Raw genomic sequence first — 65,276 nt, 5'->3', positions numbered from 1 at the left:
ATACCCCAAAAAAATTGGGTTGGAATTAGCTTAAATTAGCTATATGGCAGTTTGTTCTGTGAAGTAGGGGAGAGCGGGGCACAACCTAACGCTTTTTGACTTTCTCAGTTTGTGTAAATCTACTTATGGTTCAGAGTATTTATTTTTTCCCACATTAATTTCCCACATGTCTAGTACAATTATGTGTTTTTGTTTTATTAATACAGTATATACTTTTTTCTTGATATACCCCGAAAGAATGGAAGTGAAATGTGACAACATGCCCCATAGCTGGGGTACATTGTAACATGTCGTGGGGCACATTGTAACATAACATATGGCAGCTTAAAATGTTATCTGATCTAATAAATAAAAATATACAAAACAAACTAAAATATTTTCTAAATAAAATACAATTAAAAAAAAATTATATAAAATAATGGCAATTTTTAATAATTAAATATAAACTCATTTTTGAGTTTTGACTACGAACACATGAAAACACAGCTATACAACATAGTTCAAAATAAATAAATAATTAGTAATTTCTGAACATTGACACTCAGTCTTTATTCACCTTTTTCTCACGTTTTCTCAATAAAATTAATAAAAGTATAGAATATAATAGCATATTTCTAATAGGGGCACATTGTAACGCAGTGTTACAACATGCCCCCGCCTGCACAACTGGGATTTAAACCCTGCTAGTGTCTTCTGCTGGTTAGCGAAGCATTAAAGAACTATCTCAACTGTTAAATAACATCTTGGAGATTAAAATAATATCAGATTTGTCTTATTTTAAATAAACACAAAAAATAGAGATGAAAAATTACCTTAAGTAAGAAATTTACTTTTGCCATGGTTTAATAAATGTCTATGGATATCTTCCAAAAAAAAGTAATTTTGGCGGATTTTTTTTTTCTATATAATGTTGATATGGCAACTAGTAAATAAACAAAGTTTCGTCATCCAAGCATGTGCGGAAGTATTTAAAACAAGCGTGTTACCCTATTTCTGCATTCCAGTATTATAATTTCTAAAAAATATTACATGATTTATTTATTACAGTGTTTATTTGGTCATGGGCCATTGAAACCACAGTTGATATTGTTGTGTAATCACATCAAAATAAATGAGAGCACACCGAGTAGCGAACAGGGGCCCGTTCTTCGTACGTCGCTAACTCAGTTAGCTGGATTTGATTGTTGACGATTTGGCATGATCTTGGATTGTTTGGTTCTTCGAAGCTCATCCTGGACTTGCTGTCATAGCAACAGGTGCGCAAACTTAAACCTGCTCGGGAGCCGCTTATTTCATGTAAACAGGATTAGATCGCGGCTTTATAAGCGGAGCTGATACGGGAAGTCCAGCGCAGCGCGATAGTGCACTTTCTGAGATAGGTATATATTTTTTCTCGTGACTCGTGAGATTGTCGTTTACATTATTAATTTGTTGGAAACGCACATTTATTTTCGACTTGTCGGAGTCTGGCTTTAACTACAGCACAAACTGTTTGCCCTAAGATTATATGCGAGTGGCTCTTTCCTTTACACTATTGGAGATGCGGAGAACTTGATGGAAAGTGCTGTCTGTCGTGTCATTCGGAGTTTACCTGACGCTTTTAGGTTTAAAAAACAGTTTTAGGTTTTTTTGTGGCATTTCCAAGCCACTGAAGACCCAATGTTGTAAAGCAGTTTTTTTAAAGCAGTTTTTTTTTTTTTTTTTAGGCTATCATAATTTTTTATGAAGACCATGCTGATTACTGTACAGTATGTCACTCAGGCTTCACTAACGTGATTGGTACCATAGACTATAGGCTACCATAGACTGCTATCAAGGCCTCAATGAAGGGGATTAGAAAGGGGGTTCACAATGTAAATTGTGAGAAAGGGGGTTCACAATGTTACTATTGGGATTCTTAATATTCCAGATTAATAATATTATATCAAATAAAAAAGGCAGTTGACTAAAATCTTCCATATCACAAATGTGAAAGCAAAATGGCCAGGATCTGTGCATGACTTAAGAATTTTCAGAGATTCACATTTATGTACATTATTTGAAAGTGGTAAGGAAAGTTCCACAATTAAATATCAAGCTCACTGTATTACATACACTTATGCTGATCCTAACAGAACTGCATTTTTTCATAGGTGATTATGACATGTTCCTGCAGACAGGTGTTTTATGACCCCATTCCCTGACCCAAACCAGTTACAATGCAGCTCTAGCCAGGACAAGGACACACAATGAAATGAACTTTGGCTAAAGGGAAGATTTCAGTGTCTGAAAAGCCTGAGGGTTGCACACCTGACAGGGCCTGTGACATTGTTGCATGTGCCATATTACACAACACTGCCAACAAAAAACACACTTTTCATTAAATGTTTAATAAAAGACAAATATGCTTAGTTCCTTGAGTTTTATTTCAATTGTTCTTTGTAAAGAAAAGCCAGTGGTCAAGTGTCTGCAACAAGAGATATTAGACACATGCCTCATGCAACAAATAAAAAGGAAAAGTTGTCTATACACCGCCCACCTGTAGGCCTATGTCTCCTCTGTCTGTGCAGACTCTTCTGTAGGCCTTTCTGTAGATGTGGAATCCTGCAACTTATATTGCAGCCATAAAGCATACAAGTATAAATTAAGTAAAGTTATTTATGTACTTGCAGGTAGGCTAGTTCCTCCATATGACAGTTATCTGAGAGGGTTTATTCACTGTCCAGTGCAATGGAAACAAATGGACATTACAAAGTCTTATACTTTCTTTCCTTTGGAAAGTTAGAAAATGTCCACTTACTGCACATATTTCAGCCACCACTTTCTTGGGAACAGATACAAGTGTTGGTGTATTATGTAAAAGTGCACAAAAGAGGAAAACACAATGTCATTACAATGAACTACACTCTGGAAAAATGTGATCAATAACTCATGGCAAAATATTTTTACATTAACATAAGTTTATCAGTTTTCACTTTCACAAGTCAAAGCAATTCATCATTACTCAAGATTTAACAGTTGAAAGGACTATACGGCCTTAATTTAATGCAGCAACAATTATTTTGTTGTGTAGGCTTAGGCTACTAAGATCTTTTCTTTCTTTCAGCCTTTTTCTTGGTTGCTTTTATAAACAGACAACCATTTATTTAATAGTGCCTTTTATAGAAGAGACTATAATAACTAAAAATTACCATCATGTAGAATATTTTTGTACTTCACTTTTATTTGTTCCCGTGTTCTAGTGTGGTGACTGACATTACAATGAACAAAGTAATTATGCAATTATTAAAATACAAAAATATAGGCTAATAAGTGATAAAAACATATAACATGGCCACTTCTAATGGATTTAAATTGTCTGCTACTTTTTGCCTGGCTTTTGCAGACTTTGAGGTGTTCCCTGGCGTTTTGATTAAACATTAAAATTACGAATAAACTTCGACTATTAGTTCTTGCTCTGCTGAGAAGAAAAAATGAGCGCGCTCTTTGGCCACGCTGAACAGCCAATAGCAGCGTTGCTGATCAATGTTTCTACTATCGATACATATCCCCTTTTAAACCAGCGCATGCACGCGCAGTTATCTCAGATAACTCAATCCAGCGATACTAATCATAAACAACAGGTGTGTTCGAAGAACCCAATTAGCCAGATCATGATTAGCACGATGATATCATCTTGGATGTGTCATTTGATCTCGGATGTAATAAGCGTACGAAGAACGAGCCCCGGGTCTCTTTACTTTTCATTCTCCATAAGCACAACAACCTCTTCCTCTTCACCTTCCTACTTTCATATCTAGAACAATATCCCCATCTAGTGGACGTTTATCAATTAGCAACGTAATAAGAGAACACAACATCTCCCCCTGACTTAATATGTTTCCATCTGCAGTTACAATGAACATTGCTAAACAATATATTCAGTCGTTTTGTTTTCTTACCGGATTTCTTTACTTATATTAGAGAACACAGAACAATGTCTAACAATGTCTCTTGACAAAACACATATAGCATGAATAGTTGCATGAACATCCTTTCAGTTCAAACCACAACTTTCCTGAACTAAACTTCTGGGTTTTCCTTTTCCTTCTTTTCCCATTACTTTCTTCTTTGCCTACTATGGCAGTTTAAGTTACATATTCCTTCAACCATACTGGCTTCCTTCTACAACGTCCCTCCAATTGGTTGTTACCACTTCCAGGTGATGCAGTAGGAGTCGATTGTTCGAGTGTTCAGGAACCTGAGTAAATTCTGTGGTGCCAAATGAGATACGTCCCAAGTTCGTCCATCACTCAGTTCAAAACTATGTGTCCCCTTCCTTCTAACAATCTGCATAGGGTTGCTGAATTTTGATTTCCCTTTTCTCACATGCACAGGTTTTCTCACCCGTACAAAGTCACCTTCCTTGAGCCCCGGAGTCTTTGCTTTGCGTTTTGTATCCAAGTATGCTTTCATTTTCCTCTGGTTTCGCATCACTTTTGTTTTCAGCTTTTTTATAGCAGGATTCACATTGCACTTTGGAAAAATTGTCAATTTTGTTCTCATTTTCCTTACAAACATCAGCTCAAAAGGAGAAATTCCTGTCGTGGCGTGAGGTGTGGCTATGTAAGTTTGCAGAAAATCCGCAATGAACGATGTCCAAGGGGCTCTCTCCCTTTCTGCAGTCAGAATAGCCTCCTTCAGTACCTTATTCCAGCGCTCCACAGCTCCATTTCCTTCCGGGTGATATATAGAAGTACGGATGTGCTTTACATCTCTTTCTTGTAGAAATAGTTTGAACTCCGTTGACAGGAACTGAGGCCCATTGTCAGTAACAATCTCCAGAGGATTCCCCTTTTGGCTGAACACTGACCTCAGAAAACAATTAATGGTGATGCAGTCACATGAGGTGCAAAAGCTACCTCTGGCCATTTTGAATGGTAGTCAATCAGTGTGATAGCGTATCTACAACTAACAGGACCAATGTCGAAAGGACCCACCACGTCGATGCCCAGTTTCTGCCACGGACCTACTGGATAGTCAACTGGGGTAAGTGGTGCATGTGTGGTTCTAGCAGTTTTATCATTGAGTTGGCAGGTGACGCAGGTTGCAATTGTGGACTGTACCTGCGAATCCATCTTAGGCCACCAGTATAGCTCCCTAAGCCGTTGCTTGGTTCTCACAATGCCTTGATGGCCATCATGAGCGAGGGTGACCAGGCGTGAACGTAAACTAAGTGGCACAATCAGTCTGTGTGGTCCTCTTAGCACATACAAGTCCAAAATAGACAGTTCGTCTCGTATTGGAAAGTACCTGGACATGTCCGGATGTAGGGCTTTAGATGTAGCGGGCCACCCATACTCGATGTATTGATGAAGTTTGGCAAGCTCAGGACATGAGGAGCTTTCAGGAGCAAACTCGGCCACAGGAACAGCTGACAGGAGTGTAGTGATAGCAGCAACAGTTTCGGGTTCAGAATCAAAGTCAGAATTAATTTCATTTGGCAATGGAAGACGCGAAAGGCAATCATCTACCTGGTTGTCAACCCCCCGTCTGTACTGCATAGTATAGTTAAAGCAGAGCAGTCCGGCAGACCATCGTGCTACTCTCAGTCCAGCTCGTCCCATACCTTTAGTAGTCAAAAGGGTGGTTAGGGCTTGGCGATCGGATCTTAATTTGAAGTGTTTGCCCCACAGGTATGTTCTCCAATGCTCAATGACCCAGACACAAGCAAGGGCTTCTTTTTCAACAACAGAATATTTCCTTTCTGCTGATGTCAAGGTTCTGGATGCGAAAGCCACGGTCCTTTCTGACTTATCTGGATGAAGCTGAGTCAGGATGCCACCTATGCCGTAGTCTGAGGCATCTGTTGTAACAATTGTGGGCAAAGCAGGATCAAATAAAGCCAATGCAGAGCTCTGTGTAATCAGTTCTTTTACTTCCTGGAAACTTTTGTGTGCTTCATTAGTCCATGCAAAATGTGAATTTCCTCTAAGGACATCTCTCATAGGCTCAACAACAGCTGTGTAGTTAGGAATGAATTTAGCATACCAAGCGGTGAGGCCTAGAAATGATCTTAGTGTGGGCGCATCCGAAGGTGGTGGAGCATTACGTATTGCTTCCAAGTGGCTGTGATCTGGCATCAGTCCCTCTTTGGAGATGGTATGTCCCAGAAATATGAGCTTCTCCTGGCGAGACCTGCTTCTTGTAGTTTGTGCAGCACTTTTTTTTAGGTGAGCATCATGGCTAGTAACAGAGTCACCAAACACGATTATGTTATCCGGATAACACTGGACGCCTGTAACACCCCTGAGAATAGTAGACATCAGTTTTTTAAACGCCGCTGGGGCTGATGCTAATCCGTAGCAAACTCGCTTGAAACGAAACAAACCATCATGTGTTAAAAAAGCAGTGAGGTCCCTACTGTCCTCATGTAGTGGTACCTGATGGTAAGCATTTGCCAGGTCGATTGTAGAAAACATCACAGCACCTCTCAACTGTGAAAAGAGTTCTTCAGTGTGTGGAATGGGGTAGCTGTCCACAACGATTGCTTTGTTGGGTTCCCTAAGATCCACACACATTCAGATGTCTCCAGATTTCTTTTGAGTAACTACAATGGGCGAAACCCAAGGCGAAGCATCCACTCTTTCAATAATATCCGCTGATAGTAAGCGGTTCAGCTCAGCAGACACAGCATCCCTTACAGAAAAAGGTAGTCTGCGTAGCTTCTGTTGCACAGGAATGAAGTTTTCATGCATTTTCACTTTGTGTACATAGTTCTTTGCACAGCCAAAGGATGGCGTATCAGTATTGAACACTTGTTGCACTGACTGTTTGGGGGTGAGTACTCTATTTCCTGTTCACAAGTTCAAGGAATATATTAAGTCCATGCCCATAAGTGCGTTTCCACTTTTCACAATATAGAATGTTGCAGGTACTGAATGTTCACCATGTCGCACAGACGTCTTAATACATCCCAGCACTGGAAGGTCATCTTTTGAATATGTGACAAGACGCACATCTGACTGTTCCAAGGGTAGTTCAGAGAAGTATTGCTTATATATATGCTCTGGAAGCAAAGATACGGATGATCCAGTATCAACAATTAGTTCTTGCGTCGTAGTACCAGAAAATGTGCCCATTTCAATGTCACACACAATTTTGTTTGCAGCAGCAAATGTGTTAGTCATGTACAAAACGTACTCGGTTACTTAATGTAACCTCGGTTCTCTCTAGAAGAGGGAACGAGTATTGCGTAAGTTAGCTTACGCTACGGGAAAGTTATCTTTTCTCGAGATCTGAAGCCAAAAAATTATCCTTAATTTTGTATTTATTGTCAACGCAGTGCGACAGCCGGCAGACCATGGCAGGCTACATAAGCGTGCTCATTGGCTGTCCAGCGGCAACTGCTGCAGCCTACCAGTGAGCCCTGTGTGACGTCACGCCCAATGAGGGCGCTTTGCGCCCTCCACACCCCTCTAACCGTCAGGATGGGTGTGGCTAGCGTGTATATAAGGAAGGGCTCACAGGCTGAAAATCTGGTTTTCATAGTCTGAAGCGCAAAAGCTCGTGGTGCGACACGGCAGGTTACGCAATACTCGTTCCCTCTTCTAGAGAGAATCGAGGTTACATTAGGTAACCGAGTACGTTCTCTTATGAGAGCTTCTCTCGTATTACGTAAGTTAGCTTACGCTACGGGAACCCTTTGTCAACGCCGTGCAGCGCCGAGCATCCAGTGCATGAGTCCCAGGGAAACCGGGGAAAAACCACATGCTGGAACAGGTGGCCGGTCGGAGAAACGGGCCAGCACATGTAATAAGCACTTCATATAAAATAGAGCGGCGCTGCCGGTCTATGTATCAATGTAGGCAATGCAGCCAGCAGCGCGGGCCAGCACAGTACATAAGCACATCATAGGGGAAAATTGAGCGGTCTCGCCGGTCTATGTGTAGAGAGAATAATCCCCAGCGCAACTGAGTGGAGGATAGGCGGCCAGCGGCGCGGGCCAGCACCGGTACACAGGCGCGTAATGGGGACAAGAAGACAGAGCGGCACAGCCGGTCTGTGTACAGAAAAACTCTTCCATTTACTAGAAATATTAACAGTACATGAACGTAGTCTGCACATGAGAAACTGGGCAGAACATACATATCACTTATACTGATAACAGTTTAGCCTGCAAGGCAGGAACTTCCAGGTTATAAAACCTCACGAATGTAGATGGGGAGGCCCAGCCCGCCGCCATGCAAATATCGTGAATAGAAATCCCGCTAGACCAAGCCCACGACGAGGCCATGCCTCTAGTGGAGTGAGCTCTGATACCCATAGGGCACTGCAGGTGTTTGGAGGCGTAGGCTGCTGCGATCGCGTCCACTATCCACCTGGACAGGCTCTGTTTCGAGGCGGAGAGACCCTTGGTGCGCCCACCAAACGAAACAAAGAGCTGCTCGGAACGTCTAAAGGCGGCGGAGCGCGTGATGTAAACTCTCAGCGCCCTGACGGGGCATAAGAGGTTATCACTGTCCTCGCTATCGGATGCTGGCAGAGCCGACAGGGAGATGATTTTCACCCTAAAGGGGGTACCAATCGCTTTGGGGATGTAACCGTGTCTCGGTTTGAGGATGACTTTGGAGTCATTTGGTCCAAACTCAAGACATGCGGGGCTAACAGATAGCGCGTGTAGATCCCCCACGCGTTTTACTGAAGACAGAGCTATCAGAAAAACGGTTTTGAACGAAAGGTATTTCAAATCCACAGATTCAAGCGGTTCAAAGGGAAAAGCCTTCAGGGCCTCCAGGACCAAAGACAGATCCCAAATAGGAACCGAGGGGGGCCACGGGGGATTCATCCGTCTGGCTCCTCTGAGGAAACGGATGATGAGCTCGTTCCTTCTTATTGCACGGCCGCGCGCCGTCTCCGCGAACGCTGCAATAGCCGCAACATACACTTTGAGCGTGGAGGGGGACCTGCCCCTGTCCAACAGCTCTTGTAGGAAGGAGAGCACCCGTGGAACCCCGCCTGTACGTGGATCCAGGCTCTTAGTAGCGCACCATTTAGAGAACACAGACCATTTAGACGCGTAGAGCCTTCTCGTGGAAGGAGCTCTAGACTGCGTGATCGTGTTTACGACCCCTTCTGGCAGGTCAACGGGTATCCGTTGATTATCCGCGCATGCAGAGACCAGCGCTCTGGATGGGGATGCCAAATTGATCCACCGGCCTGAGATAGGAGATCCTTTCTCACCGGGATCGGCCATGGGGCTAAGTGCAACAGCCTCACTAGCTCTGGGTACCAGATTTGGTTCTCCCATCGCGGGGCTATAAGGAGCACTCTTGATGACCTGTGGTAACAGGGAGATCGGAGGGAAAGCGTACAGCGGGAGGCTGGGCCAGGTTTGGGCCAGCGTGTCCTCGCTCTTTGAGAAGAACGTCGGGCAGTGAGCGTTGTCTTTTGACGCAAAGAGGTCGACTTCCGCCCTGCCGAATAGGCGCCAAAGTGACTGGACTGTCTGAGGGTGCAGAGACCATTCTCCCGGGGGAATGATGTCTCTGGACAGTCTGTCTGGGCCGACGTTCAGGTGGCCCGGCACGTGCGCGGCTCTCAGCGAGCGCAGTGAGTGATGAGCCCACGCGAGAAGGTGTTCTGTCAGTTTGCAGAGGTTCCTGGCTCTGACACCGCCCTGTCGGTTCACATAGGACACCACGGACATGTTGTCCGAGCGGACTAGCACATGGTGATCCCGTATGAATGGGAGGAAACGTTTGAGCGCGTTCTCGACTGCTATCATCTCCAAACAGTTTATGTGGAGGCATTTCTCCTGGTCTGACCACAGGCCAAAGACCGGTTTGCCCTCGAAAAGAGCACCCCAACCTAAGTTGGATGCGTCCGTCGAGATAACTTTGCGGTGCGAGACGGCTCCCATTGTCACTCCCCACTGGTACCAGTCGGCCGCTAACCAGGGCTTCAGTGCTGAAACGCAGCTCTGAGTCACTCTGATTCGAAAGCCGCCGGAAGCCCAGGCTCTGTGAGGCACTCGGGCATTCAACCAGCGTTATAGCGGGCGCATACACAGTAGACCCAGCTGAAGCACTGCTGCAGCTGAAGCCATACAACCCAGCATCCTCTGAAATGTCTTGAGAGGTGCGGTGCTGCCCGGCTGGAAAGACGCGCGCAGGCGTCGAATACAGCACGCGCGCTGTGTCGACAGGCGGGCCGTCATTGCCACAGAGTCCAGTTCCAAACCCAGAAAAGAGGTTGACTGACTGGGCAGTAATGAGCTCTTGGTCCAGTTGACCGTGAGACCCAGGCTTTCCAGGTGGCTGAGAAGCACTGTTCTGTGAGCGATAAGCTCTTCCTCTGACTGTGCTAGAATCAGCCAATCGTCCAAATAGTTCAAAATTCGCATTCCCTGACCTCTCAGGGGAGCGAGAGCCATGTCCATGCACTTTGTGAATGTACGGGGTGCTAAAGACAGGCCGAACGGCAGGACGGTGTACTGATATACCTGACCGTCAAAGGCGAATCTCAAGAATGGCCTGTGACAGGGTATTATCTGGATCTGAAAGTAAGCGTCTTTCAGATCGAGGGAGATAAACCAGTCCCTCGGGCGAATCTGCGCGAGGATCTGCCTGGTTGTGAGCATTTTGAATGGTGTTTTCATAAGAGCTTTGTTCAAATATCTCAGATCCAAAATCGGTCTGAGAGCTCCGTCCTTCTTGGGAATGAGGAAATAACGGCTGTAAAAGCCTGACTCGCTGAGAGAAGGGGGTACCGGTTCTATAGCCCCTTTGCACAGAAGTGTCGCTATTTCTGCTCGAAGTAGATGTGCTACTTCCCCATTCACTCTCGTCTCGGTTCGCGCTCGAATGCGCGGGGGGCCGCGAGCGAACTGCAGAGTATAGCCCTTTTTTACTGTGCTCAGCACCCATTCTGACGCGCCTGGAATAGCTTTCGCATGTGCGGCTAGGGGCAGAATGGCCTCCAGGCTCTGATTGCCGCGTATCGCGGGCTCGAGAGCTCGATACGGAGGCACGGGCGCAGCGCACGCGCTCACGGTGCTTAAATACGGCGGCTCGCATGCAGCGATGGCTGGCCATTTTACACACAGTGTCCCTGGGCTTTGGACGGGGAACCTATAGTGTGAGGCGCGTTAGTATGTGTGAGCGCTCGAGGGCGGGCACAGGACTTACATTTGAAACATGACCGGTAGTGAGAGGCCGTGTAACAGAGCGGGCAGTGAGTAGGTGTGGGCACGGGGGGTGGGCACGGGGGGTGGACACGTGACCTACTTTTAACACTCGAGCGGCTTTTGCCCGCTTTATGAGAGTGGGCTCTGTGAGAGACACGGGATTTATAGTGCTTGTGTGTAGGAGTGAACACAGAAACGTGGGCACATTTACTACACTTGAAACACATGCGGCGTGAGCCATACAACCAGACATCGTACTCTTTTGAGATTTCTCTGGGTCGCCGTGAAAACGGCGGTTGTGTGCAGGCGAGAGGGTAGATTTACCGGCTCGTTGGCTGCGAGGTAAACAACTGCAGTAGCCGTGGCGACGGGGACTGACAGAGCGTGAAGCTTTGACGGTGGTCCGGCCGCAGCGGGACTTAACCATGGGCACTGCATGAGTGAATGACACAGGGGAAACTGTGCTTGTGTGTAGGGGTGAACACTGGGAGGCGGGCACATTTTCTACACACCATCGGCGCCGTAAAAACAGTGTTTTGGTGCAGGCGAGCGGGTTGTACAACGTGCTCGTAGCTGCGGAATACACATCTGCAGTCGCCTTTTTAAGGGGACTAACAGAGCGAAATGCTTGAAGGCTTGTATTTAGACGCCCAGCAAATACTTGAGCACCATCATGTGAGCGGGAGGGTGCGAGAGGCGGGTTCGCTTTCTGTATGTAAGAAAAGCTGGCCGCGAGCTCGGAGAAGCGAACAGCATAATTTTTTTATCTGCCGCGAGAGCAGGGATCAAACACGGGTCTCTGGCACGAAAGCTTAAGATTCTGCCACTGAGCCACAGGGGAGAACACATTAGCTTTCAGTTAGCGCGAGCATATAAGAGAGCGTCATCATGTTTCGTGACTTTTGCAAAATGTCCCATTTTACCACACAACTTACATGTCTTATTTAAAGCAGGGCACTGCTTGGAATTTGCCAAATGGCAGCTGGAATCACAGCGATAACATTTGTGTGCAGAATGGCTCTGGGTTTTACCTTGTGTGGTTCTACGCATGGTCGTTTCTTTTTTTATATACAGCCATTGAACTGGTATGTCGGCAGGTTTTGCAAATTCACTCGCATTAGCCATGGCATTTCTTATATATATATATCAACTTCCTCTCATGTTTCCCTTTGAATGTTCGGGGGTTCTGTGACTTAAACAAGCGAAAAGCTTTATTTTTGTTTTGTAAATCCATGAAAAACAGACATTTATTTTTATAAACTCTTGTGTAAACAATGAAAACTTAAAATGAAAACTTGGCGTAATCAGGCTGCTTTTGCTCAGTCTAAAGAAATGATCCACTCAGTACAAGTTCTGGTCGACTATGACCCTCAGAAAGATGTGATTTTAATATGTGATGCTTCTCCTTATGGCCTCAGTGCAGTTCTTTCGCATAAGATGCCTGATGGTAGTGAGAGACCCATTGGATTTATGTCACAGACATTAAATCAAGCTGAATTATTTGAAGGTTGATAAGGAAGGGTTGGCCGTAATGTTTGGCTTATAACGCTTTCATAAGTATTTGTATGGTCGGAAATTTACCATCGTTACAGACCATAAACCCTTGTTGTCTTTATGTAACGAGTAAAAATCTGTTCCCCAAATGTCATCTTCTAGGATCCAGCGATGGCCTGTGTCATGAAGAGCATATGAATACAACATCATCTACAAGCCTGGCAAGGATCATGGAAACGCAGATGCTCTGAGATGGTTACCATTGTCAACAGAATCTGGCACTGAACCGGAGGAAAGAGTCCTAATGCTGGAGAATGCAGACATAACCTTGATTATAGCAGAACACAAAAAGATCCGGTATTATCCAGGGTGAGAGAAATGGAGCAACGAGGATTCCTGCATGAATTAATCGGAACAGAGTTGAACCCATTCACATCAAGAAAAGTTTAATTAAGTGTACAGGATGGTTGTGTGCTCCGGAGAGTAATCATTCCCAGTGTGGGAAGATCAGAAGACCTGAAACAACTGCATCAGGGCCACCCAGGAGTGTCTAGGAGGAAAGCCTTGTCCCGAAGTTATGTGTGGTGGCCCAAGTTAGATCAGGATGTTGAAAGGTTGGTTGAAACCTGTCATATGTGCCAAGAACATAGGAATGTTCTGGCTGTAGCCCCACTGCATCCTTTGGCCAGAAAATCCATGGCAAAGATTGTATGTGGATTATGCAGGACCATTCATGTTAAAAATGTTCTTTGTCTTGATTGATGCACATTTAAAATGGATGTATGTGTATCCAGTGAACTCGCCACATCTGCTGCTACCACTGAATGTTTGCGTAATAGCTTCAGTAACTATGGACTACCTGAACTGACTGGATCAGATAATGCTACTTGTTTTGTTAGTGCTGAATTCAAAGAGTTCCTGTACAGCATGTTCATTTTGCACCTTATCATGCTTCCAGCAATGGTTTAGTATTACGGGCCGTGCAAATTATTAAAGGCAAGCTGAAAAAGGTGTTGAAGGAACGATTGCAACTAAATTGGCCTGAGTGTTATTCAGTTATAGGATCACTCCTCAGACCAGCACTGGGCTCTCTCCAGCTGAAATGTTACATGGACGGAAATTGTGAAGTTCTTTGGACTTTTTACATCATGATTTGACTAGAAAGATTCAGAAACAACAGCAAAAGCAAAAAGTCCATCATGATAAAAAGGCCCATGAATGTAGTCTTGGTGTTGGAGATCCAGTACTTGTTCTGAACTTTAGCTGTGGACCGAATGGATTCCGGGGCCCATAGAGACTGTGACTGGAACACTTTCTTATAAAGTGATGCTGGGTGATGGGAGAGTGGTCCAAAGACATGTGGATCAAATTCATGCCCAACATAAATTGTCTGTGAACCTTCCAGAGGGAATGGACTGTAAATATCCAGATAAAAAAAAAAAAACTGTGATAAAAAAAAATTGTGTAATTGTAGTGTGGTTACATATTGTTGAAAAGTGTTATGCAAGTTACTCTGGAAATTTAATTAAATTACTGATTACTGATTTCTCCTTTTAAAAGTAATCAAGTTACTGTTCTGATTACTTTATTTTAGGGCTTTGTCTCCAAACTTCGTTATTCAAATATAATTCTAATATTTAAAAAAATAATGATATTCGAATGAATATTAGGCAGCCTTTAATATTCGAACCTGTTATGGGCATTATTTTTTGTAATTGTGTTTGCTTGTAAACTTTGTTTTCAATTCAGATTCCGAGGCTTTTTCACGCCTGGTGAAGTTGTGAATCGCGAGCTCATTAGCGAGGCTATTATTGGTCATCTGGGCTCCTGTAGGTTATGTTAGCATCCTGGTTAGCGCCTATTTTGTATACCAAAACAATGGCCGCGCCAACGGCTACAACAACCACGCCTGACGAGGAGTTCGAAATCTACACTCCTGACAATTTGAAAAGCAACGTGTGGCGCTACTTTGGGTTCCCAAAGAAACAGGGAAAAATTACGAGTAAGGACAAAGTGATGTGTAAAATATGTAGGACCAAACTCACATACCACGCGACAACCAGCAACATGAGAGCCCGCCTGTCAACACTACATCCCGGCAAGCTGAAGGAGGAGGAGGAGGAGGAGGAGGAGGAGGAGGAGGAGGAGGAGGAGGAGGAGGAGGAGGAGGAGGAGGAGGAGGAGGAGGAGGAGGAGGGATCGGGGGCGAGGCAGGCCAGAATCGACTCCATGCTATCTCCGTAAAAATAGTATTAATAAATATTCAAATATATTCAAATATTAATATTAATAAACAAACAAACTTCGAATATGATTTTTGGGCAAAAGTCAAAGCCCTACTTTGTTTCAAAAGTAATTAGTTATGGTTGTATCGCATTAACAAAAGCTTCTCAAATCTCTTGTCAGACAGTCTGTTCCTTCTAGACGTGAGCACCAAACCACCCAAACTAACAAGCCGCTCTACATGTGCGCTAGATGGAGTCAGAGTGTTGTGCTTTAAGAAAATATTCTTGATGTTTGGGAACTGGTTCAGAGTCTCAAGCTCATATCCCCCTGACCTCAAGTAGTCCATGACTTCTTTGTCTGCAGAGTAGCTCTCCTCAGGCTCTATCTCAGATCCAAAAACGTCCATCCCATCCCCAGGTATGGCTGAGCTACAGGAGCTCCTTCACCTGCTGTCTCCTGCCCTCATCTCTCAACCATCAGAGTTTGAATTGTGGACAACTGAGAACTTGAAGAATTGCATCTTAGTTGTCCAGCACATCAGCAAAACGAGTCTGGATGACCTGAAAAAATAAATAAAAATTGATGTATTTATTACAGTGTATAATAGTCAGTACTATTTATTTTGTCATTATATCATTTGCAATTCAGGCTATTCGCTGTAGATGTACATCATGCCTCATGTGGGATCAAGAACATTTATTTAATGTTGTGTTTGTTTATTTACTCACCCTTTCATTTTTTTAATCTACTTTTGCTGTAATATGGTTTTATTTTATTTTATTTTTTTACTATTATTACTTTTGCTAAATTGTACTGACTACCTTAAAACATCCTGTGCTATGCTCTGTTTCCTGTTCATGATGGTGCAATGCAACAAATCACCAAAATAAATTAGCAAAAAGATCAGATGTATAGGAACATACCTTTTGTAAGACTCCTCCTGCAATGACTCTCCAAGTCACTAGAGAGAGCTGTCTGCTCCTTCCTGCAATTACTCTACCTGCCACTAGGCAGCACCACCTGCTGTGAACTCTTTAGTTATGACTGCTCATCAAGTTAATGTGTTCCACCTGTATTTTGTCCTATTTAAGTTGGCAGTTTTCATTGAGCTGTGTTCAGGAGGAAGAGAGCAATTGAGAAAGTGATAGGAGTAGTGAAAGCTGTAGCTTGTCTAAACAATGGAAGCATAATGATTAAATGAAAAGGAAAAACAAAAAATTCTGAAAATGAAAACGCTGGCAGGAGGAAAGATATCATGTACAGAAATAGGTAATGGAATCAGAGGGGTTATTTCAGGAGTACCTCTTAATGTAAGTGTGGATGATATTAAAGGAAATCTAAGTGGAGGCACAGTTGTCTCTATTAGAAGACTGCAGATGTGGAAAGACAACAAAAGATGTGAGAGTATGAGCGTGATGATTCAGTTTGAAGGGAGTAATTTGCCCACAAGAGTGAAGCTAGGATTTGTTAGCTTCTTGGTGCGAGAGTTCATACCTCCACCTTTGAGATGCTTCAAGTGCCAACGGATGGGACATACTGCAAATGTAAAGGGAGAATGCGGTGTGTAAAGTGTGGGGGGGGGACATGAATATGGCAAGTGTGAGGAGGGCGTAGTGATTAAATGCTGTAACTGTGGCGGTGGACATAGCGCAGCATACGCAGGATGTCCTGTACAACAAGAAGCCCGCGAGGCACAAAAAATAAAAACGGTGCAAAATTTAACATGTGCAGAAGCTATGCATAAGATAAAAGACAAAGGTAAAGCTGAACCGAAGGTAAATAATGTGCGAGGAAATAGGATGGAATCCTATTCTCAGAGAGAAGTAAATCATGAGAGGAATGAGCCAGATCTGCATATCACAGTAAACAAAATTGACTTTGTGGCATTCATTTGTGCAGTGGTGAATGTTACCTCACAAGTGGAAAAGAAATCTGATAAATTAAGGATTATCGTAGGATGTGCTAATAAATTTCTCAAGTTAACAGGAGTTTCAGCAGAGGAGATGCATGGGATTTTGAAAGCAGAGGAAGGAACTACTGCCATGGATATGACTCAGAGTAATAATCCTTAACTGTAAGATGTCTTTCCTACAACTACATTGGAATGCTAGGAGTTTAATAGCAAAAGGTCAAGAATTTAAAAAACATATCTCAGAAATGGAAAAGGCACCAGACATCATGTGCATTCAAGAGACATGGTTAAATAATTATTTGGACTTTAAGATCAATGGATATGTAGTAGAGAGGAAAGACAGAGTAACTGGAAGAGGGGGGAGGGTGTGCAACATTTATTAAAGAAGGTATAGTGTAAGAGAATAAATACAAGTAATAATGTGGAATGTGTAAGTATAGAAGTAATGGGGAGGTATGAAGAAATTAGAATTTCAAACTTTTATAACCCATGCAAAGAAATAAATAATAGTATTCTAGAAGATGTGATGCGTGATTCACAGGGTAAAGTTATTATATGTGGGGATTTTAATGCACATAATGGTCTATGGGGTAGTAAGAATACAGACAATAACGGGTTAGTTTTAGAAGAATTTATAGAAGAACACTCAGTATGTTTGAATAATGGGAAATCAACAAGAATGGATATCGTTAAAGGCGGCTTGTCATGTTTAGATCTCACAGTAACACCAGCTGCATTAGCAGGTAAGTGCACTTGGAGCGTACAAGAGGATAATTTGGGCAGTGATCACTGGCCTGTAGTCTGAGATTCAGAGTGCATACAAAAGCAAAGTGTCAGCCAGTGTGCAAGGTGGGGATTTAAACAGGCAAGGTGGGGGGAGTTTTGTGAGTCGTGTGAAGAAAATTTCAAAAATATGAAGCTGGAAGGGAATATTGAGGAGAGATATAAAAAAGTAGTAAATGGAATCATTTTAGCAGCGAACCTATCTATACCATTAATAAGAGGAAATGGGAAAAGAAAGAAAAATGTTCCATGGTGGTCTGAAAGGAATAAGGCATCCCGGGTTTTAAAAAGGTTAATAACTCAAGATACAGTAATAGATTATCAGAAAAAAAAGGGCAGCTGCAAGAAGGGTAATTAAAAGTGCAAAGAGAAAAGCATGGCAGGAGTTCTGTAACACGATTGGGAGAGAGACTGGAATGCATGTGGTATGGAGAATGATAAGGAAAATGAATGGTATTAATACTCATAAACAAATTCCTGTAATTGAGGAAGATGGAAAGGTGGCCAGAACAGAGAAAGAAAAGATAGAAATATTGGCCAAAACATTTGCTAAAGTCCATAGTATTGAAAACTTGAGTGATAAGTTTTTAAAAAAGAAGACAAGAGTTAAATAAAATGTATGATAAAATGTTTGTATGAAAAAACAAGAAGTTGATAGTAACATGGATGATGATTTTAATCTTTCTGAGCTAAAAATTGCTATTAGCAATTCAAAGGATACAACACCAGGAAGAGACAGGATCAGCTATAGTATGTTAATAAACTTACCGGACGTAGCCATTAAAGTAATACTGTATGTATATAACCAGATATGGAATGAAGGCACCTTACCCAAAGAGTGGGAAAATGCAATAGTGATACCAGTAGCAAAACCAGAATTATTATTTTTTGGAGAAAAATGAGATTTTATCATCAGCTCAAAGTGGGTTTAGGAGTAAAATATCTACAATGGATGCTTTGCTATTATTTGAAAATGAGATAAAAAAAATTAGGTTTTCTTTGCTCTTGTTGCTGTTTTATTTGATATTGAAAAGGCATATGACACTTTATGGAGGGAGGGTCTATTAATTAAGATAGATAAAATCGGAGTAGGGGGGAGAATGTACAACTGGATATTGGATTTCTTGTTTAAGCGTACATTTCAGGTTGGAATAGGGGAAGAAATGTCAACACTGCATGATATTCTGAACGGGACTCCACAAGGAAGTGTAATCAGTCCACTTTTATTTAATATAATGATTAATGATATTTTTTAATGATTTAATGATTTAATGATTTAATGATTTTAATGATTAATGATATTTTAAGAGTTAAACCAACTATGGGGAAGGCACTATATGCAGATGATGGTGCAGTGTGGAAAAGAGGTAGGAACTTAGGGAATGTAGTCAAAGGAATACAAGAAAGGTGAAAGGTGGTCAGTGGAATGGGGACTGAAGTTTTCAGTATTAAAGACCCAATATATGTTTTTTACAAAGAAAAGGAAAATGGAACAAATGACTTTGAAATTATATGGTCAATTATTAGAAAGAGTGACAGAATTTAAATACCGTGGGTTAATATTTGATGGAAAATTAACATGGAATAGACATATTAAGAAAATTGAGAATAAGTGCAAAGGAGTAATAAATTGCATGACTTCAATAGCCAAGTATGAGTGGGGAGCAAGGAAAAGCGCACTACTGCATGTATATCAAGCCTTAATACGGTCAAGTTTAGATTATGGGTGTGCAGTGTATGGTGCTGCAGCAAAATCAGAGCTAAAGAAGTTGGACAACGTACAGGCTAGGGCACTTAGCATCTGCTGTGGGGCAATAAGACCAACCCCTCTAGATGCCATTAGGGCTGAAATGGGAGAGATGCCACTAGACTTAAGAAGGGAAAAGCTTACAATGATGTACTGGGTTAATTTGCAGGGTTGTAATAAGAGTCACCGCACTCGAGCAATTTTAAATGACTGTTGGGAATATAAAAAGAATAATGGGAATAGTTTTGGATGGAAGTATAAACAATGGGGTCTGGAAAATGTAGTTATTTGTCCCAATATGCTATTAAAAGGGGTATCGGTGTGAAATATTCCTGAACCTAATGTTGAAATGAGACTGCTGGAGGATCGGGAGAAAGCAGAAGAAAGATATACTAATAGTTATGAAATTAATGGTTTTATGAGAGAAAACTTTCATTCTTGTATATATATTAATACAGATGGATCTAAAGACCCAGTCGAACAAAAAGTGGGAGTAGGAGTATATATTCCAAAATTTGAGACAAAAATAAGTTTAAGGTTGAGTGACAAAATGTCTGTATATTCAACAGAACTAACTGCTATAATAGTAGGATTGCAGTGGTTACAGCAGACTAAACCAAATGGGATGTTGACTGTAATTTGCTCAGATTCTGCATCAGCACTTAAAAGTATATTGTCAACAAAAACTGACAGAGAAGACCTGCTAGTAGAAATGTATATATTATTATATAGGCTGAACATAGAGGGTATAATTGTGGGTACCGGCACATATTGGGATAGTAGGAAACGAAACAGCGGATAAATTAGCAAAAGAAGCGTTAAGGAAAGACTTGATAGATATTAAGATACCTTTAGGAAGAAATTAAGTTAGATCAATAATTAATAGAGAAATAATAAGAATATGGCAACAAAGATGGGAAAGTATAGCAGTACAGGTAGGTGGTATTATAGTATTGTAAAATCAGTATTGTGCTATGGAAGACATAGAAAGGAAGAAGTAATGATTTCTAGACTAAGGATGGGTCATACAGGGTTAAACTCAACACTGGCATTAATGGGAAAGCATGGAAATGGTATGTGTGATGAATGTGGTGTTGTTGAAACAGTAGAACATATGTTTTTTTAAGTGTAGTAAATATGAAGAACAGCGTAGCGATCTTTTTAGTAATATAAAGAACAGGCCAGTGAGTATCATGGACCTATTGGGAAAGGGTTTGAGTGATAGACAGAGGTTTAAGGACGTGATAACATTTTTAGAGCTTACAGGACTAGATCACCGGATCTAGAGCCTGAGGAGGAGGAGCGAGTAGCTCTGATCATGCTGGAGGTTGAGGAGCTCAGTGTGGAGGCTGGAGGAGCTGCGTCAGCTGAAGCTTGGGCTCTGGTCCTCTCTGATCCTCTGGGATGTTAAAGGTTTTTGTTTTTTTCTCCTGCAATTCAAATCCATTACTCATGTGCGCAAGGTAGGCTATACAGTAGGTGGCGGTAATACTCCTAAGGAGTGAATGTGATATAGTGATCAAGTTCCCAAATTGTTTAATGTTATTTTTCTAATACTGTAAAATAGTATTTAATTCGTTATTTGTGTTTATGAGAAGAAAAATATGTTTTGTGCATTTAGTGAATTATTTTCATTTGGCATGACGTCATCACACGCTAGTTTGGTGCGCGCGCCGTGATGACGTGCTTCATTCATAGTAAATGCAGAGACGAGAAGCCATCACATTAGCGTTCTTCTCTTCATTTTCTTGTTTATTTACAGGTAACTGCAAATTATAACGCAAAACACACTTTCGATTTAAGTATAAACACTGTTAATATAATACGAACGAGTTGTATGTGTTTAAAGGTGATATTTTATACCTTTTAGTAAAAGTTGTCATGAGTTCAGTGCGGTTAGCATTAACGTTAGTGCTCCACGATTAGCGCGAAAGTCCGCCACATAAATGGTTAACGTAGAAATAATATTCGAATCTATAAGAGATAATATTGTTTAGCGTTATGAATTATCTTTAATTTACATACGTGGTCGTTTAATCTGCGGTGATGTCTGTAAACTGTGTGTTATGTTACATTTGAGTGAATGTATTTGAAGAGTGAATTTCATATGTCTCGTCATTCAAAGTAATAGATCAGACAACGAACTTAGTATGTTCTCCACTGAGAATATGGATTGTATTCTAAATGTATTTTTACATCATTCTCATGTTGTTATTTAGATAAAGGTTAAATACTAGTGAAAATGTTATATATAGAGAGAGAAATTATTGATTAGTGTCACTTTGGCAATTATAAATGCTGAATATGCAAAATGTTTAAAGTTGTTAATGTTTATATTCAGGCATTACTATGCAAAAGTCATACATGTGTTGACCACGTAATGTGCTGAACGGTTGTAATATGCATATACTTTTGATTCATTCGTAGTAAATGCAGAGACGAGAAGCCATCACATTAATGTTCTTCTCTTCATTTTCTTGTTTATTTACAGGAGTACTACATGAACGGCCATTAAACGGAAAGAAGAAGAAGGCGGACCGGTCCGCTCTAGGACACATTTCTAACCGGCATGCATCTCGCGGTGATCACTGGCGATCGGTTCTGCACAGATCTCAAACAAGCCTAAGGGCATGACAATTTTGGACTGGAACGCAGCACAGAACGACACTGACTTGTTATTTCTCTTTTCTTTTATGCTGACTTTGTTTCGACAAAAGCAATAAAGAATCAGCGATCAGTGGAGTACGAAGGGGAAAACTTTACAGAAGAATTTGAGAAGTTTGTTTCTGACCAAGTTTGTTTCTGATCTTTGTGATTCTCATGGTGATTTATTTTTTAAACCGTCGTTCATAAAGTGAAAGTTCAGATTGCTGGAGCTCAAACAGTGAAAATGGCTTCACTAAATGTATCTAAAGAAGAACTTTCTTGTCCTGTGTGCTGTGAAATCTTCAAGGCTCCTGTTCTTTTATCCTGTAGTCACAGTTTCTGTAAAGAGTGTCTTCAACAGTTCTGGAGAACCAAGGAATCTCAGGAGTGTCCTGTCTGCAGGAAAAGATCCTTAAGAGGTCCTCCTCCAGTTAATCTTGCGTTAAAAAACTTGTGTGAGTCGTTCCTGAAGGAGAGAAATGAGAGGCGTTCATCAGGGTCTGAGGAGATCTGCAGTTTACACAGTGAGAAACTCAAACTCTTCTGTCTGGAGGACAAACAGCCTGTGTGTTTAGTGTGCAGAGATTCAAAACAACATGACAATCATAAATTCAGACCCATCGGAGAAGTGGTTTCATCATATAAGGTAAGGCAAATGTTTCTTGATCCACATGTAAAGAACCATAACAGGTCATAAACACAGATCGTTCCGGTTACTAACGTATCCTCAGTTCCCTGAGATCACGAGCAACGTTTTATGGGGAAAACGTTTTTCCCCAAATACTGAAGCCTGACACATCTCTGCACCTGCACAGACAAATTGCTGTTGAGTCCGCCAAACCGGACGGGACCGACTGCCTATTTAAGTCGCGCTAAAATAAATTTTCGCCTGAATTTTTCTACTAATTAGCGGAAACATCGGCTTGCGTACAGTAGCACGACAAATTACGCAATGCTCGTTCTCGTTATCTCAGGGAAACCAGTACGTTAGTAACTGGAACGTAGGGCTACACGATTATGACAAAAATCATAATTGTCGATTATTCCCTTGAAATTGTAATTGCGATTATTAATTACGATTATCACAATTTACATTGAATATATATAGGCATATTATTATACATGTTTACTTAAAAATTGTGAACACACACACTGTCCCCCTTTACTTAACATACACATAAATTGTAAGAATATGACTAATAGTAAAGACTACTAAGAAATAAACATTAGGCCTATGCTAAAGCTATTAAATAGCAGTCCCAAACTAGCTTTTGTTAATACAATGTTGGTATGAGCCACCAAAGTCATTTAAAATATAAAAAATAACAGAAAGTGAAAATAAAGTGGCATTTTGGGGTTAATATTAAAACGACAGTTACCATGGTGATACACAATACTAACAAGAACTGTTAATGAAACATGGAAACTGCTCCTGGTGAATAGAATGAAAATCATCCCTGCATGCAAATCCTTCTCAGCTAACACACGACGTACCAGTAACGTGATTTATTGGTATTTTACTTTTATTTTGTGACTTACCAATTTACAACGTAACAACGTTGCATGCTCGTAGTTTCCTTTGCACTTTATAGACAGCGTGCGCCGCCGCATTTGCGCGTGCAATTGAAGAGCGTGCGCTACGAACACAGTAGCCTACAGGAACGTCCGTTTTTCTGAGGTGAAAGACTTTTTATTTCAGCGTACACATACGTCGCTGCCTGGTAGTTCCTTCCTATTGTGCTGGGTTTTCTGAAGTAGTTGCGATTTGCCTCTCAGAACATGCTCTAAATGCACGCAGAGTGGATTTTTTATTTTTATTTTATTTTTGTAATCGCGGCTTTGAACGATTACGTAATCGTGGCATCCATAATCGTAATCGCGATTAGAAATTTGATTAATTGTGCAGCCCTACTGGAACGTTCCCTTTTGATACGGTTCACTCGCCTTGCGTCAGTAACTGACACTATACTCGACGCGTCCGCACGAGCGTGAAGGTGCGCGCGGCAAAAATGGCGTCATTGCGGTGTGTGTGGTCGTGCGCGTTGGGTGCGCAAGACCCCATTTCGCTTGGCGGTGTGCACAGCTTTTTTTGTAACAGCGCGTGCGGCTCCACATCCGAAGATGAACGACTTCGAGCCGAATCTGGCCGAGCTCGAACTCTTCACCACACCGGCACCCAGTTTGCACGTCTAAATTAGCTGCTTACATTTAAAAAAATAGCATACAATAGCATAAAAAGTATTTTTAATGAACAGAGGTCCATGTTTAATAAAAATGTTAAGGAAACGTAATGAAATGTTTAGTGAAATAAGAAAATATGTAAGAGATCGTTAATTTAGTTATGTTGTATACACTAGGGCTGCAACTAACGATTATTTTGATAATCGATTAATCGGTCGATTATTTTTAGGATTATCGGTTTATGTGCTTATATTTTAGTTTTGCCCATTTTTTCCCAAGTAAATTATTAACAAAGGGTCTTTATCATTCAACATAGACTTTTTAGAGATTTTAACCATTTTGCATTGTCATATCCTCATCAAGAACATACCTGGAGTTGTATTTTATTGTGTTAGTAATCCTTTGTCGAACTCTTCTGCAATCAAAACACTGACCCATACGTACTCTAGCAAATTTCACAAGGAGATTTCAAATAATGTTTTCACCATGGCAGTCCTTAGGGTTCCTAAAGTAGTTTAACATCCCGAACAAAGCTTATTAAGGAATCTTGCAGAACATATTTTCATGAAGAATAAGACTAAAACAGAATACAGTTGCAGTAAATTGCATTTTATTATTTTGTTTCCTGTAAACACACAGCTTATACCTGGGAAACAGCTTTATAGCTTATGCTGTGAAATCAATCAGAAAGTTGAAAGTAGCTCAACTTTATGGTAATGAGCTATGACGCGGTTCAGCGGCAAACGCCAGCAACCAATCGGAATATAGATGTCCTTCGCGCTGACTGATTCCAGAGAAACATACGATGTAAACTTTCGTTCCTACCAAAACATTAGTTCCGAGAAAAAATTATTAATTGCAGAGTTTAACCATCATAGAGTGAAAGTGTATCATTTGCATGTGTTTTTAAGTCCTGTCAGTTTAACAGGGCGCGCTTGACAGGGCATATATAAGAACGAGCAGAGAGAGAGCCCCGGCCGCGCGCGCGCACTCACCCGAGCACTGTCTTGCTCTCTCTCTCCCTCGCGCATATTAATCAAAATCAATTGATACGATGGTGTCGAAAAAAAAACCTCTCCAGTGATGAAATGTTTTCTTTGTTGACAAATCTTGTGCGATATCCTAAACTGCCGAATGCATTGCTTGTTTTTTTTTCTGTTTACATTTCATGGTGTGACACTTCTCTTCTCCCATGATTTTGCACACTTTGGATGACTTCGTTCAATTAGTTTTATCTTCCGCTTTTTTCTTTTTCTTTCTCGAGCTTACTCCACTGCCGCCTGCCTCCGCCATCTCGCTGAATGCTGCAGAGAGACGCTGTGCGGAAAGCACGTGACATAAAACGAGGCCAGCTATTGGCTATTCGCTACTTCTCCTGCTGTACTGGCTGAGTAAAACCTCCGGTGGCTCATTACTGCCACACTTTGGTCACCCCAGATTTAAAATATGCACGAAATGAGCCGCTTACGGCAAATAAAAGTTATTTAGCAACTAATCGATGACTAAAGTAGTTGACAACTATTTTAATAATCGATTTTAATCGATTAAATTGATTAGTTGTTTCAGCTTTAGTATACACATTCTCATATCCATATATTTTGTTTTATTGTCACGAGTAATAATCTCGGGGTTTACTGGGTTTTACACAATTCTTTTTGTAGTGTGGTATTGGTGGTGGTGTACTAAAATAAACATGTCACGTGTGTATAGCTTTCTTCTTCTCACCGCTGATTCCTGATGGTTTAGAGGACAATTACTCGAGTCGCCCCCTATCGTTTCAAAGTACAACGACGAGCACGTCAAGTATAAACGCCTCGTCCGTTTGGAGAGGTGCGCGCACAGTCTGCAGAGACTCGCGCTGCGGAGCCAGGCGACAGTATAAACAAGCCCTTACGGAGAACGCATTTCAATAGTGCCGTGTTACTAGCGCAGAACAGAAGAGAGCTTTATGACCTGAGCTCTAAAAGGCGTGGAAAGCACCTTAAGGCCCGTTCACACCAAGAACGATAACTGCAAAAATAACTATATTAGAGTCCACACCAGCGGACGATGATGTTCTGTTTATTCTAAGCGTGTGCTTGTCTTCTGCTTTAAATGCTCAAATTCATTACAGCAGGATAGATTCTGATTGGCTGTCAATGTTTTTATCGTTTTTCAGCTGGATAAAATCGTTCTGAAAATGATTCCAACAATATTGTTCTCTGTGCCGTTATCGTTATAGCTGTGGTGTGAATCTGCTATTCTTTAATATTGAGAAAGATTTTTAGAACTATATCTTTATCATTATCTTTATTGTTATCGTCCTTGGTAGGGCTGGGCAATATGGAGCAAAAAATATATCTCTATATATTTTGCTATATCTCGATATACGATATATATCTCTATCTTTACAGGAAAAATAACCCCCCAAAAACTACTGCAAAAACAAATAGCCTATGCCAAATACCACAAAGTCTTTTTTATTGAAGTCAGAGGTAGGCAGTTCATGTAGGAACAAAGTGCTTCTGCAACATTTTTAAATATATATATTTTTTTATTCTTTTTTTATAATTAAAAATAACATCATAAAGTATGATTATTTTTTTTTCTTTGAGCAATTCTGGAGCTATAATTGTCTCTTCTTAGGAGCATATAAAACAAAACAGCTCCTTGGAAAAAATGAAATGTAATATTGTAGTAGTTATAAACAAAGGTTTATTTTAGTTCAGTTTAACATTTGAGGCAATTGTATTCATAATGTCAAAATAAAACCGACGTAATGTTACTTGAAGGCATTATGCCTACTATTCCTGCCAAACTTCCATGGTTGCAGTTAGTGTTACTATAGTAAATCCATGGTGAATGTTGCAGATCTGTGGACACCGGATAGTTCATTCATGGCACAATGTTTCTCCTGGTTTCCACGTCAGCGCTGTTTATCCGTTAATAACGGAGAAATGTGAATGTTTCTCACTAGATCTCGCAGCGATGTTATTACTTCTGTGGCGAATTCAAATGCTTTCTTTACTGGATCTCTTATTAGCGCTGTGTAGTGACAGTGTCGCATGATCACGATCAGCTCGCGCTGCACTGGTCCAAACTGATAAACGGTCCTTCAACCACACAATAACGAGCAGTTTCGTTCCGCTTGCATTACGTTTGCCATTTGATGTTGGGCAATGTTGTGGTCGCGCCGGCGTCTCTTACAATATGAGCGTGCTTGCCACACGCAACGCGCCTACATTTGAAATAACAAAATTTTGGTCGGCAGGATAAATGCGTACCTAAAACCGAACCGAAAGCCTCGTACCGAACGGTTCAATACGAATACATGTATCGTTACACCCCTAATCTCCATATAATGGAGCCAGTTGTCCCTTTTTTTTTTGACGAGTTCTGTAGCCTCCGGGCTGGTTGCGGGCGCCGCCATGTTGAATGAGACAACACGCGAGGGGAGGGGGAACAAAAGCAAGGAGGCGGGGGCGAGCACACACAGCCAGTAGCACCTCAATGCAGTACACGAGATCCGGGGGGCGGAGTTGGATCCAGATATATCGATATATACGATATGTCAAAATCCATATCGTGTTTAAAAAATATCTCTTTAAATATCGAGATATCGCCCACCCCTAGTCCTTGGTGTGAAAGGTCTTTTAGGCACATCGCCTTGTCTTGGTCTAAGGACAACTTTACTGTCGATTGGCCCAAACTCAAGGCAGAATGCGTCCACTGAAAGAGCCTGCAGATCACCAACTCGCTAGACTGATGCCCAACTGGGCTTTAATACAGGTGGGACGCTTTAACCAGTGTTGTAGTGGCTGCGTATGTAACAGGCCCAAGGGGAATACTGAGGAGGCTGCCATGAGACCCAGTAGCTTCTGAAACATTTTTATGGAGAGGCCGTCCCTGACTCTGAGTGACGCCACTAGCCTCTGAATTTTCAGAGAGCGCTCCGGGGAAATCCAGGCTCACATTTGGGCCGTGTTGAAGACGACCTCCAGGAACGAGATGCATTTGCTCTGGGACAGTGAGCTTTAGCTTAGATTGATCCTGAACCCCAGACTTTATAAGTGGCTGAGGAGCAAAGATCTGTGTGCGCATAGTTCCTCTTTCGATTGGGCTAAAAGCAGCAAATCATTGAGGTAATTCAGGATGCAAACTCCCATCTGTCTCAGGGCCGCATCCACGCGTTTCATAAAAGTCCACTGCAGAACCGAACAGACCCGAGGGAGAGACGGGGAGTCAAGAAGGGCTGTCTTGTCTGTGTCCTTGATCTCCGTCAGGTTCGGTCAAAGGTGGAGCTCGAGGATCACCAAACTGGCCATGGCACGACCAATCGCTTGGGCCGTAGACTTAGTGGCACGCTGGGCGAGGTTGGCGAGGCACAGCTCTTTTAAAGCCACTGGGTCAAGACCAGTTTCATCCATGGTGCAGAGAAGCTTGGTATACTTGAAGAACTGCCCTTGTGTGAGGGGCAGATCCCGCTTGATCATTTGCCGCATACTCTCTCTGAATTCTCTTTCCGCGAGGGCAGATCTAGTTCTGCATGGCTTAGGGCCGTAGACGGGCAGAGATGCGCAGCGATGGTCTCTCCTTTCAGCGCAACTTAAATATGCAGTCGGCCTTGTCCGTTTTGGAGGGCTGAAAAGCCATTTGTCTGTACAGGTGCACAGACGTGAACCAATCAGGCTTCAGTATTCAGTGTTGATCTGATTGAACAGGACTGCAGTGATCAGGACTGGTTGTGTTTAGACCAGCTGAACTACATTATAAATGCAGTTTAATATATTTGAGGAATTAGTAACTACAGGGGCAAATACTCAGGTTGGAATTTCTGAATCAATTTAGTATGAGATGGTGGCAAATACTTTTTCACTGTATTGTCTTCTCTTCACTGTAATCTGGAGTTTTATGTGTTTTTGTTCAATTCTAGGAGGAGCTCAATACAGCACTGAAGTCCTTACAACAGAAACTTAAACACAATGAAAAACTGAAAGCAGAATTTGAGAAAACAGTTCAACACATCAAGGTGAGGAAACAGAAACGAGAGTCATTTTCATTACAGCTGTTGGATCACTATATACAGTTATGATTTGATATAATGGATTCCAGTTTATTATTTCTGTAAATGACTAGCAGCAATCTGCTTCAGGATCCGTTTTATGTCGGGTATCTGAGTTAATCTTGGATATTAATGATGTGTGTCGATTGAGATGATTGAAGTGAATGTGCTTTGATTTCAGTCTCAAGCTGAGCACACAGAGCGTCAGATTAAACAGCAGTTTGAGAAGCTTCATCAGTTTCTCAGAGATGAAGAAGAAGCTACAGTCACTGCACTGAGGGAGGAAGAGGAGCAGAAGAAGCAGAGGATGAAGGAGAAGCTGGAGGAGATGAACACACACATCTCAGCTCTTTCACACACAATCAAAGACATGGAGGAGATGATGAAAGCCAATGATGTCTGCTTTCTGAAGGTCTGATTTCAGATCATTGGTTGATTGATTGATGATTGATTGAGTTCTTGATGATAAATGGTGTGTTTGTTCTGCAGGAGTTTCCAGTCTCAATGGAAAGGTGAGTGATCTGCTCCTGTCTCTGGTCGCTCTGGTTCTGATCCAAAGCCACTGCAATTCGGTCTCCTGAATGTTCTTCCAGATTCCAGAGCTCACAGCCGGATCCACAGATGGCTTCTGGAGCTTTGATTCATGTGCCACGATACTTGGGCAACCTGCCGTTCAGAGTCTGGAAGAAGATGCAGGACATCGTCCAAAACAGTGAGTCTGACTGCAGGAGATCTGAGCTGGACATGATGGATGGGTGGAGAGTTAGAGGTTCTTCATGATAGATAGATAGATAGATAGATAGATAGATAGATTGAATATATATATAATAATAATAATAATAATAATAATGATAATAATAATAATGATAAACTCAGAATAATTAATTCATTCGGAACTGGGCAGATGCTAACATAATTAATGCTAACATGATGAACAATTAGCATTTTTTTAACATGATGGTAACACAATTACCATGTTCTTAGCATTATGCTAACATGATTATCATTTTGCAAACATGCCTTTAACAAAATGCTAACACGATTAGCTTGTTGCTAGCATTATGCTAACACGATTGTGATGTCTCATCAGCTCCTGTGATTCTGGATCCAAACACTGCAGATTCAAGTCTCGTCGTGTCTGATGATCTGACCAGTGTGAGATACAGCTCATATAAACCTGTTCCTGATAATCCAGAGAGATTTGACTGTTATGACTGTTCTGGGTTCAGAGGGTTTTAACTCAGGAACACACTGCTGGGATGTGGAGGTTAAACAGAGTTCAGACTGGACTCTTGGAGTAACTACAGCATCAAACCAGAGGAAGGGACGGGGTTTCTTCAAGACTGATGTCTGGAGTGTGGAGTATCTTGATTTGTATTTTGAGGAGGATATGCCTTTAGATTCTGTTTTTCTTGTTAAACAGAAGCTTGATCGTGTGAGAGTGAATCTGGACTATGACGGAGGAACGGTGTCGTTCTCTGATCCTGTAACTAACACACATCTACACACATTCACAACCACCTTCACTCACACACTCTTTCCATTCTTCTGTTGTTGTGACTCTCTGAGGATCTTACCGGTCAATAGTCAGTAAACGTCACTCCTGTAGATCTGGATCTTCCTGCTTTCATCATGTTTCCAATATTTAATCCATATCTCATGAGTAAGAGTGCTGTTGATCTGAATATCAGTACGGTGGCTGTGATTGGGCCGTGATGATCACATGACTGATATCCAGCACTACAGCAACACTCAGATCAATAAACAAGAAGTTTTCATTTATATTCCACTTCACACAATTAGACCGATTAGAGACCGTTTTAGCATTCATGTTTTCAGGATAATTGACATTTACCCGATTATTTCAGTCAATGTGTGTTTATTAATTTCTAACTTTTTTGCATCATAATTTTTTCTTGTATTACATCAAATCACTGAAGCAGTAAATTCTGCACATTCTCAGTGTTTGTTCAACATGAGACTAAATGAATAATTATTTCAGTTATAGAGGAGAAATGGATCATTTGTTCATTGGAATAAATGGATGTAAAAGGTTCTTGCTGATAATCTTGTGTTTAAATAATTAATATGTGATGATGTGATTTAATGCTCAGAGTGAAAGATTAAATGTTTGGGATGATAATTAGGGTTTAAGTCGTGGAAACAATACTTTACAGACGTAACATGTTTATTTTACCTTTCTTTCTGCCTTTATTGGAAACTCCTTCAGTCTTCCTTCGTTTGACAGACGCACATTTGTAGTTTTGACGAGCGGCAGAGATTTTCAAGGCGCTGTTTTCCTCATCCATTTCAAACAACATGTTATTATATATTATTAAATTGTATACAAAAAAATATTTAGTAACACTTTATAATAACGTTCAGTTGCAAGTCATTTATAAGTGGTTAGTTAATGATGAACTAATCATTTACAAAACATTCATAAATGATTAGCAAGTGATATACTAACATTTTATGTATGTTTTGAAAATTCCGCTACAAGTCATTTACAAGTGATAAGTAAATGATTTACTAATTATTTATGAAACATGACTATGCGTTCATAAATGATTAATAAGTGATATGTTAATTATTGTATGTATGTTTTGTAGATTCAGTTATGTCATTTACAATTGATTAGTTAATGATTAACTAATAATTTACAAAACATGAATAGGCGACCATGGCACAGGAACAGGAACAGACACCGGCTCAGGGACAGGAACGTCGGCGGCCATCTCTGCTGAGGGCTCAGGCGACGTGGCGGCCATCTCGTCCGGAGACACTGGCTCGGCGGCGACCATCTTGTCCTGAGACACTGGCTCGGCGGCGGCCATCTTGTCCTGAGACACTGGCTCGGCGGCGGCCATCTTGTCCTGAGACACTGGCTCGGCGGCGGCCATCTTGTCCTGAGACACTGGCTGGGCGGCGGCCATCTTGTCCTGAGACACTGGCTCGGCGGCAGCCATCTTGTCCTGAGACACTGGCTCGGCGGCGGCCATCTTGTCCGGAGACACTGGCTCGGCAGGCGTGACGTGAACAGTCTCTGGATCGGCAGACGTGACGTGAATAGTCTCTGGGGCAGGCGTGACGTGAACAGTCTCTGGGTCGGCAGACGTGACGTGAACAGTCTCTGGGTCGGCAGACGTGACGTGAACAGTCTCTGGGTCGGCAGACGTGACGTGAACAGTCTCTGGGTCGGCAGACGTGACGTGAACAGTCTCTGGGTCGGCAGGCGTGACGTGAACAGTCTCTGGGTCGGCAGACGTGACGTGAACAGTCTCTGGGTCGGCAGGCGTGACGTGAACAGTCTCTGGGTCGGCAGGCGTGACGTGAACAGTCTCTGGGTCGGCAGGCGTGACGTGAACAGTCTCTAGACCGGCAGACGTGACGTGAACAGTCTCTGGGTCGGCAGGCGTGACGTGAACAGTCTCTGGGTCGGCAGACGTGACGTGAACAGTCTCTGGGTCGGCAGACGTGACGTGAACAGTCTCTGGATTGGCAGACGTGACGTGAATAGTCTCTAGACCGGCAGGCGTGACGTGAATAGACTCTAGACCGGCAGACGTGACGTGAACAGTCTCTGGATCGGCAGACGTGACGTGAACAGTCTCTGGGTCGGCAGACGTGACGTGAACAGTCTCTAGACCGGCAGGCGTGACGTGAACAGTCTCTGGATCGGCAGACGTGACGTGAACAGTCTCTGGGTCGGCAGGCGTGACGTGAACAGTCTCTGGGTCGGCAGACGTGACGTGAACAGTCTCTGGGTCGGCAGACGTGACGTGAACAGTCTCTGGATTGGCAGACGTGACGTGAATAGTCTCTAGACCGTCAGGCGTGACGTGAATAGACTCTAGACCGGCAGACGTGACGTGAACAGTCTCTGGGTCGGCAGACGTGACGTGAACAGTCTCTAGACCGGCAGGCGTGACGTGAACAGTCTCTGGATCGGCAGACGTGACGTGAATAGTCTCTGGATCGGCAGACGTGACACCGACAGAAAAAGTTGAGCCGCTCAATTGCAGGGCCAAGTTAATATACTGTCCAAGAGTCCCATGAGGATTGTGCAGAGGCATGCTTGAACTGAGCAGCTCAGATAATCCTCCCCGAAAAAATATCATTAAGCATATGTGATATAGTGATTTTTATGTTTATTAATTTCTTCAAATGCATTATAGAATTGTTCAGTGTTATTTCTTGATATTTCTAATATTGTTTGAATGTTTATTTGTGCTTTAGGTAAACGAAATGAGTAAGAGCGTTATGTGCATTAATCCATTTAATTATTTTCATTTGGCATACCACAGGCATGAAAACTCCTTACCTTTCGGCGAAATTCGCCGTTTTAAAACCTAAAACGGTCACCTACGTGATTTGTGCAGATCCGATGAGAAAATATTTATTGGGGGGGGGGTGTCGAGGTCGAGGCCAGCATTTATCCCCTATAAAGTTACCATAAACTTCGCAGCTTTAAAAAACAATCATCATTCCTAATGCCGAAACCAGACAGCCAATACTAGTCAGAGTAACATTAGGGCAGAAATGTTTTCAAAGTCTTTTACACCGCGAGTCTGACAACTGGACACACTGCCGAACAAAGTACCGCACGTCGGAAAGCAAGCCTGAGGTAAGTTAGCTTACAATGTTAACTGTCCTGTCAGATACAGACAGCGATGTTGCCAATGTTACCACTTTTGACATAGAAGTGGGCGAGATAATATCGCGAGCAGGAACAGTGCAGTGTTATTCATTGCGCGGCTCGCGAGCCTCATGTGGCTCGCCAAGCTTTAATTTGTGGCTCGCATAGCGATAAATAATACGGTGATATGATGCATTCACTAGAGATATTTCATAAAAACATTAATAACAAGTAGGGCTTTAACATAACCCGTTAAAAACTCAAAGTGTCAGCTCTATTACAAATAATTTCGATCGGATTGAAAGGGGTGGTTTATCGAGAAAACGTGAAAAAACTTGATCGATTGAAAACCTAAACTGAAAGGACGACGTATGACGCGCTGAACGAGCTGTTCTCCTGATGAATAAAGCGTCATATAAATGAGTATCCTTAATTTCATTCTATAATTCTCCTTTCACTCAGCATCTGTGAAGTGAAGCAGGACAACGGCCCACCAGTCCTTGTTTCAGATTATCATACAGACGACTGGTTTGGGGCATTTTTAATGCGTGATAAATAGTAGTAGTAAATTGTTTTTTTTTCTCTGACACCCGAGGAAACACGTAGATCAGCGGCCCATTGGTTCTTTTCTTGATTGACACTGGGCTAGCCCAATCAAATCTTTAATGTGAAGTATAGAAATATACTCTTTCAAGTATAGAAATTAGTACAAAACTAATTATGAAAGTTTCCTTTATTTTTCAGTGCATTTGTTTTACAATATATGGCTATTACTATCATGGGATTAATATTATAACTATTATTGTAGTAGTAATGTAGACAGACACTGTAACTAAAAGAGTTTTGAATTTTTCTTTGTTTAATTTGCACCAGATTGATGAATTTAACATTAAAAAGCACAAAATTTTCTTACGGGGGAGCATGCCCCCGAACCCCCCTACAGTGGCAGAGGTCCACTCATCACAGTGATCGAAAAAAAAACTGTGAGGAACACTGGTAGCCGAATACTATGCCAATGCAGCTTACATGTTTTTTGTTATATATATATATGCCGCATCCTTCTCACCTTTTTTACCCCTGACCTGTTTTCATGCCTGATACCAGCGTGATGACGTCATCGCACACTTCGGTATGTGGCGCGCGCCCGTGATACGCTCCATTCAGAATCAATACACTGTTAAAGAAGCAATCACTGCAGCGCTCTCTTTTATTTTATTCTTCTTTAATCTTTTTGTAGCCTACTTCTTCTTCAGGTAACTTAAACACTTCGGTCTTGAGTAGTAACATTGTTTAATGCAATACTGATGAGTTGTACGGATTGAAAGTAGTTCATTTTAGTTTAGTGATAGTGTGTCATGAGTTAGCATTTCTGAGCACATGGTTAGCATGGATGCCTCGCGATTAGCGCGTGAGCCCGCTATACACGAGAGAGAAAGTCATTTATGTCAACATTGTTTGAATATAAGAGTTTATTAAGTTGTTTCAGTTTTATGAGTTATCTGAAACTTGCACATTTGGGTAATTAACTCCTTCATGTCTGTGAATTGAGTTATGCATTTCAATAATTTTCATCAATTTTGTAAGTGACTATTGTAGGAAATACATTGGATGATGGAGTGAACATTGGTTAGACATGAGCATGTAATTGATATCTCAGCTGCATTATTGTCACCAATTTCATACTGTCATTTAGTGGGTTCAGGTAAATATTTAGTCTGAAAATGTGTTTTCTCTTTGTAAAGAACAAGTGTCACTGTGTCAGTTGTAAATGCCACACGTCTCTAGTGTGATGAGACATGCTTGAAGTTACTTATATTTACAGCTAGTCATTACTTTGTAAGAAAAGTGTTATATGCACTGATAATGTAATGTACTGAGCCATCTGTTATACATGTATGTTTTTATTATTTACCATTCAGAATCAATACACTGTTAAAGAAGCAATCACTGCAGTGCTCTCTTTTATTTTATTCTTCTTTAATCTTTTTGTACTTCTTCTTCAGAGGTATTACACATACCTCTTCCATACAGGTCAGGTGAGCCAGCTCCAAAAAGTCGATCACATAATCCTCCATTGATCGATCTCCTTGACGGAGACGCATAATTTGTGCTACTGGACTCATGTTGGTAAATTCTCGGCTGCTGGATCTAAGTTTGGCGAAGTTTTCTGTTACGTACTGCTCCGAGATACGAAGGTTGAGGATCCAAATGCAGTTTTATTTAAAGGGTTATACAGAATCGTAGTCAAAATCCAGGCAAAGTTCATACATAGGCAGGCTTTCTACAAACAGACAAATCCAGAGGGTGAGGCAGAAAACAGGAAAACCGGGACACAGGCAGAGATCAGGAATAAGGAACCAGGAACAACGACAACAAAGGAAATGCTCAGAGATGCAGTGCAACAACATACAAAACTTCGCAGTGAGTGAAGGGGTGAACCAGGCTTATATGGGGTGAACTAAACAAGATAACAAGACACAGGTGAATGTGATAATGAGTTCTGATGCGTCCGGGCAGTGAGTTCTGGGAAATGTAGTTTGTGAGTGAAATATGATAGTCTGGTGTGGAGTGCCCTCTGGTGGCTTTCAAAGGCACTCCAGCTGGTGACCGTTACAATGACTTACAACTAAACGTTATTATATAATGTTACTGATGGGGTAAATTGCTGTTAAAAATGTGGTCATGTGGTCAAGACAGAGGCCATAGGAAAGACAGAAACAGACCTTAAAACAGTCTTTCCTCCATTAATTTATAGACGAGCTGATCTATAAATGAATATGCATTGCAAAACATGCAAAATAACATTGTGTGAATGATTTACTGTCTTGTGTAGTGTCTTTTAATTCTATAAATTTTTTGATACTGTGTATGTTATGATCGAACCAACAGTCAATGTAACCTCACCTATACCATGTTTGGTCTGTATAAATTGTTACTTTCAAGATCTAAATGATTGTGTACATGATATGCCGATAGCTGCGCAACATGTTAGTACTACAAAAATCTTTCATAGTGTCTTCATCAGCAATCAATCCAGCTGCACATTCAAATGAACACACTTGAAACAAAGATCCATAAATCACCAACAGAGGAATTTTCCCGCTTGGAACTTCCATCCTTTTCATTGGTCGAGCAAACCCGGAGAGGTCGGACTTTTCTCAGGCTTCATTAGAGACAAATTCACAGTGACTCGCGCTCTCTTCTTCTGGCTTCTACTGCTGCTTCGGGTTGATGTCTGTGGGGACCCCCACTGGGGCTTATGGGTGCCGGCAGGCCTTGACCACAGCCTACTATGCCTTCACTCTCCCAACAGTCAGACTGTAATTTCTTCATTCCAACTCAGAAGAATACAGCAAATTTACTATCAATGAATGGACAACCATCCACTCTTCCAACTTCCTCCCTTCTCCTGGTTGCTCTGCGTGGCTGCGTGCTCTGAGTAGTACTGTACAGCAAAAAAGATATTTCCCTCCTCCGGAAATGAACATTTCTCAGAATTAATAAACAATTACCACTGAGTGTTCACGGGATGAAAAGGTTGATTGATTGTAATATTAATTTTACTACATTAAATTAATTCTATTAACTGATCTAAATATTCATAAGTAATTATTACAAGTTATAATTGATTATTAATATTTATTTTATTATATTAAATAATATTTAGCTAATTTGCTTTACTCTACTCCATGAACTACGTTCCATGTGTTAATTGATTAGTCATTCTGTTTCACCTGTGTTCATCAATTATCTCATTAGTTCCCTTTCAGTCGCTCACGTTCAACGTAACGTCTACGTGATGACGTAATTGGGATCACTTCAGGGAGCCCTATCAACTTTGAGTGTCTACAGAACGAGCCAATGATTGTTGGCGTGCGTGAATCGCGTCACGCGCCCCGCCCCACAGCGCGGGTATAAACAGGAAGCAGGCGCACGCACACATTGTCTTTCACTACCCCTGGGCGCCTCAACACTGAGAGAGTATTTCTATTTCTATTTTTTGTTTTCACTAAAAGAGCAACACAAGCGTGACCCTGCTTTTTTTTCAAGATGTCATTCCGCTTGTGCGTTTCTGGATGCCGTCGTTCCCTGGCGCCAGCAGACGGCCACAGTAGTTGCCTCTCGTGTTTGGGCATTCAACACGCTGAGGCAGCTTTTGTGGATAGTTCATGTTCCCATTGCGGGAATATGACTATCTCAGCACTAAGATCAAGACTCGCCTTCCTGAAGGGAGGTGCAGTCCCCTGGCCTATGCCCCGATCTAGCGTTTATTCTGCCCTGCACGCCCTCGGGGCGTGTAGTGTTGTCTGAGACCGATCCAGAAAGGACAGCTATGCTTTCCCGGGCCGCCGAGAAGGTTGGGCTTGCGTGGAACACTCCACGACGTCCCGAAACTTCTCGGTTGGACGATTGGTTTCTCTACCTTTCTTTTCGGAGGTGCATGAGTATGGCGTTATTTTCCTGTCAAATGTCGAGAGCGCATTATTGTAGTGCGAAAGTACATTAATATAATGCGCGAGCGCGAATCTCTCTGCTCGCTCACGGAATATAATGTGCCGAGTGCGAATCTCTCTGCTCGCGCGCTCTCAGATACACGCTGCTCTTGTAAGAATCTTCTCTGGGCTCACTCAGAGAATATGCCTGCACTTAAAACGTGTTCAGTGCAATCGCGAATCTCTTCGCTTAGCGTGTATGTGCTTAGACTGTGTCCCGTGCGTTCGCGCATGCCTAAGTACTCTTCTCTTCAATTTCTTTTTATTTTTTTATTTTTTTATTAATGCCAAGGTATCAAAAATATAACTTACATAGCAAAAATTTACAAATTACATACAACGGAATAAAGAAAGCAAAGCAGCATATATATATATACATATAGCCTGTACATATGCTCATAAAAAATAAAATAAAAAAACAGAACAGAAAGCTTTAATGAAATAAATTAAAAAGTTGAAACAAGTTTATTATCTTAAGAGCTTTAAGATTCTTAGATAACGAAATGCTTTGGATGTATTGTTGGACCTCTCTTCTAAAAACAATGAATAAGGGATTCTGCTGAGTGAATTTACTACGGTGAATGTGAAATTTTGCAAGGAACAATAATAGATTAATAATAAAATACTCATTAAATGTAGCTTTTGAAAAGGTTTAAATCAGATATAAACACAAGTTGTTCTTTTTGTGGTGCCCCTGATGAAACTGCTCTTCATATCTTCTGGGATTGTCCTCACACACAGTTATTTTGGGTTGAATTTTCTAATTTTATTAAGCGCAATGTGCTTCCGGATTTCTCTTTGCTTTTTAAGGATGTACTGTTTGGTTTCTTTAATATACAAAAAGCTAAATTTAATGAGTATTTTATTATTAGTCTATTATTGTTCCTTGCAAAATTTCACATTCACCGTAGTAAATTCACTCAGCAGAATCCCTTATTCATTGTTTTTAGAAGAGAGGTCCAACAATACATCCAAAACATTTCGTTATCTAAGAATCTTAAAGCTCTTAAGACAATAAACTTGTTTCAACTTTTTAATTTATTTCATTACAGCTTTCTGTTCTGTTTTTTTTATTTATTTTTTATGAGCATATGTACAGGCTATATGTATATATATATGTATATATGCTGCTTTGCTTTCTTTAAAAAATAAAAAGAAATTGAAGAGAAGAGTACGCTCAGGACACAGTCTAAGCACATACACGCTAAGCGAAGAGATTCGCGATTGCACTGAACACGTTTTAAGTGCAGGCATATTCTCTGAGAGAGCCCAGAGAAGATTCTTACAAGAGCAGCGTGTATCTGAGCGCGCTCGCCCAGTTCCCGCGCGCGAGCAGAGAGATTCGCACTCGGCACATTATAATCCGCGCGCGAGCAGAGAGATTCGCGCTTGCGCACTATATTAATGTACTTTCGCGCTACAATAATGCACTCTCGACAATTGACAGGAAAATAACGCCATACATGAGGAGCTTTCTAGGACGTGGAAGGCACCGTATAGTGCCAGAAGCCGTCCTAGTGGCTCCTCTCCCCTCGACAGCGGGGCAGCTAAGGGGTATGTGGAAGGGGTAACTGTGACCGCCGTCCGCCTCCTCTTGGCGGGGTAATCCACGCCTCCCGTCCAAGGCCTGTAAGTTTTCGTCCGGTCTAATGGCGAGGGCTTACAAGGCCTGTGGACAGGCTGCTTCCGCCCTCCATGCCATGGCGCTCTTGCAGGTCCACCAGGCCCAGGCGCTCATGGACATGAACGAGGGTGGTTCTGACCCAGAACTCCTCCGGGAGCTCCGTGTGGCAACCGACCTCGCCCTCCGGGCGACGAAGGAAACCGCATGTTCAGTCGGTCAGGCGATGTCCACCTTGGTGGTCCAGGAGCGCCACCTTTGGCTCAACCTGGTGGATATGAGGGACACCAATAAATATCGGTTCCTGGATGCCCCTCTTTCCCAAGTTTGGTTGTTAGGTGACGCGGTCAAGAGCTTTGCCCAACAGTTCTCGGCCGCACAGAAGCAGACGGAGGCCATCCGACACATCCTGCCCCGGCGGACCGCTGCTGCTCCCACCTGTCCGCCAGCCGCAGACCCTCCGTCTACTCGGCGCCGAGGTCGGCCTTCTGTGGTGTCCTCCGCTCCCGCTAAGCCCCAGCAGCAACCACCTAGGCCTCAGCGTGGAACAAGCCGCAGGAAGTCGTCCCCGCCCGTCCAGGCCGCTGCCAAACCAGGAGGCAAGCGACGGTGCAAGCGACCCTGAGATGGGCGGCTCAGAGGTGGATCAAGTTGCTCTTCAGGAGATGGCGAACGCGCCACTCCTTCCCCCGGTGGATGGCCGGGCGGAGAATCTTTTGTTTCCTTTTCTTTTTGTTCCGCCACTGACCCACGTCTCGCTGGCTCATCCGTACTATCAGACTCGGCTATGCGATTCAGTTCGCCCGCCGCCCCCGTTTTCAAGTGTTCTGGCGGACAATGCCCTTGTGCTCAGGGCAGAGATCGCAGTCCTACTGGCGAAGGACGCGATCGAGCCGGTCCCTCCAGCCGATATGAAGACCGGCTTCTACAGCCCGTACTTCATTGTACCCAAGAAAGGTGGTGGGTTATGACCAATCTTGGACCTGCGAGTCCTGAACCGGTCCCTTCACAGGCTACCGTTCAAGATGCTTAAGCAGAAACGCATTTTCAAGTGCATCCATCCCCAAGATTGGTTTGCGTTCGAGAGATGGGCATATCAGTACAAGGTCTTACCCTTCGGACTGACCCTGTCGCCCCGCGTCTTCACGAAAGTCACGGAGGCGGCCATTGCTCCTATGTGCATTCTCAACTACCTCGACGACTTCTGGCCCAGTCGAGAGAGCAGTTGTGCGAACACAGGGACATGGTGATCAGTCACCTCAGCCACCTAGGGCTTCGGGTCAACTGGGAAAAGAGCAAACTCACCCCCGGCCAGAGGATCTCTTTTCTCGGTATGGAGTTGGACTCGGTCAACATGACAGCGCCTCACCGTGAGCATGCTCAGATGCAGAACAGCGGCACCACTGAAACTTTTTCAGAGGCTCCTGGGGCATATGGCATCTCCAGCTGCGGTAACACCGCTCGGATTGCTTCATATGAGGCCGCTCCAACACGGGCTCCACGATCGAGTCCCGAGATGGGTGTGGCAGAGCGGCTCGTGCCGGGTCCAAGTGACTCCGCATCTGTTTGCCGCCCCGGACACGTCTCACTGCTAGTTGTTTTATTCCCTGACCAAGGGGACCCTCGGCTCGGATGCTCTGGCACACAGCTGGCCCCGGAGCCTACGCAAATATGCGTTTCCCCCAGTGAGCCTTCTTGCACAGACCTTGTGCAAAGTCAGGGAGGACGAGGAGCAGGTCTTGCTAGTTGCGCCGTATTGGCCCAACCGGACCTGGTTCCCGGAACTAGTGCTCCTCGCAACAGCCCCTCCCTGGTCCATTCCTCTGAGAGAGGACCTGCTCTCTCAGAGATGGGGCACCATATGGCACCCGCATCCAGACCTCTGGAAACTCCATGTCTGGTCCCTGGACGGGACGTGGAGGTTTTAGGTGACCTACCCCAAGCGGTAGTTGACACCATCACTTCTGCTAGAGCCTCCTCTACGAGGCGCCTCTATGCATTTAAGTGGAACCTGTTCGTTGACTGGTGTTTTTCTCACGAAGAGAACCCCCGATCTTGCTCGATCAGAGCCGTGCTTTCCTTACTGCAAGAAGGGCTGGAGCGAAGGCTGTCTCCCTCCACCCTTAAAGTGTATGTTGCCGCAATTGCCGCACATCACAATGCAGTTGAGGGTAAGTCTTTGGGAAAGCACGACCTGATCGTCAGGTTCCTGAGGGGAGCGAGGAGACTGAATCCTCCTCGCCCACTCTCTATACCCTCTTGGGATTTGTCTCTGGTCATTTCGGCACTTCAGAGACCACTCCTTGAGCCTCTGCAATCAGCTGAGTTAAAAATCCTGTCCTGTAAGACAGTACTCCTGGTTGCATTGGCCTCTATCAAGAGGGTAGGGGACCTGCATGCATTTTTGGTCGACGAATCGTGCCTAGAATTCGGCCCGGATAACTCTCACATGATCCTGAGACCCCAGACCGGATACGTGCCCAAGGTTCCTACCACTCAGGTGGTGAACCTACAAGCGCTGCCTTCGGAGGAGGCAGACCCAGCCCTGGCTTTTCTCTGTCCCGTTCGTGCTCTGTGTCTGTACATAGACAGAACGCAAAGCTTCAGGACCTCAGATCAGCTCTTCGTCTGTTACGGAGGCCAGCAGAAGGGAAAGGCTGTCTCCAAGCAGAGGATGGCCCACTGGATAGTGGATGGCATCACCTTGGCTTACGAAGCCCAAGGCGTGCCCTGCCCGCCCGGGTTGAGAGCCCACTCCACTAGGGGTGTCGCTTCTTCCTGGGCGCTGGCACATGGCGCCTCACTGACAGACATCTGTAGAGCTGCGGGCTGGGCGACACCTAAAATGTTCGCTAGGTTTTATAGCCTACGTGTTGAGCCGGTTTCTTCCTGTGTGCTCGCTTCAACTAGCCGGTAACACTGAAGTTCCCGCTCTAGTGTCGGCTTGCTGCGCCACTCCCACTGCTCGTATACTTGTGTAACTTGTGCTAGGCTGGGTTCCATATGTATGATCCCTGCGGCGATCCCATATGCGTATTCTTCCACGACCTGCTCCCTGTGGTGAGCCTGTGTCTTTCCCTTGGCAGAGTCTGCTCTGCCGTCACTGTCCGGTGTAGCCTCCCCCTTCGGTTGGAGCCACCCCAGTGACATTCCATATGTTGCACTGCCCCTTCGGCCAGTAAATATGTGTATTCTCCACATGGTACCTCCCTTCGGGCAGGCTGTGGCTCTGCAGCGTCACCTGGAAAGGCACGCTTTCCCAGTGTTATCCAAGAGTTCCACTGTGTGGGGTATAACGGAACAGCAGTTGAACTCCCTCTACACAGGCCACAGTCAGTTGGGGGTCTGTGAGTCTTGCGTAGGGCACTGGATGTGGCAGCAACTGTGATGTTTTCCAAGGGATCCCAATTACGTCGTCACATTGACGTTATGTCGAACGTGAGCGACTGAAAGGGAATGTCTCGGTTACTGATGTAAACCTCGTTCCCTGAAGGAGGGAACGGGAGACGTAACGGGCAGGATGTGATCTCCTGAGTTTTGTTATTAAAATGCTGTTTCCTGCTCTACTTCTTCATTGTGTGATTGAAAACACAACGTATCCTGACATTATTGTGTTTCCCAAGGTTTATTACAGATAATATCTTGATGTCATGATGGTTAGTGTCATACTGAACACAGTATTATTTCTGCCAGTAAATCCGCTGCTGTTTCCAGTCGTGTTTTCATCACTAAAAGCTCTCACACATTCCACACATTTATTACACATAATTCTGGTTCGTAATTCATAATGTCAGAGAAACAGTGATGTGACGGAATGCATATTGAAATTATATTTGTTAAGAAATGTTAATGCTAAGTGAGTATATTTTTCAGAATTTACAAGAAATACTACATAACTATTAATAAATGTGCTGACAAGTGATCCCTGAGAGACAAACTTTTGTCACATTGCCACATGTATTGTCAAATAAAGAAGAGCAATAAATAAAAAACACGTATAAGGGTTTTAAGATATTTTATTTTTAATATTTGAATATTTTCATTGTTCTTTTGTGTTTTATCCAAGGCTTTATAGCGCTATATCTTAACGTTTCAAAGGTCATTTTTAATACATTTTGTTAAAATTTTACTTGAAGTCCTGATGTTGTTCTTTGACTTATTTCAACACACCAACTTGATCAGAAGCTCCACCCTCTTACAACGCTAACCAGGAAGAGACTGACTTGTTATTTCTCTTTTCTGCCATACCGACTTTGTCTCGACAAAAGCAATAAAGAATCAGCGATCAGTGGAGTACGAAGACAAAAACTTTACAGAAGAATTTGAGAAGTTTGTTTCTGAACAAGTTTGTTTCTGATCTTTGTGATTCTCATGGGGATTTGTTTTTGAAACTGTCGTTCAGAAAGTGAAAGTAAAGTTTAGATTGCTGGAGCTCAAACAGTGAAAATGGCTTCACTAAATGTATCTAAAGAAGAACTTTCTTGTCCTGTGTGTCGTGAAATCTTCAAGGCTCCTGTTCTTTTAACATGTAGTCACAGTTTCTGTAATGAGTGTCTTCAACAGTTCTGGAGAACCAAGGAATCTCAGGAGTGTCCTGTCTGCAGGAGAAGATCCTCAAACAGTCATCCTCCAGTTAATCTTGTGTTAAAAAACTTGTGTGAGTCGTTCCTGAAGGAGAGAAATGAGAGGCGTTCATCAGGATCTGAGGAGATCTGCAGTTTACACAGTGAGAAACTCAAACTCTTCTGTCTGGAGGACAAACAGCCTGTGTGTTTAGTGTGCAGAGATTCAAAACAACATGACAATCATAAATTCAGACCCATCAGTGAAGTGGTTTCATCATATAAGGTAAGACAAATGTTTCTTGATTCACATGTAAAGAACCATAACGAGTCATAAACACAGATCGTTCTGATACTAACGTAACCTCAGTTCCCTGAGATCATGAGCATTGCATCAGTAACTGAGGTAAATGAGTAAACTTAGTTTTTCCCTGAATACTGAAGCCTGATTGGTTCACGTGTCTGCATAGACAAATGGCTTTTTAGTCCGCCAAAATGGGCGGGACCGACTGCCTATTTAAGTCACACCGAAAGCCACTTTCGTCCAAATTTTTCTACTGATGAGCGGCAGCGTCGACTTGTGTACAGTAGCATGACAAACTAGAGTCTAGAAAACACTCATTCCCGTTATCTCAGGGAAACAGGGTTACCTTAGCAACTGGAACATTCCCTTTCGAAATTGTTCATTCGCCTTGCATAAGTAGCTGACACTTATGGGGAACGCAATCCAAGAGCGCTGTGCTACTAGCGCAGAGCGGAAGAGAGCTTTATGACCTGAGCTCTAAAGGCCGTGGAAAGCATCTTAGGCACATAGCCTTGTCTTGGTCTAAGGAGGACCTAACTGTCATTAGGCCCAAACTTGAGGCAGAATGCGTCCACACGCTTGCAGATCACCAACTAGCTTGACCGATGCCAGAGCCAGCAGAAGGGCGTCTTTAGCGAGAGAGGCAAAAGGTCGGCCGTTGTGAGGAGCAAAGATCTTTGTGTGATCAGGCCTTCGATTAGGCCAAAAACAGCCAATCATTGAGGTAATTCAAGATGCAAACTCCCATCTGTCTCAGGGGGAGAGGGCCGCATCCACGAATATCATAAAAGTGCGCGAAGCAAGAGACAGTCAGAATGGTAGGACTGTAGGGTGGTAAGCCACCCCTTGGAACGTGAATCTCAAGAACTGTGATGAGGTGCTATTTGGATATTAAAGTATGTGTCCTTCAGATCCACTGATAAAAACCAATCAGATCTGTGAGAGGATTTGTTTCAGAGTTAGCATTCTGAACGGCCGTCTTACCAGAGCGCGGTTCAGACATCTCAAATCGAGGATAATCCTGAGGCCGCCATCCTTCTTTGGAACGAGGAAGAAGTGGCTGTAAAACCCTGAGTCGCCCTTCGCTAGCAGAGCTTGTGCTTCAGCTCGGAGGATGTGAGCGTCGATGTCCGAGACTGAAGTGTTAGCCACACTTCTGAAGCAGGGGAGCCTGCAAGAGAACTGGAGTGAGTAACTCCGTTTGAATATTTCTGACACCATCAGGTTCGGCCAAAGGTGGTGCTCGAGGATGACCAAATTGGCCATGGCACGACCAATCGCTTGGGCCGTAGACTTAGTGGCATACAGGGTGAGGTCAGTCGTGCTGCAGCTGCACAGCTCTTTGAAGGCCGCCGGGTCAAGACCAGTTTCATCCATGGTGCAGAGAAGGTTGGCCTGGTAGACTTGAAGAACCACCATTGTATGAGGGGCAGATCCAGCTTGACCATTCGCTGCATACTCTCTGTCCGCGAGGGCAGATCTAGTTCTGCACGGCTTAGAGGGATGGGCAGCTTTAGTTTTTCAGCCGAGGGCCATGGGCTCCAGATGAGGGAAGCAGGGAGCCCTACAGGAGCAACACTCGTGGCACGGCATTTTGCAACAAATGTCGATCAAATTTGCTCTTTTAAAGGGGTCATATGACAGTTCTAAAAAGAACATTATTTTGTGTACTTGGTTAAATGCAATGTGTTTACGTAGTTTTAGGATCAAAAAAGTCATTATTGTAATATTTAATAATTTTATTGTTGCTCCTCTATGTCCTGCCTTTCTGAAACGTGTCGATTTTTACAAAGCTCATAGTAATGAAAAGCGCTTGTGCTCTGATTGGCCAGCGATCCAGTGCATTGTGATTGGCCAAAATACCTTAAGCGTGTGACAGAAATGTCACGCCCCTTACCATATTTGGAACATCAGCTCCCAAAGCAATAATGACAGGTGATAATGTCAGTACCGTACTAACTTATCAATTCGAGCCTGGATCTGATCCAGAAAATGCAGAGGGCCAAGCTGATCGGGCTGAACTTTGTCAGAGAGACTGGACCAGAACATATCAGATTAGTAAAGTTTTATTTCATTCATATCATAATTATAATTACTGATTATAATGACTTATACCGTCTTTTTACATGTTGCACCGCGCTACGGGGGGAGAACACTTTGTAAGCATAAAACCATGTCTGCATTTGTGGTCGTACTCTATACTGTACTTTTCTGGAACAGTGTTGTAAGTAAAGCTTAACCACTGTTTTCTAATTTTGTCCTCTTTTGGAAGGCCAAACAAAGTAGTTTCACAGCGTCTCCACGACATGCCGGCACCGGTTGCAACAATAATACAGCGAGAATAAAAGTTACACCTTCTTTATTTGCGTATACATCTGGGCGATGTTATGAAACTCTGCGCACACACACTGACATAGGTTTGTGGCGGCGTGTTTGAATGAAGCATTATAGGAAGGTGTGGCTGAGCCTTAACTTTTACAAAGAATATCTCTTTGGGTTTGAGACTTTGAGCTTTGTAACACTGCAGATCTTAAACAGCCACTAAAGAAAAAGAAAAACAAGAATGACTCCACCAGATCTGCACACTCCGCCCACTCATTCACTCTCCCCTGAATATTGATTCACCCCACCTGCACCTCATCATCATCAGCTCCCTATATAACACCACTTCCATCAATTCACTTCACTGTCTGGTCTCGTCTTTACCTAGACGCACAAGACTCACTCCCTAGACTTACCTGAATTACTTACCTGCGATACTCATCTTCAGTCTGCGTTCCCGTTTACCATCTGCCATTACAGCTGATCTCCTTCATCTTCCGTTCTTCAACCTGGTCTACCTCCAACTGCAAAAGACATTCATATTACTTCTCCAGCTAAGTTCTATCATCATTACTGCATTGCCATCATCAACTCAACAATACATCTGCTGGTTCCGTGCTTCTGTTTATAATAAACTATTGTTGATTCTACTCACCTGTCCGATTAATCTCTAAACCTGACACCCCTTTAATAATTATATTTTTCTCTTGAAGAGTTGGATAGTGGTGTTGAAGAGCCATTAATCCGCTGCTTGAGGTTTGTTTCAATTGCGAGCAGAAAGGCTCCTATCTTCTTCTCTTCGGAGACAGCGAGGAGATGATCTTCACACTTGAAGGAGAAAACTTTTGATGAAAATAGTTTTCAGTGGAACTTAAATATGCAGTCGGCCCCGTCCGTTTTGGCGGGCTGAAAAGCCATTTGTCTGTACAGGCGTACAGACGTGAACCAATCAGGCTTCAGTATTCAGTGTTGATCTGATTGAACAGGGCTGCAGTGATCAGGACTGGTTGTGTTTAGTCCAGCTGAGCTACATTATAGATGCAGTTTGATAGATCTGAGGAATTAGTAACTACGGGGGCAAATACATATTCACGCCGGCCCAGTTGGTATCGGATAACTTTTTTGTTTCAATTAATAACATTGTCATTTACAAACTGTACTTTGTGTTTACTCAGGTTTCACTTCTGAATCAATTTAGTATGAGATGTACACAAAAACAAAAAAATCAGGATGGGGGCAAATATTTTTTCCACTGCATTATATGATCATATCACTGTATTGTCTTCTCTTCACTGTAATCTGGTGTTTTGATGTATTTTTGTCCAATTCTAGAAGGAGCTCAATACAGCACTGAAGTCCTTACAGAAGAAACTTCAATGCAATGAAAAAATGAAAGCAGAGTTTGAGAAAATAGTTCAACACATCAAGGTGAGGAAACAGAAACGAGAGTCATTTTCATTACAGCTGTTGGATCACTATATACAGTTATGATTTGATATAATAGATTCCAGTTTATTATTTCTGTAAATGACTAGCAGCAATCTGCTTCTGGATCCGTTTTATGTCGGGTATCCGAGTTTATCTTGGATATTAATGATGTGTGTCGATTGAGATGATTGAAGTGAATGTGCTTTGATTTCAGTCTCAAGCTGAGCACACAGAGCGTCAGATTAAACAGCAGTTTGAGAAGCTTCATCAGTTTCTCAGAGATGAAGAAGAAGCTACAGTCACTGCACTGAGGGAGGAAGAGGAGCAGAAGAAGCAGAGGATGAAGGAGAAGCTGGAGGAGATGAACACACACATCTCAGCTCTTTCACACACAATCAAAGACATGGAGGAGATGATGAAAGCCAATGACGTCTGCTTTCTGAAGGTCTGATTTCAGATCATTGGTTGATTGATTGATGATTGATTGAGTTCTTGATGATAAATGGTGTGTTTGTTCTGCAGGAGTTTCCAGTCTCAATGGAAAGGTGAGTGATCTGCTCCTGTCTCTGGTCTCTCTGGTTCTGATCCAAAGCCACTGCAATTCTGACTCCTGAATGTTCTTCCAGAGTCCAGAGCTCACAGCCGTATCCACAGAAGGCTTCTGGAGCTTTGATTCATGTGTCACGATACTTGGGCAACCTGCCGTTCAGAGTCTGGAAGAAGATGCAGGACATCGTCCAAAACAGTGAGTCTGACAGCAGGAGATCTGAGCTGGACATGATGGATGGGTGGAGAATTAGAGGCTCTTCATGACATAGATAGATAGATAGATAGATAGATAGATAGATAGATAGATAAGAGTTTGGTGTTTGTTAGGAGATTACAATTAAAAAAACAATTTGTCTCAGAATAATAACAATAATAACTAGAATGTACATTTCCTGAAGAAAATGCAGTCAAAACTCTGAACTAGGCAGATGCTAACACAATTAGCATTTTGCTTACATGATGCTAACACATTTATCATGTTGTTAACACGATTAGCATGTTTTTAGCATGATACTAACATGTTTTAACATTTTGGAAACATACTTTTAACGAAATGCTAACAAGATTAACATGTTGCTAGCATTATGCTAACACAATCACCATGTTTCTTGCATGTTTTAGCAAGATTCTAATATGATTAACATGATTAGCATTCTGCATATGCTTACTGCATTTTAGTTAGCATTGTTGACAAGTTTTACCACTTAGCTAATCGCTATTGGCATATAGCTATTTTGCTAGCATGTGTAGCATGATGGAAGTCCTGTTTGCTAGCATTAGTCAAAGGAGCCAACCAGCATGTCTCTACGATTTTCTGGTGCAGAATTATAGGTCTTGCTGAACAGTTGCTAGGGTACTCTGTTTAGTTGCTAGGGAGTGGCTTGGCAGCTGCCAATGATGTTACTTCAAAGGCTGCTTGCCAGTATGAATGATATAAACCAACCGCAACTCCTCTATGACATTCAGATTACAAGATATCCCTCTTTGGATTTGGGTTGCTAGGGTGCTCGAAAATGGTTGCTAGGGCGTGGCTAGGAAGTGTTGATGGTGATTCACATTTGTAAGTCAAACCCAACAGACAGTCATAGTAAACTAATTTAAAACAAAACACAGACTATAAGAGCCAATAAAATGAAGATGATCAGATGCTGAAGATCAGACACACACTTACAGTTCTTCATCTACAGCATAAATCTCAACAGATCTCATTGATTTATTGTTATTTAACTTTCCCAAAGTATCAGTTTCTCTTGATGGACACAAATGTCTGAATCTCATATTTAATGTTTGTAATGTCCGTTAAACGCTGATGATAAAAACGAGTGTGAAACTAATAACAGCACTGACAGTGATCAGAGGAAAATGTGTTTGATCAACAGGACGAGTGTCATAATTCATAATAATCTGTGTTGGGTTCACTCTTGATCATTATATGAAGATCAGAATAAAAGCATCTGTTGATTGTGTCTCATCAGCTCCTGTGATTCTGGACCCAAACACTGCGAATCCACGTCTCGTCCTGTCTGATGATCTGACCAGTGTGAGATGGAGCAGGAACTATCAACCTCCTCCTGATAATCCAGAGAGATTTGACTGTTATCTCTGTGTTCTGGGTTCAGAGGGTTTTAACTCAGGAACACACTGCTGGGATGTGGAGGTTAAACAGAGTTTATGGTGGATTCTTGGAGTAACTACAGCATCAAACCGGAGGAAGGGAAGTGTTTTCTTCAACACTGATGTCTGGAGTGTGGAGTATGATCAGTTCGGACGGCCTTTCCGTTCTGGTTTTCGTGTTAATCAGGATCTTGATCGTGTGAGAGTGAATCTGGACTATGACAGAGGAACGGTGTCATTCTCTGATCCTGTAACTAACACACATCTACACACATTCACAACCACCTTCACTCACACACTCTTTCCATTCTTCCGGTGTTCTTCTTCCTCTCTGAGGATCTTACCAGTCAATAGTCAGTAAACGTCACTCCTGTAGATCTGGATCTTCCTGCTTTCATCATGTTTCCAATATTTAATCCATATCACATGAGTAAGAGTGCTGTAGATCTGAATATCAGTACGGTGGCTGTGATTGGGCCGTGATGATCACATGACTAATATCCAGCACTACAGCAACACTCAGATCAATAAACAAGAAGTTTAGCAGTCTGGGCGCGCAAGATGGCGATCGTGGAGGATGTAAATCTGTGTGGTCAGAAAGTTTCTTCTCCAAATTCCACGCCTTTGTGGTAACTATATTAACTTGATCGAGTAGTAATTCAGTAATCTTGTTTACTCCTCTTTTGAGCTGTATTTGGTGCGAATATATCTCATCAGTAAGTTTAAATCACTATTAACGTGCAAGCTGATTAACATCACTGCAAGCCTATGGCTGGAAAAAGCAAAGAGAGACAAAGTTCCAAGAAAGAAACTCAAGAGGTGGATGGATGCTGAACAGGAAGTCGTGGAGGTGCATAATTAAACTTTGCTTTCTAAAGGTTTGACCGAACTTGATTCGGCTCCACATATCCCGATTCAAAGAAATCAAAGAACGATCCATCCCTCCTCGACCTGCAAAACAACATTGTCAGAATGCTGACAGAAAAAATCAACTAAAGAGCTGACGGTTTGGAGAAAATTATTTAAAAGAACTCTAACGGGATTGAGGCTCTCCAGAAATCCACCGAATTCTTGTCTCGTGAGATTAACGACATCAAAGCAGATCTGACTGGACTGAAAACATCGAGTGGTACCCACGGCAAGAAAATTCTGGATCTGGAAGCTAAAGTGAGCGAAATGGAGAGATATAGAAGGCACTAGAACCTTAAGGTCTCGACGAACGTTAAGGTGAAGACATTAAACAGAAGGTCGTGGACATCTGCGCTGCAGTGCTTCCAGAAGAAAAGGGAAAGTTCGCTACTGAGAGTGACGTGGTTCATCATCACCTGGGGAAGGAGGCTTGATGTGACCCAGAAACCAAGAGCTGTGATTCTCCTGTTCAGATCCAGGCAATTAGAGACTTACTGTGACTTAAAGTGCAAAGAAAAGCAGCTTTTTGAAGGAAAAGAAGTTGAGGTTTGCTGAAGATCTAACGGCAGTTGATAAAGAAATCAGGAGTCAGCTGTGGCCAAGTGTTGAGGCTGCACAAAAAGAAGGCAGGAGGGCTTATTTTGTTGGGACCAGAGCATTTGTGGACGGGAAGGAGGTCTTTGTGAAGTAGCCAATGACATTTATTTCTGACTCGTGTTTACAAATGCCTACAGTATGCTACCAGGTAAACATTAACGCTATGCAGGGGGGTTTGGAGATGTAAACTTTTGTTCTGAAGTTCTTCTGTGAGTATGGGTTCACTCGCAGTTTTTTCTCTTAATGTTAGAGTTATGAGAAACTTAGTGAAAAGAAAAGCAGTCTTTTTGTTTTGTAGAAAATATTTTTGTAAGATTCACATTAGATTAAGTCATTTTCACAGGCAGGTGCTACTCTCATGGATGCTATCTATAAACATAATTTTTCTCCAAACAAATGTATAATTTGGAATAACAGGTATATAACGTTTAAGCATAAAACTTGATAATGGTTGATAATGGCATCATATTTGTTAAACAGTTATTTAATGAAAATGGGCACCTGTATACCTTTGTAGAATTTCTTTAAAGGTATAATATTCCAATAATCCCAAAAGAATATTGTATAGTGTTTAATTCTATACCATCTGGTTTAAAATGTCGGTTTACAGGAATTGTGAATAAGGAAACTATGAGTCTCAGACCTGATGTTGCAATTAAAGTAGTTACTATTACTGATAGAAGATGGAATTATTTAGGAAGTTACTAACTGAATACAGCCCAATATCTTCTAAAACATACTGGCATTGTAAAGTTGAGTGCATTGAGTGGAAATATGCATGGTTGCTGCCTAAGAAATATTGCATAACAAATAAGGTGAGAGAACATTTTAAAATACTTCATCTGGTGTACCCAGTTAAAATCTTTTCTTAGGTTTCGTACTGATATAGATGTTAAATGTGATTTCTGTGGGACTGAGAAAGAAAATGTTGTCCACTTATTTTTTTAATTGCATTTATAGCAAAATGTTTTGGGTAGATTTGGAATGTTTTCTTTGTAAAAGCTTAGGGATGAAAGTTTACTTTTCTGAAAAAGATGTATTTTTATTTTAATACCATATTACCACCAAATGTGGCCTTATTGTTAATCTCTGTTTAATTATGGGGAAATACCATATACATAAAAAATGGGCTAGAGGAAAACCCAACTTTTTGTTATTTCAGATAGAAATGAAAATATATAGAGTTACTACTGTACTTGGGTTGAAAAATAGTAAAACAAAACAGTAAAGTCTTTATGTGAAGCTTTTATGCTATTTATATGATGATCTCATACCTGTTCCTTTTCTTTTTATATTATTTATAAATTATTTTATTTTATTTTTTTATATTTTTCTTTTACTTGTATTTTTATTACACTATTTTATTTTCCTATTTGTTGTAATGTATAATTATTATTATTATTATTATTATTTGTATAATATTTATTGTCATGTTTATTATTTGTATGTGACGGCATTCAATAATAATACAAAAAAAATTAAACAAGAAGTTTTCATTTATATTCCACTTCACACAATTAGACCGATTAGAGACCATTTTAGCATTCATGTTTTCAGGATGTTTGGGATGATAATTAGGTTTTAAGTCATGGAAACACTACTTTACACTCAAAATGAGTGGGAACCCAAAATGTTTATTTATGTTTCCCCAGTGAAATAGATATAAAGGATCCAAAATAAAGTAATAAATAGAAGTATAAGAAAACTTGAACAAGAAAGACTTGCTGATGTAAAATCAGTCCTCAGTCCCTGTGAGCAGCTTTACTGACATCTAGAGGTCAAACTGAGCAACTGACTCAAAACCTCAATGGCTTCATTACAACATGACAGTCGACAATAATAAGAAACAGCTAAAAAAAGGGATTTGCTCACCATCCTAATGTTTCACAGCTGGAGGATTTATTTAATTATGTGAAGAAGGTGTCATTAGCCAAGTTTCCATCCACTTTTTGGGCTGTTTTGTTATCGACAAAGTGAATATGCGTTTAAAAAAAAAACCTTTTTACAGATAAAATGGTGTGTATGATAAGCCTGGGTTTCCCCATGCTACCTTGAGCTCAGCGCGATTTTATTCATGCTGCTAGGTAGCCTGGATACCATGGACCAGATTTTCCCCTCAAAAAGGGAACCAATCACAGAACGGGGAGGGAGCAGCAAGACGATGACGACGTCTATGCGACACACCGAAGCAGTTTGTTTATATCTATGGATCCAACATGACAGCAGACACGAAGTTCGATGCAGCACAAACGGCAATAGTCGCTGAACGCCATCGTGTACACTAGAGTCCTGCACGGGTTCGGGTACCTGACGGGTGACCCGCAAATTTTGCTGAAACGGGTGAAAAATATCCAACTGTGTCGGATGCGGGTGCGGGTCGGGTCGGACACGGGGGAAACACAGGTCTAAACACAGGTCTAAACACGGGTTTAAAACAATCACATGCAAACATAAAAATATATGCATATTTTTAGGAACACATCTACAAAAATATGCCTGTAATTCAAGTTGATAAAATAATTTAAAATCCTCATCAGTTTATTTGTGCCCACGCGCCACGCCCTCCCGGTATCTATAACATTACCTAGGCTACTTTCACTTTTAAAAATTCATCATAACCGCGCGCGCGATCTGCAGTTGTCGAGATGGATGCTGAGGAGTTGAAGAAAACAATAGCTAGTGGAGATTGTAAAGTTGTCAACAATACGTCATCAAAAATCAAGTCCAGTGTGTGGGAGAAATTTGGAGTTATCTGAAGAAAATATTGTGAAAGGCTTTGCTGCATTTCGTGTTGGATAGCCGCAAATGTGGAACTTCATCGCTGAGGAAGCACAGATAACTGTGGTAACAAACCAAGCAGTTCTATCGAACAGTATTTTTCAAAATTAACACTGTTCAGTATGTGTGGTGTACAGGGCGTGTTTGAACCCACAATTGTCAGATGTAGGCTAGACGAAATTGCGTGGCAGATACAGTGTTGTAGCCGCATCTGTTTGATTGGTAAAATGTTATAAGGCTACTCAGTTTTGTGGTAACGTTTGCCATGTTCTTCATGTACTTTTGACAACTTCGGCTGAAGTTGTCCTTGTGTTAATTGTCGTGTAATAACTTCTGTATGACCTGGCAATAAACATTTTTGTAAGTGTGTCTATAATTTGATAGAAGGTGACTTTATTTCGGGTGCGGGTCGGGTGTCGGTTCTATTCTAAGCGAGTCGGGTGCAGATTTTAATTAGTGCTGCTGTGGGAAAACCGGTCGGGTGCGGTTTAAGCACTGCGGGTACGGGCGGGTGCAGATTTACAAAATCGCACCCGTGCAGGACTCTGGTGTACACTGTTTTATGGTGCTTAATTTAACCCCCTGTTTGGGTCTTAAATATAGACACCTTCTACCTTATTTTGTTTATTCTCAGGTTAGGTAAAGTCAGTCGAATTCGTTCTAAACAATAAGTATATCAATTTCCATACTAACAATTCAGTCGAAAGACTGCTCTGTGGTTTAGTTCGAGCTTCTTAATTTCAATTATATGTATTTTTTATTAAATACAGGTTAACTAGTTTACATAAACGGTACTAATATATAAAATAAAAATAAAAGTAAATCAAAACCAAATAATTTACAAGCTTTCATCTTCATGAGGCGCAATGGCAAGGCATCTAACACTGGAGAGGCCGTGCTTGGTGAATCAGCGTCTGACTGGACATGTCATTCCAGCTCTTTTAAAGTCCATCAACTTTTGGACATCTTCAGGAATCTCCTCCTGGAAACTCCCTAAAACTTGTTCATTGGTCATCCTCTCCTGGTAACCCCCTAGGACTTGGTCATAAAGCCTTTGTCTCTCCGTCCTCCTCCTTCTGGACCTTTTCTTCATCGCTGTATCTTCTGTGTCTCGTCCGCAACACATAGACGGTAATGTTTGCATTTTTCTTCTTTCTTTGGTAAAGCTCTTTCTAATACATTTTCAATTCCTCTCTACTTTGCCATATGCTTAATAAATGCTTACAACATTCAGTGTGGTCTGTTTTTCTTTATGAAATCATCTTCTCAATAAATGACTTTACATCACCAATTGCAGTGTCTCTTTTTTCTAAACCATTTTCTCAATACATGACTTTAGCCTACAAACAACAGTTGTGGTGTCTTTTATATAAACCAATAAACCAATTTATCAAAACATGTCTCAGAGTCTTTTATATAAACCAATAAAACAAATTATAAAAACATGTCTCAGTGTTTCTATAAACCAGATTCAAGAGTTTCTTATAAAAACTCTTCATAGTGCTTTTCTTCATAATAAGGTTTCTTATAAAAACCTTTTACATTGTTTCCATATAATAAGGTTTCTTATAAAAACATTATACTGTGTTATCATATAAGGGTTCTTATAAAAACATTATACTGTGTTATCATATAAGGTTTCTTATAAAAACCTTATAAAGTGTTTTTCTTATACAACACTTTTCTTACACAAAGTTACAATAATACTTAATACCCTATTAGAAGCCTATATATTATGAGGCATTACTCATAACAGAATAAATTGCATATTTCACACAACAACACATAAATCTCTGACCCGTCGTCTTCTTCTTCATCGAATATCTGTCGCTCTACATACGTCATCTGGTATAATTGAAACGATTGGCTATGAGCTACGTGCAGGCGCATTTGATAGACATTTGTAGCGCCCAATAAACGGCTCTGTGCATTCGTAAACCACGCCTCAAATACGAGAAAATGCACATGTGGTTCCCAGACCACGTCTCAATGAGAAAGAGGTCTGACGTTAGCCAGGCTAGTGTATGATGATGGCATCCTTAAAAAAAAAAGCATTAGCCAAGTTTCCATCCACTTTTTGCACTGTTTTGTTATCGACAAAGTGAACATGCGAAAAAAAAAAAAACATGACGAAATTTGCCGTCTCCAGCCTGTTTCCATTCAATTGGCCTTTTACCGATATGATGGTGTGTGTGATGACGTCACGAATGATGAAAGCGGTTTGTCGCATATGTTTTGGTGTATCGCAAAAAAAATCTGCCCTTGAGCCGTTTCCATACGTAGTTTTTTTTTTTTTTTTTAAATATCGCAAATTCTACCTTTTGGGGCTCCACAAGTCTCCACACCCCCCAACACCAAACAAACAAACAAACCAAAAAAAAAAAAATGGAGAGTATTCAGGCAGTTTATTGAAATTTGCCAGCTTACTGTCATTTCAATTTCACAAATAATTGCAAGTGTCCGAAATAGGAGAAGACGACGGCAGAATGAAGCAGTTGCTCATCTGATAGGGCTCGAAGGAACTACCCTTATGTGACGAAGCCCAAGGGTCTGGGAGAGACCACGCAATAAGGCGTTCTGGGAGGAAGCGGTGGAGAGACACTTTACAGAAAGTCTCTGGCTGCAACATTTTAGAAAGACACGGCCGACGTTTGAGATGCTGTGTGGATTCATTGGTCCTGATGTTGCGCCCATCCCAGGTTGCCACCGACCACCAGTTCCGACACCAAAGCGGATTGCCATCGCCCTGTACAAGCTGGCAACCTGCGCCGAGTATAGAGTAGTGGGCCAAACTTTCGGGGTTAGTAAAACAACCGTCCATCGATGTATATGCTGTGTGCACATCTATTAAAGAAAAATGAATGCGGCGTTATATCAGGCTGCCAAATGTAGCGGAGGCCAATGAAACTCCATACCGTAATTCCTTGGCGCATCTTGTGCCACAGGTTTCCGGTGCGCTGGATGGCACGCACATCCCAATTCTTCCCCCGACAGAAGGATGGTCATCTATTATTCTCCAGGCACTTGTTGATGACAGGTGCATGATACGAGACGTGTGTGTTGGCACTCCTGGAAGTCTAACCATTCAACATCTTTTACCAGGCCCAAAATAGCTTTACACACAATAAAATGTCTTTCAAAGTTGTGCACTGTAAAAAATATTAGTTAATCTAATTGTATTTGACAAAAGAAAGTTGTGATAAATCATGAAAATAATTTGTTAATGTGTTGTCATGATTAAAACAAGTTAACAATTGTTGTTCTGTGTCTTACAACTATATGAACTACAAGCTGCACTGAAGAACATGGTAACATCTACATTAACAGGTTTCTTTAGTCAAAAATATTATTTAACATCACTGAACCACATTCATCTATACAAAAATTATATACAATTATTATGGGAAAGAATTTGAAATATTTGCAATTTCATAAAACATTGTTTAAATAATGAAAATACGTGAGGTGTGTCAAATCTTTTGCCCTGCACAGTAAATGAGCTCTGCTGTATCTGTATTCCTCAGACACCCTGAGAGACTCCCCCAGGCTACAGCTGTTGTGGAGGGAGTCCAGGCGCCTCTGCTAGTGGCAGGAGACCCAGCCTATCCACTACTGCCTTGGCTCATAAAAGCTTATTCTGGACCTACTGTCAGAGGAACAGGGAGCATTCAGCTGTCACTAGAATGGATCGAGAGTTAAGGTGGAGCACACATTCGGACACCTGAAAGGAAGATGGCGCATCCTGGCAAAACGGTCAGACATTCACCACTCTTTCATGCCTACAGTTGTGGCAGCATGTTGTGTACTCCATAACATCTGTGAGATGGAGAAGCAACGATTCATACAACCTTGTGAAGACTCCCGAGGCGAAGGCGAGAGACAACCGTGTTGCTTTCAATGCGATGACCGACCTTCTGCACAAGCTGTGCTTCTCAGGGACGCTCTCATGCAATATATATCTCACTTGGGAAGGCAGTAGGCTAGTCATGCGAACATGTATTTGAATCATAAAATCAAATTTGTTACTGTCTAACTAGCTCAGAGGTCTCTGTTTAATACAATGAAAAAATAACCTAGTTTATTTGTAAGTCTTTGAATAAACTTTAGCTTTTCACTTTTAGATAGCAGTCGTACTGTACATCTCTAATAGAAGTCTGCTTCTTACAATACTCTACAAGTCTGTTAAAAAGCAGTTTTACGTGCACTCTTAATCTTATATTTCTTAAATACACTCTATTTAAACGTTTTAGAGACCTATTGCACAGAAACTGCACAAAAAAATATAATATAACATCATTAAATAGAACTGTCCGTGATACAACAAATGACCGTACAGAACTTACCAGAGCTGTTGATATTTGTAGAAAACGACGATACCATCGGCCTCTGGCCCAGTATGTGATCCATTTCACTGAAAAATGTCTTCTTTTTCCCCCCAGAACCACTACGTGAAAGGTCACGCTTTTCTGCCAGGTAACGCTGTTTCAGTACCTTCCATTTGCTGCGAAGAATATGCCATGGCTTAGTGTAGCCATTAATAGCCATTTTTCTTTGCAACTCCTGGAATGTTGTAGCATTCCTTTGCCGTTTTCCATCAAAAATACTTGTAATATCATTTTCTTCAATTAAATGGAGAAAATAACGAGTCTCGTCATCTGTCCATGAGTACCGCTCCGAGTCCGCCATGGTTTTGGTTGTGATGACTGCACCTTGCACGTGATGAAAAGATCATGTGACAGCACATTTATTTGCGTTAAAGCCATTTTTCTCGACAAAAAGTGTTTCCAAACTAGTTTTTCACGACATTTGATATATCGACATAGAATTTATGCGCTAAAGTTAAACGGAAAAAGATTGTGTCGACATTTGCATATTGATAATTGGCATTTCCATCAGCTATATCGGTAAACATTTTGATGTGCTAAACCTTTTTTCACAAAAAAACCTTTGGATGGAAACCTGGCTATTGTCGCATAAGCTTTGCTGTATCGCTAAGAAAATCTGCCCTCAAGTCGTTATCATACATAATTTCGTGTATATCGCAAATTATATTGTATCTTTCGCATCAAATTGTAAAATGCAGAGAATAATGAGGCAATTGAAATTTGCCAGTTTACTGCTTACTATTTGCACGAATAATAGGCCTATTACTAAATTAGTAAATATTAATCAGATGATGACGGTGAAGTGGGACAGCTTGTCTGACAGAACTGCATTTATGTGATGAAGCACATGGGTTTGGACAGGACAGCTCATTTCTCCTGTATGCAAAATGTTAGGATCCATTCAAATCAAATCAAATCAAATCAAATCAAGTATATTTGTATAGCGCTTTTCACAATACAGATTGTATCAAAGCAGCTTCACAGTATTAAAATAAAATAATACAACAAAGTTTATTCACTAGATTAGTACAGTAAAATGTTCGGTCATATAGCAACAATCTTTAACGTTAACCTTGAACATGTAGTCGAGCCAGTTGCGGTTTGAGAACGCGTGTATTCAAATCATTCAAGACAAAAACAAGTTATTAGTTCTGGTTTCAGAGTTCAATAACATCAAATCAATCAAAAACATCAAATCGCTGCCCTTTTTCCCCTCAGGGACAGAACTGTAACCTAACTTTTTTATGCGTAGGGCAGGACTATATTTAACTTTTTTAAATGGTAGAACGTTTTTTTATTTTGAGTTAAAATCTGTTCCTCAATGTCATCTTCTAGGATCCAGCGATGGGCTGTGACACTAAGAGCATAAGAATACAACATCATCTACAAGCCTGGCAAGGATCATGGAAACGCAGATGCTCTGAGACGGTTACTACTGTCAACAGAATCTGGCACTGAACCGGAGGAAAGAGTCCTAATGCTGGAGAATGCAGACATGACCTTGATTACAGCAGAACACAAAAAGATCCCATATTATCCAGGGTGAGAGAAATGGTGCAACGAGGATTCCTGCATGAATTAATCGGAACAGAGTTGGACCCGTTCACATCAAGAAAAGTTAAATTAAGTGAACAGGATGGTTGTGTGCTGCGGCAAGTAATCATTCCCAGTGTGGGAAGATCAGAAGTCCTGAAACAACTGCATCAGGGCCACCCAGGAGCGTCTAGGAGGAAAGCCTTGTCCCGAAGTTATGTGTGGTGGCCCAAGTTAGATCAGGATGTTGAAAGGTTGGTTGAAACCTATCGTATGTGCCAAGAACATAGGAATGTTCCAGCTGTAACCCCACTGCATCCTTGGAATTGGCCAGAAAATCCATGGCAAAGATTGCATTTGGATTATGCAGGACCATTCATGGGAAAAATGTTCTTTGTCTTGATTGACGCACATTGAAAATTGAATCCAGTGTATCCATGTGTATCCAGTGAACTCGCCACATCTGCTGCTACCACTGAATGTTTGCGTAATAGCTTCAGTAACTATGGACTACCTGAACTGACTGGATCAGATAATGCTACTTGTTTTGTTAGTGCCGAATTCAAAGAGTTCCTGTACGGCATGTTACTTTTGCACCTTATCATGCTTCCAGCAATGGTTTAGTATTACGGGGCGTGCAAATTATTAAAGGCAAGCTGAAAAAAGTGTTGAAGGAACGATTGCAACTAAATTGGCCCGAGTGTTATTCGGTTATAGGATCACTCCTCAGACCTCCACAGGGCTCTCTCCAGCTGAAATGTTACATGGACGGAAATTGTGAAGTTCTTTGGACTTTATACATCATGATTTGACAAGAAAGATTCAGAAACAACAACAAAAGTAAAGAGTCCATCATGATAAAAAAGCCCATGAATGTAGTAATGGAGTTGGAGATCCAGTACTTGTTCTGAACTTTAGCTGTGGACCGAATGGATTCCGGGGCCCTTCCACTGAGACTGGAACACTTTCTTATAAAGTGATGCTGGGTGATGGGAGAGTGGTCCAAAGACATGTGGATCAAATTCATGCCCAACATAAATTGTTTGTGAACCTTCCAGAGGGAATGGACTGTAAATATCCGGATTTTGACTTTTCTGACAACTTGGCTCCTGTAGTTTCTACAGAGACTGAGGAAACAGGGGCTGAGGACATTCATAGTAAAACCAATCCCTATGAAGCAGCTGGAGATTCCTCTCAAATGTCTGAGATGATAACTTGACAAGAAGGTCACAGAGAACCAGAAAATTGCCTGTTCATTTGAAAGTTTATGAAGTGAAGCAAAAAACTGTTAAGGTTCAAGGATTCTTTATTGTCATTTCTACACATGTTGGTACATATGGAGGAACGAAAATGGTTTCTCTGGTCCCCTTCAAGCCATAAGTAAAAAAAAAAAAAAAAAAAAAAAAAAAAAAGACATGTATAAATATAAAGAATATATATAAGTATAAATATAGAGAATAAAATTAGCTTAAATTAGCTAAATGAGGTAGTGTACAAATGCAGTTAAGGTGACAGTGCAGTGCAAATGCAGTCAGGTGACTATTATTCACTATTTGGGGAGGGCTACAAAGATCCTCCAGCGTTTGACAGTCTCACAGCCTCTGGGAAGAAGCTGTTCCTCAGTCTGGTGGTCCTGCTTTTGATGCTCCGTAGCCTCCTGCCTGAGGGGAGGGGGACAAACAGTGTGTGTGCAGGGTGGGTGGGGTCTTTCCTGATGCAGTTGGCCCTTCTCCTGCATCTGGAGGTGTAGATGTCCGTGGTGGTGGGTAGACTGTGTCCCACAGTCCTCTGTGCAGCTTTCACCACCCTCTGCAGAGCCTTCTTCTCTGCTGAAGAGCAGCTGCCGTGCCACACAGTGATGCAGGAGCACAGGACGCTCTCCACCACACACCTGTAGAAGGATGTCAGGACTGAGCTCCCCAGTCCAGCGCACCTCAGCCTCCTAAGAAAATAGAGGCGCTGGTGTACCTTCCTGATCAGGCAAGAAGTGTTGGTGCTCCAGGTAAGGTTGTCAGAGATGTGGACGCCCAGGTACCTGTAGCACGAAACCACTTCCACCGCTGTCCCTCCGATGTGCAGGGGAGGGGGGAGGTGTCTGCTCCTCCTGAAGTCCACGATCATCTCCTTGGTCTTCTTCGCGTTGATGCAGAGGTTGTTTTCTCTGCACCAACCCTCCAGGTGTTCTACCTCCTTCCTGTAGTCAGACTCGTCGTTGTTCACGATACGTCCAACCACAGCTGTGTCGTCCGCAAACTTCACAATCAGACAGCTCGGGTGTATCGCCGAGCAGTCGTATGTGAGCAGGGTAAACAGGAGGGGGCTCAGCACACAGCCCTGGGGGGAGCCGGTGCTGAGAGTAATGGAGGCGGAGGAGACATCGTGGATCCTCACAGACTGCGGCCTATCTGTTAGGAAGTCCTGGACCCAGTTGCATAGGGTGGAGCTCATTCCGAGTGTTGCCAGTTTCTGTATCAGGGTCTGTGGTATGATAGTGTTGAAAGCTGAAGTGAAATCCACGAAGAGCATGCGAACATAAGAGTTCTTGTTCTCTAAGTGGGTGAGGGCTGTGTGGACCACAGAAGAAATGGCATCCTCTGTGGATCGGTTCTTCCTGTATGCGTACTGGTGTGGGTCCACAGTGACGTCGATGTACTCCTTGATGTGAGCCATGACCAATCTCTCGAAGCACTTCATGACTATCGGGGTGAGGGCTACTGGCCGATAGTCATTCAGGCCTGTCGCAGTGGACGTTTTTGGGATGGGGATAATGGTGGCGGTCTTCAGGCAGGTGGGGACCGCTGCCTGTTGGAGGGAGGTGTTGAAGATGTCCGTCAGCACCTCTGCGAGCTGGTGTGCACATCCCCTCAGCACCCGCCCGGGGATGTTGTCGGGACCAGCAGCTTTCCGTGGGTTAATCCTCTGGAGGGTCCTCCTCACTTCTGCTGCGGTCACGCTGAGGGGCTCCTCTCCTGGTGGAGGGGTGAGTCTGGTACTGAGAGGGGGGGTGTCTGGGTCCTCAAAGCGGGCATAGAACCTGTTGAGAGCGTCGGGTAGAGAGGGGTCCCTGGGGCATTGTGCATCTCTGGTGTTATAGTCTGTGATGCACTTTATGCCCCTCCACATACTCCGGGGATCGCTGGATATGAAGTGTCCCTCGATCCTCTGGGCGTATGCAGCTTTGGCCCTCTTCACTCCTGCAGTCAGCTGTCTTCTAGCCGCCCTGAGAGCCAGACTGTCACCAGACCTGAACGCAGCATCCCTGGTTTTCAGTAGAGAGCGGACCTCTGTGTTCAGCCAGGGTTTCTGGTTCGGGTAGCATGTTATTGTCCTAGTGGTGGTGACATCCTCTGTACACTTATTGATGTAGCTGAGGACAGCAGATGTGTAGTCCTCTAGATCCACCTCTCCCTCACAGACAGCTGCCTCTCTGAAGATCTGCCAGTCTGTGCGCTGAAAACAGTCCTGCAGTACAGGGACAGCATCACTGGGCCACACGATGATGGTCCTCTGTGTTGGTGTCTGGCGTCTGAGCAGGGGACGATATACCGGGACCAGCATGATGGAGATGTGGTCGGAGAAGCCGAGATGGGGGTGGGGGACGGCTCTGTATGCGTCTTTTTTGTTGGTGTAAACACGGTCCAGTGTGTTGTTTCCCCGTGTTGCTATGGTGACATGCTGATGGAACTTAGGCAGTGTGTCCGTCAGGTTTACGTGATTGAAATCCCCCGCAATCACGTAAAAAGCCACCGGGTGCTTGTTCTGGAGCGAGCTGATGTTATCGTGGAGCTCCTTTAGCGCATCGTTTGCATTAGCACCCGGCGGGATGTAAACAGCCATAACAAACATCACCGTAAACTCACGTGGCAGATAGTGTGGCCGGCATTTCACAGTCATATGCTCTATCGCTTCGGAGCAGTGGCTGTTCACCATAGTACAGTTCGTGCACCAACCTTTATTCACATAGACGCATAATCCGCCCCCGCGGGCTTTCCCCGACAGCTGGTTACGGTCCGCACGGAAGAGAAGCCGACCGTCGATCTGGAAGGCTTGGTCCGGCATGTTGTCGTTAAGCCAGGTTTCCGTCAGACAAAGCACCGCACAGTTCCTCATCTCTCGAGAAACCCCCAGCCGCAGTCGAAGTAGGTCCATCTTGTTGTCCAAGGAGCGGACATTGGACAGGAACAGGGACGGGATCGGTGGTTTCCCAGTGTTAGCCTTTAGCCTAGCTAGCAGTCCGCCCCGTTTACCCCTCTTCTGCTTACGCGCACACCGCTTCCTCTTCCCCTCTGTCCGACGTGCTCTTCTGCGCCAGTCCGATGTCCTCAGGAGCTGCAGTCTACCCAGCAAGGCCCTGAGACCCCACGCC

The 65,276-nt window shown here is 42.5% G+C and overlaps 1 protein-coding gene and 1 pseudogene across 2 annotated transcripts; both read left to right on the top strand.

The window, feature by feature from the left end:
• Window positions 1-21,753: 21,753 nt before the first annotated feature.
• LOC311066096 (E3 ubiquitin-protein ligase TRIM39-like) lies at window positions 21,754-31,715 on the top strand (annotated as a pseudogene). Its single transcript, XR_014609514.1, has 6 exons — window positions 21,754-22,600; window positions 29,048-29,143; window positions 29,358-29,588; window positions 29,666-29,688; window positions 29,770-29,888; window positions 30,267-31,715. The product of XR_014609514.1 is annotated as an E3 ubiquitin-protein ligase TRIM39-like (transcript).
• A 12,430-nt stretch (window positions 31,716-44,145) lies between these two features.
• On the top strand, window positions 44,146-53,672 carry LOC311066098 (zinc-binding protein A33-like). Its single transcript, XM_084087095.1, has 6 exons — window positions 44,146-44,777; window positions 48,450-48,545; window positions 48,760-48,990; window positions 49,068-49,090; window positions 49,172-49,290; window positions 50,570-53,672. The coding sequence occupies exons 1-6, from the start codon at window positions 44,376-44,378 to the stop codon at window positions 51,067-51,069; spliced, it is 1,371 nt and encodes a 456-aa protein (XP_083943221.1). The 5' UTR covers window positions 44,146-44,375; the 3' UTR covers window positions 51,070-53,672.
• Window positions 53,673-65,276: the final 11,604 nt, after the last annotated feature.

This window comes from Abramis brama (genome assembly GCF_963993115.1).
Source record: "Abramis brama genome assembly, chromosome: 16".
NCBI classification, from domain to species: domain Eukaryota; kingdom Metazoa; phylum Chordata; class Actinopteri; order Cypriniformes; family Leuciscidae; genus Abramis; species Abramis brama.
The sequence above is the reverse complement of the archived record's forward strand: the minus strand, read 5'-3'. Positions and strand labels throughout refer to the sequence as shown.

Excerpts from the sequence above, each read along its gene's own strand:
- LOC311066098 (XM_084087095.1), top strand. The coding sequence starts at position 44,376 with ATGGCTTCACTAAATGTATCTAAAGAAGAACTTTCTTGTCCTGTGTGT. Across the intron at positions 44,778-48,449 it reads AAGTGGTTTCATCATATAAG|AAGGAGCTCAATACAGCACT; the intron begins GTAAGACAAATG and ends GTCCAATTCTAG. Across the intron at positions 49,091-49,171 it reads TTTCCAGTCTCAATGGAAAG|AGTCCAGAGCTCACAGCCGT; the intron begins GTGAGTGATCTG and ends ATGTTCTTCCAG.